The sequence below is a fragment of the Spinacia oleracea genome, chromosome 4 (assembly GCF_020520425.1).
Source record: "Spinacia oleracea cultivar Varoflay chromosome 4, BTI_SOV_V1, whole genome shotgun sequence".
Taxonomy (NCBI): domain Eukaryota; kingdom Viridiplantae; phylum Streptophyta; class Magnoliopsida; order Caryophyllales; family Amaranthaceae; genus Spinacia; species Spinacia oleracea.
Window position 1 is genome coordinate 165,456,273 of NC_079490.1, and position 71,227 is coordinate 165,527,499.

Below are 71,227 nucleotides of genomic sequence, written 5' to 3' on the forward strand. Positions count from 1 at the left end.
TTACACTTTTTGTGTCCCCAAGCAAAATGACCAACATACCCTTTTTTAGTTATTTGGAATCGGAACTACAAAAACTGCTGTTTTAAATACTTAATTATAGTATATCTCAGTACCAACTACTTACTCATAATCATTACTTACAACTTGGACATGTACCGAGTAAAGATGACATTGGGCCGGGCCGGCCTGAGGCACGGCATGCCCAACACGAAAAAGCCACGACATGGCACAAGTACGGGAACGGAAAGAGCATTGCTTGGCACATAAAAAGCACGGTCTGGCAAAGAGACGAAGTCGTGCATGTGCCATCTTTAATTCTCTACGGCTCTATTTGGTGTATTTTTTTATTTTTTTTTAGGGGGGAAGAATAATATCATTAATAATAAGCCATACGACATCTACAATGATAAAATAGATCTGCATACCACAAATTCAAAGAAAATATATAACTGTTACAATCAAAACAATTACTATTCTGCATCCTAAAACACATCTCGTACTCCACCGCTTCTAGCTTGACGCGAGCAGTGATTTTCGATGATTTCACATCTTCGTAGAGCCCTTCGCAATCTGCGATGTTCTGATCGACGAGTTGATGATAAACCCTAAACCTGTATGAATCCAAATGTCCTTCCCAATTATTGAAACCCTAAAAACATTCTCATCCATGAATGAGAATCAAGAACCTAGAAAACTCTAGGAAAAACCAAATAAATTGGGAACAACCCAAGAATAAATTGGGAACAAATCAACGAAAGAGAAACCAAAACTAGACAAAACATGAAAAGAAAACAATGAAAAGCAAAAAGAAGCGTCGGAAATAGTCTAATTTCCGCCTAAACGGCCAAGAAACTTAAAACCCTAAAAGATGAGATAGAAGAGAGAAAAAGGAGAGGGAGAGAGAGGAGCGGCGATCGGCTCTATTTGGTTTAGCGTAAAACGTTTTCAGAGAAAAATAATTTGAATGAAAAATCTTTTTCCCAAGAAAAACACAATTCGAAATTAATTTTCCTTAGTTTGATTCCTTACAAGAAAATTAATAGGAAAAAAAAAAAACGAGAGAAGATGGATGGAAAGAAGGAAAAGGTAATTAGTAAGGAAGAAAAGTGGTTTCCCTTTCTTTGAATTGGAAAAGGTTTTTCCACCATTAAGTGAGTTATGGAAAATTGTTTTTCATCCCTTGTCAAACCAAACAACGTAAAATGATTGAATAGGGAAAATTGTTTTCTATAAAAACGTTTAACACCAAACCAAACAGAACCGTTATCTTCGTCTCTTTCACGTAGATGACCGACATCACCACCACCCCCCACCCACCATTTTCATCTTCATCATATAATACGTTACCTACAATATTAAGGTATAGTACGGAGTACAAAACAACCATACATGTATATATAAGTGAGATTAATGGGTACTGGCCTACTTCTGCACCACTTCATCGATCTCACATGGGAAATTAATCAATGGCTACGTACGAAAGGTTCATTCTCAAATCATATAACACAATACACGTGTCTTTTTATTTAAATTAAAAACCATGAGCTGGCCGATCTGTAGGCCTAGCCATTAATTTTAATTTCAATGTGAGATCGATCAATCGAGAAGTACTGGTGCAGAAGTGAGCCAGTAGCCATTAAAGGTAGTAAGCTGAAGGTTGTAAGTTACTCTCATGGTGGTCATCCACGTTATTAAAGATCCAGTACGTAGTAGACAGTAGACATGGCTATATGGTAGCTAGCCAATAAACTGATAAAGATATAGGGTGACCACAAGGTTGTTATTATTATTATCTATATATTATACTAAAAGAGAGGAAATCAATGTGGAGCTGACAAATGTCGCTCTCTGATTTGCCTCTCTTGTAGATATAAAAAAAATTAAAAATAAAATAAAATACTTGATCTATAATTATTTTGTTAACATTTACCTCAAAAATATATTTGATTCTCTTTTGCGCTAAATAAAAAAAGATTTCATTCTATACATAAGAAATAGATTTTCAAATTATATACTGTATCTTTTCTATATTTGGTAACAAATATAATCAATACTCCCTCCGTCCCTTAATACTCGCATCGTTTTGACTGGACACGCTTGCCAATGCACAACTTTGACCACTAATATCTCTTACTACATATTATAAAAATTTATAAAATTACTAATATTTTGAAAATATATATTAAGATGAAGCCAACAATATATTATATACTAACATTTGTTTTCATATACTATAAATAAAATAGGGTCAAAGTGAATTATGTGAATAGTGCAAAAAGTCAAAACGGTGCGAGTATTAAGGGACAGAGGGAGTATAAGATTATCTTTTTATTAAAAAAATAATCTATTATACGTAGTATTTTATGATTTTTATGAAACAAATCAAGAGTAGTCTACTTATTTGTATTTCGTACTTACGTAATTCGAACACAAATACATTAGAAAATCAATCAAGTATGAATAAGAGTGTATAAAAAATTACAATAGTACGCACTCTATAACATTTTAACAGCTAAATGCGATCATTATAAAAAAATTCAAGAGTAGCCTACTTATTTGTATTTCGTACATATATAATTCGAACACAAATAAATTATAAAATCAATCAAGTATGAATAAGAGTGTATAAAAAATTACAATAGTACGTACTCTATAACATTTTAATAGCTAAATGTGATCATTATAAAAAGGCATTGATTGTACTATTTTATACGTAGTATATTTAACAACTAAACGAGATAATTATAACCGTAATTGATTGTACTATTTTGTACATAGTATATTTAACAACTAAATTCAATAATTATCACTGCAATTGATAATAATATTTTACTACTCTAAAAAAATTATGTAACTTCTTTAAATATGAGCAAAACTTGTGTAATCTAATCTATATACTACTTTACTACGTAATTCCAAAATTTTTTAGATGCAAAAAAAAAAGGAAGAAGTAGTAAACAAGAAAACATAACTAGCTAACACATAGTCCTCTCTACCTAAAAAAGCTCCTCCAAATATTTTAGTCTAAACAATTGACTTATATTTTAGTCGACTTTTAACAAGCATCTGTATAAGAACTGTCATATTAAAGAGAGGCAAAATGATGTGGAGCTGAAAAATATCGCTCTAATTTGTCTCTTTTAAAATATTGGTAACTAACCTATGATAAAATAATTAATATACTTTATATATATTTTACCTAAAATCTTCTAATTACTTATGGTAATAATCGATTATACTACGAATTACTTATTTACCCATGTCAATAAATTTCTTAATTTAAATCTATATACTCTGTACTATACTAAAAAAGTGACAAATGATGTAGAGATGACAAATATTGCTCTCTGATTTGCCTCTCTTATACCATAAATAATAATTAATTGTAAGTATTATCAAGTTTCGTTTAGAAATTGTGTCATATACTAAGTACATATATGTTCGAACGTTCATTTGATTGTTTATTATTGGAGAAATCGACGTAATAATCCCAACTTTGACATGTCTTCTTTTATTAATCCCAACCATGAGTTATTTTTTAATAATACAAACTTTAGGGGTAATTTGCTTTTAACGTGTCAAAATCGGAAACAACCTACTAGACATGTAAAAGTTGTCATGTGTTATTTTTTATTTGTCTCTTTTTAGTAAAAAATAAAATAAAATAAAATAAACTGATTCATCTAAAAATGCAACAATAACCTAGATGCCATTAAAGTAACTCAAGTTAGTTTGATTATTGTCAATTATTACGAAGTACGAATTAGTTTACTATCAATGTTGGGAATCAGATATCATTAGATTGCTAAAGAACTTCTTCTTTTCCATTTTATAATTGTAATTTTACTGGAAATGAATAATGAGTAGTGTAGTAGATGTTGCAGGAATTGCGAATGTGACGTTTGAAGTGGTAGTTTCCTACTTAATTAGAAGGAAGGTGCAACTTTAATCTGATAACATAGTATTTTTTTTCGCAAAAAATATGTATTCAATTTTGTTATTTGTCCTACTTTCAAACTTTTTTTTATACTTGGTGTTTGTTGGAATTACTTTTGATTATTAATATCTTTGCAATAACAAAATATTTTTTATATATTAATGTAAATGACTGCAATATCACTTTAAAATTCCGTGCAAAAAAAAAAATTATATATGTAAATGGTGAATCACACTTGATGATGGGGCGAGTTTGAATTTTATATTGGTCTGACAACAAAGTTAAACGTAGATGATTGACTAATGTTGACTAACAAAAAGAGATTTTTGGAGGATGGGTATAAGGATAACATATATGTACCCACCTTGGTGATGGGGCGAGTTTGAATTGATCGGATTTGAAAACACTCACCAAATCCTAATTATGTATGTCACTTTTCAACATTATAACTAATACAATCAGTTTGATACTTCGTAATAAACTTATGTCAATATATTTAAAATTTAGTTGAAAAGAAAATTGGATTATTTATCGAATAGAGGGATGTCAGATTGTCATTGGGACGGGTTTTTTGGGAGACCTCTCCGTGCATCCGCCCGCCTCAAGTGGGTGGCGATGAAGGAAAGTTTATTGGGCGATGGAGTTAAAAAATTTATCCACCGCAGGTGAAGGGGCCATGATGGATTTTAGATTGGACCTACCCGCGTCGCTAATCCTTAATTCATCTGATTGATAATGAATATAAAAAAAATGTACTATTAACTTACATATTATACTTTTTTGTTTATTTACTTAATAATTTTAATCATATAAACGAATTTTCAAAGGCTTTATATACTAGAGTTTTAAAATTCAAAACTCTCTTACAAAAAAAAGCCGAGTCTAGGGGTGGGTGTTGATACATGTGAAGGGGGGTGATGAACAGGGGATGGATTTTATTTTGTACCTCTCGAGATGGAGGCTGGGAGGGGTGGGTATCGTTCCTATATCGTAGATGGAGGGGATGAAAATGAGAATTGTAGGCGGGTGCGGGTGTGAAAACCATGCCCCGTCTCAAAGTCATCTCTAACTCAATAAAGTAAATGGTCTAAATAGGTGTTAAGTGATCCGATCATGAGGTTGACGGGGCGATTGTGCGAGTATTAAGTGGGTACTCCCTCCGTCCCGGAATACTCGACCCGGTTTGACCGGCACAGAGTTTAAGGAACTTGAATTGACTTATTTAATTTAATAGGTAGTAGTTGATAATGGGGTATTATTTTAATGTGTTAGTGGGAGGTGGGTTAAGAGGTGGGGTTGGGGGTGAGTAGGGGTTGAATTTTTAATTATTTTTTGTATGGAGTAGGGGGTAGGTGGGTTAATAGGGGTGGAGTGAGAAATAATATAATATGGTTAGAATATTTCCATTTTTAGAAACAGGTCAAGTATTAAGGGACGGCCCGATAAGGAAAACAGGTCAAGTATTCCGGGACGGAGGGAGTATTAATATCTAAGTGAAGGGCGGGTGAGATAACCTTATGTTTGACACAAGTGGTAAATGAGAATGAAAATAATTTTATCTATGTACTCTTATTTGCTTAATTTTTTTTAATAAATAAGACATTGAATGAGCAATAACAAATTTATCCATCATTAATTTTTTTTTATTTGGAGAATATCTATAAACTTTATTTTGATGATAATTATCTACCAGATTTCATACAAATTTATATTTAGATTATAAATCGTGCATCACACGGGTATTATACTAGTTATATACTATTGTTGAAGCCCGTGCGATACACGAGTTTCGTTTATTTTATTTATTTTTAATAACTATTTTTACTTATATTATTAGGTTGCCATTTTGGTGAATACATGAGTTCGTTTTAGTTTTGTTTTTTGTACCCCAAATCAATGTAATAATTGCACAAAATATATGGTATGAAATAAGAAACCAAAATCTATAGCGCATGCCCATCATTTTTTATAAAAAGCACATACCCATTATATTTGACTCATATTTTCAACCATTTCAACTCCAATACCAAGATAATTCCCAAAAATAAGAGATTGAATCCAAGCATTAAGGGTGTATGAGATAAGTATCGCGTAGAATCTATAGACGGATTTACAATTCTTTAATTTAATGAGTTAATTTATGGAATTTCTTTTGAATTTTAATACATACGGATTTTTGACAAATATTTAGACACATAATTGATGGAAGTAGTTGTATTATGATGGGGTCCAATTTAAAAATCATAATTGACCTTTATTTTCAAGTAAAAATTTCACAAATTGAAGCTTGCTGACAACTTTGTCTTTCAATTTATGAAACTCTGGAACATCAAGATTTATATATATTTTGGTTGATGGTGAAGTGGTTAGATTAATTTTACCTGTATAAAAATATATATATATATATATGAATGGTTCATAAAACAATTTTAAGAAATATATGAGTTATATTGTGTTATACCAATACTTACCTACAAATTGTTTTATCATAGTAGACGTAACAACTATAGCAAACGGCTTAGTAGAATCCCCAAGTTCGTATTTTTGTTGTGAATATTCAGCAAAACAGTTGCTCCAAATTTTTAAATGGGCTCATTGTCCCATGTCATGTTTTAGATAAGAAAACTAAATATATAATAACACCATAAATATTATATTTACCAATTGAGGTTGGCATGAGTGGTTAAGGGCCTCTTGCTCCTTAACCAAGGTCTCGGGTTCGAGCCTTGGGAATGGAAAAAATCTCAACTGGGAGGGATGCTGCCCATCGAGGTACCCATGCAAACTCCCACGGGAGATTACCTCGCCGAAGGCGGTGGGAACTCCTCGTAGTAGAACCAAAAAAAAAAAAAAAAATATTATATTTAATTAACTCTTTAGAAGAAGAAAAAAAATGTGTATCATTGGTATTCTATTTCGATAAAATCTCCAACTTTATTCACAACCATACCAACGACATCTAAAAAGAGAAAAAAACAACAAAGGAAGAATAAAAGACAAATTTTTTTAGCAGAATTGTTACACAATAACTCAAATAAACTTTACTACGAATAGCTTTAATTGAGGCATGCACATAATCACCATGTAGTTACATGATAACATTATAAGTTAATTTAAGAAATTTATTTTAAAATCATAAAGTAAATATTAGAAGAATTATATATCTCTTCGTCGATAAGGACCATGTCCAAACTAATTAAACTATTTTGTTTGCGGAAGTTCACCACATCAATCAAGCGCGAAACACGAACTTTTATTTTTCAATCGTTCTGAATTTAAATTATGATTGTGTATGAGTTATGAATTGAACAATACGATCAATTTATAGGACATAATCAATTATAAATTTAAATATGATTAGAATTTTACTCATATCTTTGAAGAGTTATAGACTTATAGTGCATTACAGGGGCGGATCTTTGTGGGGTGGGCCTGGCCCCCCCGGCTGAAAATTTTTGTAGTGTATTTTTAGTTACGGCCCCCCTAAAATTTGTGTATAATTGTACAATTACATAGTATATTGCTTAATTTTTTTCTACCGGCCTCCCTCGTAAAACTGTTCAAGGTCCGCCACTGGTGCATTAGTATTAGTATGTAACTTGGAATCATTATATTATTTGATTAGAATTTTCAAAATTTTGTATTTCATATTATTTAAAAATCTATATATGAAAAAAAAAGTTATTCCTTCGGATTTCCACTGTTGAAATGCCATATGAATATATGATGCATATAATGAGTGAATGTGAGACTGAGGTACGTTAATATTTGGAGTTCTTCTTTAGTTGATTATATTTTTATAATATATCTAAATATTTGTTAATATATACTCCGTATTTTATTTTTATCTTTTTGTAAATATATACGGAGTATTTTATAAATATCTATTTGTATCTAATAGGAGTATACGTAGAAAAGCAATAGTAATTTTTTTTTTTGACTCTAGTTTCCTAGCTACGTATGGCCTAATTCATTATATGATAAACTTTAGGTTAGATCGAAGTCTTTTTTTGTATCAAAACTTGTGTTGTGATTTCAACACGTGAGTCTATAACTTTTTTATTTGCATTTAAATATATCTACGTGGCACCTACTTAATTATCTACGTGGCACTTAGTTTTTTAATTCAAAAATAAATTAGATATCTTATTTTTCATTGGCCGAAACCATTAGTAATCCTACGTGGCGCTCTTATATTTCAGCAAAAATGCCTCCTTTATATATATATATATATATATATATATTTTTTTTGGTGTAAGGCCGGCCGGAGAGGGAAAAAGTAACTAGTGCATGGCGAATGGCGTATACGGGATTCGATCTTAACTTTTAGGTACCATTTTTTCAAAATTTTACCAACTAAGCTGGTTGTTTTACCAAATAACCAACCTGTAACTTTGTAAGTAACAAAATCTATCAAATAATATACTTGTAGTTATTAACCCGACATTTATAGATTTATTTTTTACCGTTATGTTTAATATATCACGTACGTTTTATATGATAACATTTATTTATATATATATACATATATATATATATATATTTGTAAAAAGAAAGTTTGTATTATGTCTAAACGGATGAAGTATGTATTATGTCAGGAGAGATAGTAGTCAAGTTACTCAGTTATCTTAAAGTGCGAGTTATTATTGAATCGGGCCATGTTCTGTTCGAGTCCAATAATACCAACTTGTTGATGAAACATGTAATTGCTTCAAGTTCGACTTCAAAAAATTTAAAATGACCATTATACTTATGTTAATTAGTATGGAGTACGACATAACCCTATCTATACTGCTATTTTAATACGGAAAAATTGCCACGATGATGACACATGTGTTTTGTAAGTTGTAACCATGCATCATGTCTTTTGTATCCTTCTTTTAAGTAGTTTTTCAGTCAAATTTCAGTTGAACAATTTGCATCAAGCTAGCTTCATACTCATCGTGTACAAGATTTGTTTTTCATTTTTTTTTTTTTGAGGGAAAGATTTGTTTTTCATTCCCATCACCTTTTACTCCGTATTACGTGACAGTTTTATAATTACCATAGAACTCGTGTATCGCATGAGCTTAAAATCTACTCCGATCCATCCGTCTCAAATTAAGACACTTATCATGGCACATTGTTTTTGGATATAAGTTATCGTCTGATTATCAAATATTATTTTATTAGAAAAATAGATGTGAAAACTGAAATATTTTTCAAAATCAAATAGTATCAGTTTTCACATCTATTTTTCCAATAAAATAATATTTTTAATGGAATATGAAAGATTGTGGCACCCTAATATTTTAGTAGTGGAAAGAAAAATGTATTAAAATAATTGTGGAATTTTTTCCGTAATAAAAATGTAAAAACCAATTTAGGACATATGAAAATAAAAAGTATAAACACTAATGTGAGACGAGGGAGTGTTAGTTTAATAAATAAACAAAGGAGTACTTTGTATTGCATAAACAGATAAGCGATAAAATGGCCATACATTTTATTTTTTTTGGTATGAATGAGCCACAAGGGCGGGGGATGAGATTCGATCCCAGGATCACCTGGAACCGGGATAGAATCTCTAACCAACTGAGCTATCCATCACTCTCATGAAATGGCCATACATGATTACATGCCCTTCACCTTTTTAATAAAAACAAATTGCAACCACTTGATATTCTTCATCCTTTCTTTTTTAATTGACCACATTCTTTTTATCACATTTGCCAATGTAATATTTCAATCATTAATATTTTTAATTTTCAATAAAAATGATAAAAAAAATTGATATTACTCCGTATGAATATATACGATGAGACATTATAACAACATCTCGATCGACTATATATTTTTTCAGGATAAATCACAATTAATAGTCAAATTAGATTGTATGAATAGTGCCAAAAGTGATCAAACAGTGTTCACTAAAAAAGAACGGATGAAATATGATGGAAGATATTTTTCCAATTTTTTAACGTTGTAATTTACATTATAAAAGGGAACCCATACTACCTATTTTCCACAGATAAATCGTTTCAAGTCTTTTAGCTAAGCTTGCAGATATGGAGTTCAACATCATGAGAATCCTGTTCATATTTCTGCTCTCAATTATCTTGGTAATTAACTATTTTCTGCTTCAATTTTGGTTGCACCAACTTTTTATGCCTCTATATTTCTCTGTACAAGAATTCGATTGCATTTTATTCTTGTATTATCTTCTCTTTTTTTGTTCTGTTCACTGAATATCATCATGCATCGAAGTAAGAAAACTTTGACAAGTATTTTGTGATAACGTAACGTATATTCCAAACAAAAATTACATAATTAAAGATATACTTCGTATTACGTAATTGGTTAAACATGTTTTTTTAAAGACCTCACAAAATGCAAATACATTTTAAACTAGCACGTACTCCGTACATAATTAAAGATATACTTCGTATTATGTAATTGGTTAAACATGTTTTTTTTAAAGACCTCGCAAAATGCAAATACATAGAACAAAAAAAAAGAATACCATTTTATTTATTTATTGGTAAGTAAACAGAGTAGGAATTATATTTCATCCAAGGAATTACTTGTAACCTTAATCCCTAAGAATCTGGATCGGACAAACCTTCTAGAAAAGACTGATCGATGGGGGAGTGTCATTCTCTAAAATTACTTTAATTTTCTTTCTCGGAAATACTCATAATGATAATTTTATATGAAATTGAATTTCCCCCAAAATTGTGTGTTTGTAGTATTATTAAAACGTTCTTATCTCTTAAGTATAAAAAAGGAAAGAAAAAAAAACGTTTGTTTCTCATTCTGTTTGTAGTAGTATGCAAGAGTAAAAGCATACAAATTCCCTAAATAAATACATAAGACTATAAGAGCATACTGTGTATCCTGACCGATGTGTGCCGGGAAGTGATAAATGCAAGGAAAATTTTACTTCTTCCAAGGAAATCCACATTTTTTTAAAATTGATTTCCTTGGAAGAAGTGAAACTCTTCCTTGGATTTATCATTTCCCGTGTGTGCCGCATCAACTGTAGCATGAATTTTACGGTACTCGAGCTTTTTTTTTAAATGATCATATCAATATTAAGAAGTTCAAATTACTGTCTTAAAAAAAATAGTTCAATTAACAACTACTCTGTACTAATGTTCAATTTAGTTACAACTAAAACTAGTTAATAAGGTCTAGCAATTCAAGTTCAAACATGATAATATTAGGTGAAGAGAGCAACAATTTAATTTCAACTCTTAACTTGGGATGACGAATGATGAACAGGTTGCAGGACCAACCAATGGGAGAAAGAGTCCAGGAGATTATTGGAGAGAGATAATGAAGGACCAACCTATTCCAGAATCAATCAAAGATTTTTTAAATCAGAATCAGAAGGGAGAATCCACTAAAGTTTTAAACAAAAAATTTGATCCATCACCCAACGCCATGCGCTACGGGCATTATGTCCTTGCAGAAGAGGTGAAACACCAAAGTGCATATTACAATGTACTTACTTAGCTTCATGATAAACTAGCATCTAAGAAGTTACGTTACATGCTAATGAATTTGAACCAATGCCCAATTTTTATGAACAGGTTGAAGGCCTAACTGATAAAAAGGAAGAAGCAATCAAAGGTTTTAATAAAGAATTTGATCCATCGTCTAATGCCATGCGTTACGGACATTATGTCCTTCCAAAAGAGGTGAAGCCCCAAATTGAATATTACAACGTACTAACCTTGATGAAAAGCTAACATTCAAGAAGTTATTAGTTGGTAATGAATATAAGCTAATGCTCAATTTTAATGAAAAGGTTCAAGGCCTAACCGATAAGATGGGAGAAGCAATTAAAGGTTTCAACAAAGAATTTGATCCATCTCCTAATGTCATGCGTTATGGGCATTATGTTCTTGCAAAAGAGGTGAAACCCTAACGTACATATTATAACGTACTTAATTACTTGGCTTAATTTATGAAAATTTTGTGTATAAGAAGTTAACTGTTAATGAATTTGAACCAATGCCCAACTTTGAAATAACAGGTTGAAGGCCTAGCTAATGAGAAGGCAGAAGCAACAATTAAAGATTTTAACAAAGAATTTGATCCATCACCCAATGTCATGCGTTACGGGCATTACGTTCTTCCAAAAGAGGTGAAACCTCAAAATAAATATTTCAACACACTTTCTTAGATTCATGATAATTAAGCTACCATCTAAGAAGTTAGTTGCTAGCTAATGAATTTAAACCAATTACCAATTTTTATGAACAGGTAGAAAGCGCAACTGATGAAAAGGGAGAAGCAACTAAAGGTTTCAACAAAGAATTTGATCCATCGCCCAATGTCATGCGTTATGGGCATTATGTCCTTGCAAAAGAGGTAAACCCCCAAAATACAAATTACAACGCACTTACTTAGATTCATGATAAATAAGCTACCATCTTAGAAGTTAGTTGCTAATGAATTTAAACCAATGACCAATTTTTATCAACAGGAAGAAGGCCTAACTGATAAGAAGGGAGAAGCTACTAAAGGTTTCAACAAAGAATTTGATCCATCATCCAATGCCATGCGTTACGGGCATTATGTCCTTGCAAAAGAGGTGAAACCACATAATAGAATATAGATTATAAAGTACTTCCTTAACTTAGTGATAAGCTACATCTAAGAAATTATAGTTGCTAATGAATTTAAACCAATGTCCAATTTTGATGAAAAGGTTGAAGGCCTGAGTGATGAGAAGGAAGAGGCGGCTAAAGTTTTCAACAAAGAATTTGATCCATCACCTAACGTCATGCGTTATGGGCATTATGTCCTTCCAAGACAGGTGAAGCCCTGAAATGCATATTGCAACTTACTTAATTTCATGATAAACTAGAATCTAAAATGTTAATATCTAATTAGTTTGAATCAATGGCCAATCTTGATGAACAGGCTGAAGGCCTAAGTGATGAGAAGCGGGAAGCAATGAAAGGTTTCAACAAAGAATTTGATCCATCGTCCAATGTCATGCGTTACGGACATTATGTCCTTTAAAAGATGTCAAACCCCAAAAATAAAGATTACAACATATTTACTTCACGAGAAGCTAGCATCTATCAAGTCAGTTGCGCTACTGATGCATAAATCGTATTTTATGGGCCGATGTTTGTATTTCTGGTTTAGTTTTTTGTGGGCTGATGTCTGTATTTCTGGTTTATAACACATCTTTATTTTAATGCTTTTCTACTTGCTAAGTCCATGTTTTTATAGGGTCTATCCCTAAATATAACTATGGTAATAAACTTCATTTCCATGTTTGTTTTATTTTATTTTATTTCTGCTTTTGAATCCGTTAATAATTAGCAATGTAAATTTCTGTAAGACCCTGTATCTTTAAGTTGGTTTGATTATTCTCTAATTATGATTATTAGCGTAATTTCATACTTAATTTTTTTTCCCCCGAAAATGTTTCAATTATGTTAACAACATTTAATTTTAAATTATTAACTTTGAGGAAGGATTTTGACTAAAAAGTCTTATTATGTTTTTATGACTTTCTTAGTGTTGTACGTAAATACAACCTTCCCAGTCATATTTGAGATTTTAAGCCCGAGTTTTACACATAAAGTTATGATTTTATCACCTAAACAAAGGGAAGCCAATTCCTTTTTCTCCCACCTTTCAGACGTGTAAATGGAAAATTGGAAAGTCATAGATTTATAGCAGATGTTCTAAATATCCTTCATTCTTTTGACTAACTAATTCCTGATAGTAATACTACTTGTATTTTGCCATAAATTTTACATCGTTACCCTTTTTTTTTTGCGAAATCTTGGTCTCTTAACTAGTAGAATAACATTGAATTGCCGCACTTTATTTGCCTCGTTTTCTGATTTTGCTGCAATTTCTATTTTGTTTGCCTCATTTTAGTAAAAAGGTGCAGCAAAAGCAATTATAGTATTCATTTATTTATTCCCAAAAGTCTTTTCTTCATCTTCCTTTCCCTGCCTGTTCATTCAGAATTAATTACAACCTAATTCTAAGAAGTTAGATGATATATATATATATATATATATATATATATATATATATATATATATATATATATATATATATATAATCGAGATCTGATGAGAACCACCCCTTAAGATGAGAACTGAGAACTAATCTCAACCGTCAATCAAACTAATCCAATGGCCGAAGATCTACCTGAAAAAACGAAAATAGTAAGGGTAGATTAGTAATTTACCCGTGTAGAATGACCTTGCCCAACTCCCCCAATTTTCAGAATTTCTTTCTCTCTCTTCCTCCCTCCTCTCATGTAAACGCTCTCTCTCTCTCTCTCTCTCTCTCTCTCTCTCCCTCCCTCCTCCTTCTTTCTCATATTCTCTTCTTCTAATTTCAACGATATTTGTTCTACCTTCTATTCTGGTTTTTTTTTTCAATTGCTTTTGTTGCCCAGGTAATTGTTCTTGTAATTTTTTTTCGAACATGTTAAATTAGGTTTTCTTGTTTGTTGATTATGTGTTTACTTTTTCTGATCTTATGTTTACTTTTTGTGGATGTTGTGTTTACTTTTGATGATATTGTGTTTACTTTTGCTGATAATGTCTTTATATTTTCGATTCCTCTAATTCCTTCACCTTCTTTGCGATTATCCTCTATCAATTCGCCAGGTACGTATTCAAGTTTTCAATTTTGTGTCATTTATCGCTATTTTGATTCCTTCGCAATTGTTGAAGTTAGGGTTTCAAGAATTCTTTGTTTCAACATTTTAAGTTGCGATTTGATTACTAAAATTAGGGATTTTCAAATTTTAGTAATCAATTTTTTGATAGAAAAATGAGTATTAGGACCTACTGATCCATTATTCTTCCAGTCACGAGCTAGTCGAGTGGTTTGCTGGTTTGTGCTACTAGGTAAGTGTGTGCATGCTGCTTTAGATTTAATCAAAGAAGTGAATTAGTAGTCTCGTTTTCTTTTGTTTTTTTACTGAACTAGTGTTGTTCTATTTGTAGTTTATTAGTTGTGTTTCTTTTGTTTACAAAGTGTGATATTGTATGCTATTTATCACAAGTCATCTTTCATGCAGTTTGGAGTTGAAGATTGCGGACTATGATCCGAGGCAAAACACCAGTTGTTGGGTTGTTGATATATGTTATAATCAGACAGTTGGTAACTGGCTAGGTGTGCACTTGTGAACATGGCCCTTGTTGCTTGTGTCTGCTTCTGTTCAGTTCATGGTCAATTTGAGCTATTAGGTTTTAAGAAAATATTTAAGAAAAAATATTACAATTGAAGTTTCATTATTATCTGTTTACTTTTAGTCTACTTTTAGAGGGAGTTAATCTACTTTTAGAGGGATTTAGTCTACTTATAGAAGGAGTTAATCTACTTTTAGAGGGATTTAGTCGTACAATATCCGAGCTTGTAGAATAACCACCATCTGATGTCTCTACTGCAAAATAACCACCACCCTTTGAGGTTAACACTTATTCCTACTAGATTTTTTCCCAATTGTCCTCAATTTTTTTACAACAGATGATTTGTGTAAATAATAGCTGGAAGAACTTGTAAGAAGATATCAAGAATTTGAATTTGTCCATCTGATTCTTTCATGTAGAATTTGTCGTCAAAATCATTCTATACTTGTGTTTTACATATCATATAACAATATTAGTTATATAAGCCTTTAATCTCGTATTGTCCTCCTTTTGCAGTGAAGAAGAAGATGGGACTAGTCTCTATTTAGCTGATGGAATGAGTTAGACCCTCCATCGCGTCCTGCTGATTCAAGACTTCCTTTTGAGTATTTCTATGATATGAGGTTAGACTTGATGTGTTAGGTTAATTTAAACTTCCACAATGTACCTCAGGTTCTGACCTTCTGTTATTTTCCTACAAAATCGGCAGACCTGATGCAAATACAAGTTTAGTACCCACTGTGAGTCTTTCTTTGAAAGGAGGTGGCCAGTTTAGGGTTTATGATCCCATCATTGTCATTTCAACCCAGGTGGGAAGCTAATTTTCTCTTTATAAGCCATACCTGTAACAAGTTAAACTCAACTATTGACTAAGTGCAATTTTTAAGCTTTTGAACGCAGATTGAACTGGTATATTGTCTTGCTCTGGTCACAGATTACCGTCACGGATTACTCCGTATTTGAGTGACTCCCTTGATTTCAGATCCAATAATCTCATACACTCCGTATTGCTTAAATTTGAGCCGGATAGAGAACCTATACTAGATCATCGAATACGGTATGCTTAAAAGTTTCCGATATAATGTTTATCTATTTTATTAATGATAAAAAATTGTCTATTTAATAAAAATTATACCTTTAAAATCTGTATTCGTATAAAGCTAACTGTGTAATCCTTAAAATTTAGCGGCAACATCCTTTGAAAACAGACTTCTGGAAATAGGTCGTTCTTAATTTTTACAACAGATGATTTGTGTAAATAATAGCTGGAAGAACTTGTAAGAAGATATCAAGAATTTGAATTTTTCCATGGCATGCTTTCATCTAGAATTTGTTGTCCAAATCATTCTATAATTGTGTTTTACCTATCATATAACAATATTAGCTACATAAGCCTTTAATCTCGTATTGTCCTCCTTTTGCAGTGAAGAAGAAGATGGGACTAGTCTCTATTTTGCCGATGGAATGAGTTAGACCCTCCATCTGAAGAGGAAAAGCTGAGAAGCAAAAGAGTATGTAAGCTTTACCAGCACAATCTAAACCCATTTGTAGATCATCCAGAGTATGCTAATCTGATATGGACACAAGTCAGAAAAGTTTTTCTAACACCTTAAAGTTGTGGTCATCCATCCAGCAACTAGGACTCTGGAAAACATAACACCGATACCGTTGCATTGCGCGCTTGTAGGGGTACAGTAATTGTCATATATGAGCTTGTAGAATAACCACCATTTGATGCCTCTACTGCAAAATAACCACCGCCCTTTGAGGTTATCACAGGAGGGTATGGCAGATTGGAAGCCATGATGTAGATAGAAAGAGGAGAAATCTAGATCAATAAAATTATTCTATGGCAAGAGTTGACTTCGTTAAACTATGTGTTTTTTGTTCCTGTTAAGCTTGCAGTTTATTTCTAGTGTGATGCTGTTATTTTTGCTTGACTTCTCAATTATATGGTCTGATTTGTTTTCGTTTGGTGTTGCAATCCTGCTTAGGTATGTTGTGGATTACAGTATTGTTCAAATTCTACTCTGCTGCTACTGTTAAAGGTTTGACAGGCTTGAGGGTTAATGTTCAGTAGATCAGTCTAGTAATAAGGTAAGTCTGCAACCCCGTTTGCTACTATTTTGTTGCTGCAGTCCTATATATTATCCTCTTGTGTTATTTAATTTTCGTTTAAAAACCTTTACTCTGAATTATTTCGGTTTACTTTTTTTGGTTTTTACTTTACTTTTATTTAACTAGCCTACTAGCTCAATTGGTAGAGCATCAAAAGATGTGGGTTCGAATCCCACGTAGGTTTGTGTTTACTTTTTGTATTATTTTATTTACTTTTAATTGAAAAACCTTTACTTTTTGTATTATTTTATTTACTTTTAATTGGAAAACCTTTACTTTGAAGTTTGACCTTATATACTATCACTGCAGACCAACACACCATCCCTAATCAACTAAGGTCAACAACTAGCAAGCAGCCTGACTGAAATGGAAACTAATAGCACAAAGTCAACCTAATTAACTTGCTTCACGTGACCTACAATACCTACCAACCAGAACTTGGCTATATTTTGTTTACTTTGGATTATTTTTATTTACTTTTTTATGTTTTTGCTTTACTTTTGAGTTAGATAACATGTGAGATCACTAAGTGCAACAACACCTCCTAATAATTTCTTTATATATCCTAATTAGCCTGTAACCACCTTCCCTAAACTCTTTTTCTTCTTAATCCCCTTCTATTCTCTTATTTCTATATCAAAAAAGGTAATTCCATTACAGACAGATTCCAATATTCTGATATACATTAGAGTCTAACTGGTTTAGTTTTATTAAATTTATATCTACTGTAAATAATGGCATAACTGCAGACAACAACTACGATTTAATATAAGAAAAATTTCTCAGCAAGCAATTTCAGATTACCTAGAAATTGCTTTGGACTAAATTCATAATGTCTACCTTTATGTATGGGAATTTTTCTTATTTACTTTTGAGATTTTTTACTTTACTTTTGAGGTAATATTATTTACTTTTGATTCTTTTTATTTCCTCCGTTCCCGTAGTAGTCTGGTTTGTTGGCATATTTCAGTATGCTCTCATTTCAGTTGTGGGTCGTGGCTGGTCGTGCCTGCTTGTTGTTTATGGTTGGGGTTTGCTGTCCTCCAGGGTCTCAAATACCACGTAGTTTCGTTATATTTTTCAATTACTACTCGTCTTGTTTTATTTACTTTTAAAAAGGAAACCTTTACTTTTAAGGGGAGGTCGTATTTGCTTTTGTTACGCAACATTTGCTTCTTGATTCCATTTAAGAGGAAGTTGTCTTTAAGGTTTCTTTTAGGTGTTTTGAAGCTCAGGGTAAGCTTCTTTTGTTGTAAATAGAACTAGGTGGATAACACTAGTTCTTGTTTTGTATTTTGGAGGCTTTGATCTGTAATGTTCTTTGTACTTTTACAAGGTTTTGATTAATTGCAATTAATATAACTTGCAATTTTTTTATTTTTTTCAGATTTTCTGATTTACTTTCTAAGATTTTTAGATACTTTTGAGTTATTATGATTTACTTTTGAGATACTTTGATTTACTTTTGAGTTTCTTTTATTTACTTTTGAGTTTTTCAAATGTACTTTTTAGAGACAACCTATCACTAGTAGAAAAAACGTCATTTGCAACTCCCTTTTTGCAAGTCATACATTGTGTGAATGCTACGAAAAGTCATTGGTCAACGCGGGTCAAGGATTTAATGATTTTATTGCACCGTTTTTGAACAGTAAACGCTGCAATTTTTTGAAAAAAAAGTAAAAAAAATAATCGCAGCGAAGTAAGTGAGTGCACGCTAAGAAAAAGGCGTCTAATTGCAGCCTCCTCCCAATGTACGCGCTGCGTGACTTTTCTACTTCCTCTCCCTAGAACTCCTTCCATTCAAACCCTAGAATTCTATCTCTTTGTTTCGTCCAAATCGTTCCATGGGATTTCGAAAAAGAAGCTTCGATCTGGTTCCTTCCAACTCCTCTCGTCCCAAAGTATATTTCTATCTCTAAATCTCACCATTTTTTTGCTCTTCTTTCTCATTTGTTGGATATGTTAGTCGATTATTTTGAAATAATGTAATGGGTTCATCTCTTTCGATTTTGTGTTAAAGTTTCAACCCCGATCTACAGAGAGATAAAGAGATGGCGGATGAGAGAGAGGACGTCGAACTCGTACTTTGCTTGAAGTTCTACCTTCACTTCGTCAATTGTGGTAGGGTTTCAATTCTTAAACTCTTTTTTTTCTTCGATTTTAAATGATTTATGATGTTTGGCTGATTTGATTTGTTAATTTTTGGGGATTTATTGTTCTTTTTAGTTGTTAATTTGATGTAAAGGGGTCTGTTAATTGAGAGACTGGATCTGGTAATTTAGGGGTTAGTTTTTTTTAAATGTTTCAGTCGAATTTATTGATTTGGAGTCAAATCGGTTCAGATTATTTGGAATTCACAATATGTTTAGTTGTTTGATTTTCCTACCGAAATTTGTCATGATGCAAGCATTTTGTATATGTTTATGATTTAACTTGCTATCAAATAATTGAGTGCAATGAGTCTCAAATTGTTCAAAAAATTTACCCAAATCTGCAAGAGAAATATTCCGTCTAATCTTGTGAAGTGTTCTAGTCGCTGTAATGATGGATTTGAAACCTAGCAGGTGACCCTTTTTTCTTTGCTTTCTTATTCATGTCTGCAACTCTGCATTACCACATTCAAAGGCTAAATTTTTGGTATAGTTCCAAATCAAAGAGAAATATGATTTTAGAGTTTTAGACGGAATCAAAGAGAATTACAGGTTAATTTTCTTGGATTGTTGATATGCTCATTTGGGAATCTTACAGGTGATTTTCGTGTGCAGATTGTTATTGAATATTCAGAAGAATGGAGTTTACGGATGCTTATAAGCAGACTGGGCCCTGCTGTTTTTCTCCCCAATGCTCGCTACATTGCTGCTGCAGTTGATTATCGTCTGGTGGTTCGAGACACTCGGTCATTTAAGGTGCTCTAGTTGTCAATTTGCTATTTTTTCGTTTTCTACTTACTATCTCTAGACTTATGTACTGGAATGTTAGTTTCTCGTTCCCGCAAACTGTTTCTTTGGCTCTATTCTGACTTTGTACCCTAAACCTTTAGTGGGCTCTGAACGCTGCGAAATTATAAAAAAAATCCTCCACTGCAGAATTGCTCCATCGATGGGGAAAGGCGATATGGAGCAGCTGACCTTTGAATTGAACCATGATTCTTCCAGTTTGTTGCTTCACCTACGGCAAGGTAATCTCTTTTCGAATTGTTCATTGCCGTCTTTTTCTAGGGTTTTGTCTGCATTGGTTTAGGGGTTTTTCTAAATCCCTAATTTCTTCAACTTTTTTATTAATGGTATTTTTTGTTATTTTTTGTTTTTTTAATGCTATTTTTGTCTATTTTGGGTTCAAACTGGTTAAGGCTATTTGGAATTCACTCGATGTTTATTTGTTAAATTTTCATATATTTGAATAAATCCCGTGCAATTGGGTTGATTAATTCTCAAAGTTTTAGTTCTTTCGGATCTGGTTTTTGTATGGTTGATTTTATTTTTTGTAATAAGCTATTCTCCTAAAATTAATTCATCAGACCACCATTTTTTACCAGTTTAATAATTTTTTATTAAAACTAATTTAATCAGGATACTTCTCTAGATTCAATTTCAGCAAACCCTTTGATATGCAAGGCAGTACAGAGGCTAGGTATTGATTATATAGTGTAATGATTCATGAAGCTACTGTTGAAAGCAAAATTAGGACTGAGTATAGTGTATAGTATTGTTCATTGGATGATCAATAACACTCTGAATGATAAAATACTAGGAAAAGCTCAGTGATTTTCCATGATTTCATGAACCTTAGTCTGCTACCTTTTAAAATCATTCTTTTTAAAATTTGGGTCTACATAAGGGTGACAGGATGATTTCATGTATGCTCTGGAACAGTCTGATGCCGATTTTGATGAATTCATTGATGGTGGTGGTTATTTTTCTGTCATTGACCTCTCCCTTTGTCCATTTCCTGTCCATTTCCTGTCCTGCATGCTTGAGGCCTAGGCGGGTTAGTGACCGTGTTTAACTACAAAGTTACTTAACCAGATATTCATGTCCTTACTTCTTCCATCTTTATAAATCAACGTTTGTTACAATTGGCACATTCATCCTCTTCGAATATGTTCATACTTTAGGTATCAGCTCACTGTTAAAGTTTGTGGCTTTCCAACAAGATGTCGTGTCATGTAGCTATGGGTAGTCCATTTACACCCTTTTGACAAATTGCTATTAATATGAATTAACATTTGAATTATTGATCTCCAGATAAACACTGAGCTACTCAAGGGAAAAACTGAAATGCTGGAGGAGTATTTCTGCATTTATGTTGATCCACAAGGGAATTTGTCCAGGATTCCTGTCATACTTGATCAGATCGTGTTCCAGAATTTGTTCTTTGTCCAGGCAATGATGTAATTATCGTGCTCATTAGTATTACCAGCAATCCTTGATTTATTTTCTGTTTTCCTACATTTTTATCCCGTGTCATGGAACGTCTTGTACTTATTTTCGAACCTTATCCAGTTGTCCCAAAGTTCAATCAACCTATGGAGTATGTTGCGTTGGAGGGAAGATCTTCTGGATCAGTTTTGACTTAGAAAATTTACTATTCTTCGTATATTGTTTGGCAGTCTAGGTTTGTTGAGCTATTGGTCTCTTAGATCTGTGATATTTAGGCTAGGTACCTTTGTTTTTGCATTTTATACCATGAATGAAGTGATATGAGATTTATGAGTTATCCCAGAGTATCATGTCTCGTGACACATGCAAATAATATTGCTATTCCATTCAATGTGTTTTCAGCTACCAATCTGTTCAAGATGCTTCTCAAGTATAGGCCAGAGGATAAAGCTGCAAAGGAGGAGCATATTCTGAAGAAGGCTCAGCTTGATCGAGGCTGAAGGAAAGAGTCTAGAGTCCAGCAATAAATCCATAGTTGGGAAAAAGGTGAAGCGGTTCACGAGAGACCTGCTGAATTGAAATTGTATGGTGATGTTAATAGTTTTGGATAGTGCTCAAGAATCCATAGTCGACTGCAAGGTACTTTTCCCAAGTTGTTTTTTCTGTTTCCTTACCGTTTTTTACCTTATTTTACCAAGGAAGGTTCTATGTTCCTTAGTATTTTGATCTGCTCATTAGTAAAATGCTCATTTCACTACCTACGGGTGCCCATTAAATCACGATTCAAACTCTAATATCCGAATTGCGTTGATTCTGGTTCTTATCTGTTCCTACTTTGTACGTTACAGTTTCTTTTTACATGATCGAATCCCAACATCCCTCTATTTATCTACCTCTGTATGTTTGTATGTTTGTAACTCTGTAAGTTTGTCTTTATGTATGAGAAAAGGGTGTGTCTTGGTGGAAAAATCCACACTTCTCAGTTTTATAAGATGGAATTAAGTCGCCAGTTGCCATAGTGCCTCTCTATACAATTTTCATTCGCTTTGAACATGAAATCAATTGTTTGTTGCTTCTCTTTGCAAAAGTTTCATTTATTTTTTTGCAAGTCTGTTCTATTTGCACAAACTTCAGAGTATGTTGAGTGCTTTGTTAGTGAAGTTTTTTTGGTCACAATACATGAAGGTTTTTATAATTAAATGCAAATATTATTTTGGAACTGATGCTGAAAATTTGTAGCCCATGAAAATATTATTAGTTTTGACTGGTGAATTGTACAATTGACAATCGCAACCCAAATAGGCAAATATGGAAGCAGACCTTAAATATAATGACAATGCCTGCTAGAATAATCCAGGAGAATCCATACATCTGGATCCATAATAGCGATGGTTAGGATAATAACATGAAATAGCTTTACCAGAGAAATCAAATTGCTTTGAAATAATAAGATTTTAACAATATCCTGACATAATATTACCGATTTTAACATGAACCCCCATTCCCCCCATCCCCCTCAAACGACAAACAAAGAGTACAGAACTATATGAGTCACCAAAGATAGTTGAACATGCAAAATCATAAAGATTTTTCCTTATGGGTTTAACTTCCAGTTTCTAAATTTGTTGTGAATATGACAATGTTTTCTCTTGCGGTTGGTTGTTCGTCCTTCTGAGATTTATTGTTTTATCATGTTAACTTAGGTTTATGGTCTAATTTGTTAAAATATTTCTAGTGTGTTCTTCAGTAAATGATTTCTTTCTGAGTTGAATCTGTGGAATTTTGTTCTGTTTACATGATAGCTTTTGAAGATGCTAAAAGATTGGTTAACCAGGAAAGATCCTTTGCTTGGGCTGAAATAGATCCTCCAGTAACTTGGCATTGGTGTATGTATGGCATGCAAATTCTAATATTTCTTATGTGATTGCTATCTTATGGTTCTTCGTTTTCAAATAGGGGGCTATTGTAGTATAATATCGTTCACTTTTTTTATGTTAGATGTTGTGACGTATATTAGCTTAAACAACTGAAGCTGAATCTATGTGTTAACTATTTTTTATTATGCTGCTGCAGGCCTTACACCAGACTTTGATGCTTTGGATGTTGCAATCAAGATCGGAATTATCTAAACTCTGTATTTTGATTTATCTTGTTAGAAACACAATTACAGTTTAATGCTCAGAATTATTAAGAAAAAGTAATGGAGGCTAGTGTACCTAGTACCAACGTATCATTCCTGCATTGATTCTTTTTTTTTTTGTAAAAATAAATGTACTATTTGCAGCGCGCATTGTGAAGTAAAGGCTGCAAATAGTGTTAGAAATTTAACTTTAAAATCTCTTTTTTGCAGCGCCCACGTACTGTCAAAAGTTGCAAAAAGCCACTTTTTGCAGCTCGGGTGAACACAAGACGCGTTGCAATTAACGTCTTTTTGCAGCGTTTGTGTTCGCTGCAATTAAATACCCATTATTTGCAGCCCTCACAATTGCAGCGCGCAATAACGCTGCAAAAAGCCCAATTTAGGCGCGCTGCAAATAAGGTTTTTTCTACTAGTGTATGTAGGAATCGAACTACATCCCCTATGCATTAGCATAGTGCTCTACCAGTTGAGCTAATAGGTTTTCAGTAAACATTTAAGAGAAAAATATAATTGATGTAAATACATCATTTTGCAGATCAAAAGTGAACAAACAAACATCAACACCAACTAAGCACCAATTAAACAACAGACAAGAACTGTACACTTCGGAGCAGTGGAAATAACCCCAACATCCAGCTCTGCACTCCAGATTTAGAACAGAAGAAAAAAAGACCAGAATAAACCAATGACAGTAGCAGAGGACAACATAAAACACCATCATCTTTATGAATTTACTTCTGAGCCTATTTGATTTACTTCTACCAAGTTTCAATCTACTTTTTAAAATAAGAGAAAATACTACTTTATGAGAGACTATTTCAGGTAACTTACCTTAACTAACCATGTTATAGGCTCTAAATTCTTGACTGCTCAAGGAAGTCTCGGCAGATGAGGAGCATCTAGATTATAACCGGGACAAATTTCTTGCCTGAACTAATCTTTTTAGACTTAACATTCATATATAGCAGCATATGATACCGATACCGGACTGAGGCACTAGTTTAGTGTTGGACATGACTACTTTATGCAAGTATTTGAAGAGCCCTTGTATTTTAGTTCTTACTGTTGTCGGACCTCGATGATTACAGGCATGAATGAATCATGTTAGCTCTAATGTCATAGTTTAATATCACTCCTTTTTCCCAGAATAGTTCTTACATAAGAGAAGCACAATACTGAATAGTGGCAGGGATACAAAGCACACCTAAACGCCTTAGTCCAGCCTTCCTTTTCCGGCCTTAAGCAATAAAAGGAAGAGAGCTAGCCTACTCTGATGGCCGGCCTTAATCAAACAAGCTCTAATTTCATAGTTTTGACAGCTTTACGGAAACATGGCTTAATAATCTACAAATTTAGGTTACTTATTATGAGTATAATTGATTCACATTAACTAAATTTCTTTCTATTTTCTAAAATATCTGAACGACATGAACCAATAATTGTTGAAGCAGCTTTACTAGCAATTTGGTAGTAATATAGAATGAGATAGTGGACTTAAAAACAAAAAAAAAATACTCATAAGACAAAACAGAAGAATGCAATGTAGAGACCTGAAAAAATAACGAGTGCTAGCAGCCTTGGCGACACCTCCAGCAAATCCACTTGCAAAAATCAGAGACCTAGACTTCAATTAAGCCCAAAATTGTTGAAGAACCCAGCATGATTGCTCTAGGAAACTTGATTCGAGGATCATAGAAAAGTTAATCAATGAATCAAGTATTTTTATAGACTTCAAAACTCATACTAATTTTTCTATGAAAACGGAAGAAATTTAAAAACCTTTAAATCGAATTGGACTTAAATCAAAACTCTTACCTAAATCGATCAAATTCGATAAAATTCAAGCTAAAAGTCGATCAAAAATTCAATCATATTATCGTAGAAGAAACAATTTACAGAAATTAAAAACCTATAAATCGAATTGAACTAAATTAGCATCATTTACCTCTATCTTTGAGAAATATTGGATTGAATTCACCAAGTTATAGTTGAATCGAAAATAAGTTTGAGATGACCTTGCACATTTAAGCTGTGTTTGAACGTACGTTTTGGAAATAGAGAAAGAAAAATGGTCTCGTTGGTTAGAAGTAGAGAGAGAAAGAGTTTTTTTTTTTCTGGAAGGTAAGGAGCGGATGAGCGGATAAAGATTCAATCGCAGTTGTACGTTCCTCCATGATCTGACGGTTCTAATAGGTTCTTATCTCAGCCGTCCGTTTTGTGTTAATCCAACGGCTACCAGAGGTTCTCAGTATAGGGGCGGTTCTCATCTTAAGGGAGGTTCTCACCAGAACCTGGAATATGGAAAAATATTTTTAATAATCCAACCTTTTGACGATTTTTCGTTAATAATCCAACCTTTCGATTAATATCTAATAATCCAACCTTTACACCCCATTAACTTTTATTGCTCCTAACTGACGGGAGACCGGCTAAAAAAGTCACGTTTTTATTTTATTTTTATTTTTATTTTTTTTTAAAAAAATCCATAAGAAGGAAGTAAATGTTGATATTTTAATTTATGTCTACAGTAAATCGGTAATGAGTTTCAACTTTCAAAACCCGTACTTGGTGAGGCACGAAACAAAGGAGGAGTAGAAAATTAAATGGCATGGGCTTGCGCGAGATGAGATGGGTTGGACCAAAAGGGGCGGGGTTTAATTGGGTGGTTGGAGGCACGCTGCTAGGGTGGTGGAGTCAAGGTGGTGTACTGGTGTTGCGGTGGACCATAGGAGAGAGAAAATAGGTAATGTGCGTGAGTTTGTGTTACGGTTATTGGCTACTGAGTGTTTTAATTAGCTTTGTGTTTATGGGTAAAGGTCGCATGGATTCAGATGGTGGAATTCGAAAGGTTTTGAGGGAAACAACAGGTTAGGCGACAGTGGAGTCGCGGTGGTAAGGATGGGTGCTCCCCTCAATCTCCTCTTTCTCTCCATCCTCTCGATCTCCTTTTTATGGATGCTTCACTGAATTTAGTTTATGGACGAAGCAGCCAATGATGTAGGGCAAATGGCGAGGAATTTCGGGGTGCATGAGTGATAGTGAGAGGAGAAAGTGAACGGTGAGTTACGGGGTGGAGGAAAGTAGAAAGGAGATGAGCGTGGCGGTAGTGGAGGGAGGTGGTGGAACTGTGGAAGAGCAGAGGAAGGCGGTGGTTTTATATGGTGGTGGTGTAGAGAGAGAGAGTGAGTGGGGAGGAGGGCTAGCTCTGACTCTCACTATAACAAAAATTACAGGCATGAGTGAAGGAGGAAGGAAGAAGAAAGAAAGAAAAGTCAGAAAAAATGAAGGAAAAAAAAATTAATTTTTTAATAAATTATAGCGAATGTATGCATGACACGTGTCCATGTTACCTGCTATAGTGGGTTGATGACCGGTTAGGAGCAATAAAAGTTAATGGGGTGCAAAGGTTGGATTATTAGATATTAATCGAAAGGTTGGATTATTAACGGAAAATCGTCAAAATGTTGAATTATTAAAAGTAATTTTTCCTATATATATAGGGTCCCCCTCCAATGAGAAGATTGTTATAATGAGAAGAATGAGAAGCGATCCTCACCGTCCAAACGAACTAAATCCAAAGGCAGTAATATGGCGCGTGAAAAACAAAAAAATGAACCCAATTAAAAGAAAGAATTATTAAACGATATTTTCTCCTTCTTCCTGCGTTTCCTACCTTTCTTGCTGAGCTCTCATCCATGGTGGAAAAGCCGGAAAAACCTCTCAAAATCAATTGATCCTCCTAAGTTCTTAGTAAAGGTAATTTCTGGTTTTCGTTCTATTAGATTTTAATTCAATTATTTTCCATTTTGATTGTAAATTAGGGCCTTTCAATTGCGATTTTGTTCTTCTTTTACGATTTCGATTGCTAAATTAGGGATTTTAATTGTTTTTCTTTTAGTTGTTGCAATTTTCGTTGCTAATTAGAATTAGGTTTTTCTTTTGATTAGTTTCTACAATTAACTAGGTTCATTTTATTCGAGTTAGTTGATTTCAATTTGTTGAATATTGATAACAAATTATTCGAATTTTCCCCCAAATTTTGTTTTTTTAGGGTTTGATTTCAACATATTTTTGGGTATTTGATCGAGGTAAAAACTAGGTCGTTACTAGTCTCTCCTAATCAAACAAATTACCTAAACTAACCACTAAACACAAGTAAAGCGGTAAGCAAGGGTCGAAATCCACAAGGACTAAGGTGCGCTAATTTATGTTAATCGAACAACAAGCTAGGTCGAAACGAGTTGGAAAGTCAACTAACCAACTAAAACTAAATGAACTAAACTAAGAAATCAAAAGTAAACAAGATTAGGGAATGGGTCAAACACCAACAAATCATGAAATGGACATAAAAGAATTAAAAACAGGGGAGATTCACAAGCACTACATGATAAGCGTTGAATTCACAAATAGTTCCAACCATCTCCCGATGCGCGAACAATTTCCCTAAGCATCAAGGACGAACTCCCGTTCTAACCTATCATACCCGGGGTAAATCAAAGTCCTAATTCAACCAAATAGTCAAGTTTAGGTCTTTAATCCCTTTCCAACCCAACTAGACTACTCCAAGCAATCATGAAACACTTAATTGATCAAGTTAAATGCAACATGTATTGGAAATGCTTAAACATATAATAATTTAATCATGAAAATCCCTAATTTCCAATCACAAACACCCAAACCAATCAATGTTGAGTCTTCACCAAACCCTAATCAATAAACTACTCCATAATCATAAAAATATGAAATTTATACAAATTAACAACTAAAAACATGATTCTAAATATTAATAACAACTAATCTAAACATGAATCATTAAACTAAGCAAAACAATTAAACTAATTAAAACAATAAATAAATAAAGCAATAAATGGAGAAATAAATAAAGAGATATAGAAGTGCTCATTGATTGATTGTTGGTTGCTCAATATAAATTGTCACACTTGAAATTGAAAAGCCCTAATTTTTCATTGATTTTCCTCACTTTATCTCTCTAAAAAAAACTAAGCATAAACCCTAAAAGGATACTCCCTCCGTCCCGGAATACTTGACCTGTTTTCCTTATCGGGCCGTCCCTTAATACTTGACCTGTTTCTAAAAATGAAAATATTCTAACAATATTATATTATTTCTCACTCCACCCCTATTAACCCACATACCCCCTACTCCATACAAAAAATAATTAAAAATTCAACCCCTACTCTCCCCCAACCCCACCTCTTAACCCACCTCCCACTAACTACATTAAAATAATACCCCACTATCAACTACTACCTATTAAATTAAATAAGTCAATTCAAGTTCCTTAAACTATGTGCCGATCAAACCGGGTCGAGTATTCCGGGACGGAGGGAGTAGAAAACTAAACTAATTATTTACATTCCTCTAATTTTAAAGAGCTAACACTATTTATACTCAAGGCTTAAAAAAAATAAAAGAGGGAAATTAATTAAAGAGAAAGAAATCTGACAATAATAAGAAGGAATTAAGGGACTTAAAAGGAGAAGTAAAACAAGGAGAAAAAGAAAAAGAGTAAAAAAAAAAAAAGGAAAAAAGAACCCCCAAAACTAGGGGTGTTCATTACCGGGTACCCGGGTAAACGGTATCCGAAAATGCGGGTACCCGGAATTGCGGGTAGTCATTTTGTCGGCCCACGTTCCGACCCGGAAAAACCGGGTACCCGTTTTAAGAAATCTCATTCTGTTGTAAATAATGATGTTTATCTTTCTATGTAGGAATCAAAAACGAATTAAACCAATATTAATATAGAGAACGGAGAATGAAAAATAAGATTGTGAAGCAAGCCCATGTTCATCATTGCTAAGACCAATCATATCAGCACACAACTTTTGTCTTCTCTGACCCATTACTAAGAGCAACACCAAGATCAACCAACTTGAACATTTCGATGTCATTTTCTCCGCCACCAATTGCCATAATCTAGAATATTTAATTGAAATGAATTAGTAGTTTAACACAGACAAGTACTTTGACAGAGACCTGATTACCTTGAATCTTGATTGGCGAGTCAGTGAACTACTGCGTCGGTGTACTGGCGGTGGACTGGCGGTAGACCTGTTGGCCTGCTCTGCTGGCCTGCCGGCCTGAGAGAGTGAGCGTGAATGCGAGAGAGGGTGAGAGTGATAGAGGAGGTGAGAGAAATCGAGAATGAGAGGCGAGCGGCGGAGTGTTTGATAACCCTAAAGTCTAATGTTCTAAACAAAGCCCAACAATCAACATAAAACAATGAAACACGCATAAAAAGAATTAATATTTTTTAGGTTTTAACTGGTATTCGGGTACCCGCTTAATCAAAACAGCAGCCCGTGACCCGACCCGTTACACGGTATATTTACCGGGTCGGGTACCCGGCCCATTTAATTTAGAAAAATCAGCAAATTACCCGCTTTATTTGTGCCGGATCAGCGGGTCAGCGGGTCGGGTATTGCGGATCGGGTAGTTTTGAACACCCCTACCCAAAACCCCAAAATGATCGCAGACCCCCCAAAAAAATGAATACTATCAGACTCCTCCCTCTTTGAATTTTAGTAGTCAGCCCTTTCCATCCCTTCGTCTTCCTTTTCCTGTGTTCTCCACCCCTTCGAGCCTCCCAGCTTCACCATCATCAATCATCACCGTCAATTTTCCATCATCATCAGCCATCAACGCATTGATAGGCTAAAGTCGTATCACCTAGTCAAAAATAAACCTAATTCCACTAACAAGGTAGCAAGAGAAGTCAGGATCGTATCCACAGGGAAACAAGCGTTCTTTCTACTATTAAAACTAAGGTCTAAACTATTGGGAAACAAGAAAGTTGGTTGATTTGTATATTAAAACTAAGACAATAATAAAAGAGGAATAAATAAGATATTAAGAGGTCTAGGGCATAGGTTCACCAATGAACAACAATCCGGGATGATAAACAATATTAATAATCAATAGAACAGTTAATTAGATTAGCATGCTCTCTCGAATCGATACTAATCATAGACTTAGAATTAACGAGCTCTCGCTACGTATTAATCCCAGTTCTACCTATTGACACAAGCCTAAACATCAAATTGCATCTCTCGAATCTTAACTTGATATTGCTAGACTAATACAATTAGACCTGCGCAAATCTAATCGCATAGTAAATGAAATCAATCAATAGGAATTAACCACAATACCAACAATCAACAACATTCAATCATCCCTTCATATTAATTCATGGATTCCCAAAACCCTAGAATATAAACTACTCACAAATATTTAATTTAAACAAAGCATACATGATTAATGAAAACATAATTAAAATTGAATAAATAAGGAAAGAAATAATAAATACCAAATTGGAGAACAAAGGATGAAATTTAAAGTTTGAAACTTGAAAGCAATAATAAAAGTAATTAACAAAAGTTTAGAGAAAGAATAAAAACTAAGCAATAAACTAAGGTACTAGAAAAATAAGATCCCAAATAATATGTCTAAGGGCTATATTTATAGTCTTGCCCAAAAGTAGAAGAAAAATAACCGGAAATAAAGCAAAAATCTGCGCAGGTTGTCGTCGACCGATCGGGCAATGGGCCGCCCGATCGGGCGATCTGCTAGTCAAACTGCACGATCCCGTATCTTAAAAACACCATATCTCCTTCGTTATAAGTCAGAATTAGGCGAGTGACCACTCGTTGGAAAGCTCTTGAAGTCTAGAATCTAATCCAATTTGAATCTCTGCATTTGGAGTTGTATAACTCGAGTTATGATCAAAAGAGTGGACGACATTCAGTTTTCTACTTCTTTCACTATTCGCTTTGCATGAAAATTCTTCCAACTCAATGTTTGCGCTCTCGAAAGTATATAATCTCTTGTATTGATTCAAATAAGTAGGAAATGCACAAAAATATGTTAATTCCTACAATGATGAACCTGAAACTACAAACACACTACAAGGAGCACATTAGTACTAAAAATCGCTCCGAAGAGCTCATTTGAGATCAAAAAGTACTAAGGGACGGGGGTAAAAACTCTATATAAAACGCATATATCACGCATCCTCATCATCATCAGCGTCGTCAATCATCCTCGTCCAATTCATCAACTGTCATCAATCATCACCCACAATCATCGTCGTTCATCAATCACCCTCTACCACAACCGTTAATCGAGATTGTACGACGGCAAATCAAGCGGCCAACAACCACGAGCCACGTGACTTCATTAATTCCGTACACCCAATTTGAGCGGTGAAATGTTCGGTCGAACGTTAATGGAGGTTCGAGCGAACCCGATTCTAGATTGGGCGAACACACGGTGGGTTCGACCGGACCCGGCCTTGTCAGGAACTTAAAAAATTGGGTTCGGTCGAACTTAATACGGGTTCGACCGAACCCAGTTACTCTGCTTTTTTGCTCTGTTTTCTCTGTATTTTCGTGCTCGATTTTGATTGAGTTTTTGTTGCTGTTGTTGGTTGATGCTAAGGAGTGATAGGTTGTTTGATGTAGTAGCACTGTTGGTTGTTGCGTGGAATGGTGTTGTGAGACGGAGTGCTGTGTTGGAAGGCGAGGGAGGAAGGAGAAATAAAAATGTTAAAAATAGAATAAAACGACTCAAATTATGCCTAAATTACTACCTATGAGCGACATAAATGTCACTCATCAGTATTGTTTTAATTTCTCTCAATCTTTCTGTAAGGAACCGCACTGGATAATTTGACGCAATCACTCGTCAATTATTGAGGCATTTACCAGGGCATTTGCACCATAACTTGTTCTGCGACTTCTGACTCACAACCAGGTTAGATAATGCTTTCATAGATCATGGTAATTTCTCTTTCTATGCTATGGATGTTTTTTTCCTGAAAGTAACAAAACATTTGCTTCTAATGAGCTTATTTTGAATAGATGAGTCTGTTGGTAAATAGATTAATAGGTTATGCATATGATGTTGCTCTCCCATTAGAAAGTAGAAACCCTTCCCAGTAGTTAGGTGGGCGATTGGGAAGGTCTGATGCAATTGATTAACTTGGTCATAGGCTGTAATTGAAGCGTTCAGCTCCTGTTTGTTTATTCTCAGTCTGTTGAATGTGTGTTTTGCAGTTTGCATAGTCGAGATATTGGTAATAATAATCCTGGTGTTGTATTTTGAAGTTGATTATGGCAGTTGTATAATGTTTGGTCTTTTAAGAATAACATCTTGAATCTTATAGTTTGTATCTAGAATGATATTCTTACTTATTTGTTGGTTGAGTCTTGGATGAAATAGTATCTCGAATCTCGGATTACTTAACATTCAAAATATTTGCTCATTTGTGTAAATTATAAAAAATGAGCAAAATATTTGCTAATTTGTGTTGACTATAAAAAAAATGAGCAAATTTTTTGAATGGTAAGTAATATGAGATTTTAATATATTTGCTCATTTATACACAATGAACAAAAGTTTTGAATATTAACAAACCAGAACTTTAAATTTTGAAAAATGAGCAAAAAATTTGCTCATTTGAATAAACAATAAAAAATGAGCAAATTTTTTGAATGTTAATTAATCTCAGATTTTAAAATATTTGCTCGTTTAGACTAAATGAGCAAAATTTTTGAATTTAACAAACTCAAAATTTAAAATTTTAAAAATGAGCAAAAATATTTGCTCATTTGTGTGAACTATAAGAAATGAGCAAAAATATTTGCTCATTTAAATAAACAATAAAAAATGAGCAAATATTTTGAATGTTAAGTAATCTGAGATTTTAAAATATTTGCTCATTTAGTCCAAATGAGAAAAAGTTTAGAATATAACAAACTCGAACTTTAAAATTTTAAAAATGAGCAAAGATATTTGCTCATTTGTGTGAACTATAAGAAATGAGCAAAAATATTTGCTCGATTGTGTAGACTATAAAAAATGAGCAAATTTTTTGAATGTTAAGTAATCTGAGATTTTAAAATATTTGTTCATTTAGACACAAAGTTTTGAATTTAACAAACATCTAACTTTAAAATTTTAAAAATGAGCAAAAATATTTGCTCATTTGTGTAAACTATAAGAAATGAGCAAAAATATTTGCTCGATTGAGTAGACTATAAAAAATGAGCAATTTTTTTGAATGTTAAATAATCCGATATTTCAAAATATTTGCTCATTTAGACACAATCAGCAAAAGTTTTGAATTTAAAAAACCCGAACTTAAAACTTTGAAAATGAGCAAATATTGTGTAAACTATAAGAAATGAGCAAAAATATTTGCTCAATTGGAGTAAACTTATAAAAAATGAGCAAAAGTTTTGAATGTTAACAAATCCGAACTATAACATTTTAAAAATGAGCAAAAATATTTGCTCATTTCTGTAAACTATAAAAAATGAGCAAAGTTTTTGGATGTCAAGTAATATGAGATTTTAAAATATTTGCTCATTTAGACACAATGAGCAAAAGTTTTTGGATGTCAAGTAATTTGGAGATTTGATCATGTTTTGCGTAAACGAGTAATTTGGTGTCCAATTTGTTCTCAATCTCATGTTGAAACTCGGAAGAACCATAAAAATGTCGACTGAAAATCCCCAAATTGTTGCATTGTTCTACTTTAGATTTGCTTATTTGATATTTTCTTCTGCTCATTTGTACTAAATGAGCGAAATTTCAGAATTTATGTATGCCCAGGACCTGTTAGAGTACTTTGCCAGAGTATATGCTGACAATATAGAAATAGATTGATATTGAGTTGCCTGATTACATGGAAAGTATGAATTTTGTTTGGCTTTTTAGCAAATAATTTGCTCATATGCGTAAACTTATTGAAAATGAGGAAAAAATATTTGCTCATTTGTGTAATTTATAAAAAAATGAGCAAATGTTTTGAATGTTAAGTAATCGGAGATTTTAAAATATTTGCTCATTTAGACACAATGAGCAAAAGTTTTGAATATTAACAAACCCGAATTTTAAAATTTTAAAAATGAGCAAACATATTTGCTTATTTGTGTGAACTATATAAAATTAGCAAAAATATTTTTTCTCATTGTGTCTAAATGAGCAAATATTAAAGTTCGTATTTTAAAGTTTTTGCTCATTGTGTCTAAATGAGCAAATATTAAAATCCGAACTTTAAACTTTTGCTCATTGTGTCTAAATGAGCAAATATTAAAAATCGAACTTTAAACTTTTGCTCATTGTGTCTAAATGAGCAAATATTAAAGTTCGGATTTTAAAAATTTTCTCATTGTGTCTAAATGAGCAAATATTAAAGTTCGAATTTTAAACATTTGATCATTGATTTTAAATGAGCAAATATTAAAGTTCGGATTTTAAAATTTTGCTCATTGTGTCTAAATGAGCAAATATTAAAGTTCGAATTTTAAACATTTGATCATTGTTTTTAAATGAGCAAATATTAAAGTTCGATTTTAAAATTTTGCTCATTGTGTCTAAATGAGCAAATATTAAGGTTCGAATTTTAAACATTTGATCATTGTTTTTAAATGAGCAAATATTAAAGTTCGATTTTAAGATTTTGCTCATTGTGTCTAAATGAGCAAATATTAAAGTTCGAATTTTAAACATTTGATCATTGTTTTTAAATGAGCAAATATTAAAGTTCGATTTTAAAATTTTGCTCATTGTGTCTAAATGAGCAAATATTAAAGTTCGAATTTTAAAAATTTGATCATTGTTTTTAAATGAGCAAATATTAAAGTTCGATTTTAAAATTTTGCTCATTGTGTCTAAATGAGCAAATATTAAAGTTCGAATTTTAAACATTTGATCATTGTCTTTAAATGAGCAAATATTAAAGTTCGATTTTAAACTTTTTCTCATTGTTTCTAAATGAGCAAATATTAAAGTTCGAATTTTAAACATTTGATCATTGTTTTTAAATGAGCAAATATTAAAGTTCGGATTTTAAAATTTTGCTCATTGTGTCTAAATGAGCAAATATTAAAGTTCGAATTTTAAACATTTGATCATTGTTTTTAAATGAGCAAATATTAAAGTTCGATTTTAAAGTTTTTCTCATTGTGTCTAAATGAGCAAATATTATAGTTTCGATTTTAAATTTGTGTCCTGTATTCTTGTCTCTGCTTAAGCCTTGTTTCCCCCTTTTCCTTGGGGGTAATATCTGTTGTCTTGTAAGCAGCATTGCAGGAAGTCTTGGTGAATCGGTTTTTAATAGCACAACTTTTCTTCAGCCGATTGTCCGTGTTCAATGGACATTCTGCCGCTCCTACTCCCGCACTTCCTGAAGCTGTAGGCACCCCTAGTGAGTGTCTGCTGAGGTATGCCCTTGTGAGTTTCTTGTATGTCAACATATCATATTGTTTCCTTCAAAACTTTAGGACATCTTCTTCCTTTTACTTGTGTATGTTAATATTATTATTATTATTATTATTGCATTGCAAACTGATCCAGAGTTTGACTTGGAGATTAAAGAAGATGTTGAAGAGGAATGTCCAAAATTTGGTCAAGTTAGACATATCCATGTTGACAAGTATGTGATCCCCCTATTTGTGATCACTTACCAGTAAATGTCATTTTTCTTATAGTGGAAATTAGGTTGAAATTTCATCATGCTTGATTGGTCAAAATCTCCTTGCTGTTATCAATTACCGAGTTGGGGCATCAGACGGGTGGGCTGTTATACATGACCATATCAGAGACATTGTTGTTAGATGGTTGTCCGAGAATCTACTGGTCTCACTTGATTTAGTTTTGGAAACCAAAATTGAAATATTGCTGGCTCAAAAATTATGCTGAACATAGACTTAGGGATCGGAAATCAGAAATCGCAATTACTTTTTTTTCTTTACCCATTGAATAAACGATAGACCTAATTATTAATTTTGTTTTAAAAATAAAACACATAGTTGTGTCATTTGCTTTAAGCCCTTTGGTTCTGCTTGCTGCCATAAGGTGGTTTTGTGACCCAAAGTAATAATTTTGTTAGCATATATGGGTTTGCAGACACAGTGCTGGTCATATCTACCTGCGTTTTAACAGCAAGGAAGCTGCAATAAATCCCCATCGTGGAATGCATACGAGGTGGTTTGGTTGTAGGTTGATATCAGCCAGCTACATGGTAACACATTCTTATTTTACATTTTGATCTCTCAGAACCTGCCATTACATTGTGGTGTCATCGATCTGTATGTCTCTTTGTTTACGAGCTTGGGAATAATAACTTTTCTTCATAACGGTGTTGGTCTTGTCCATTCCTACTTATAATATAAAAAGTCCATAGTGGTAGGATTGGTGAAGCTGGGAGTTTCTCACGAGTCATTTTGAAGATGATTGGTATGATGGAAAGGAGGATTAAGCCATAAAACAATCGAGGATGGGTGTTTTATCCTTATAAGTTCATTTTGTGGTGTGCTTTTTTTAGTATTATCTGATGGACAGTACCTTGGTTTATTTGCAGCAACCTCAAAATATGAAGCTATGTTTGTAGATGTGTATACTTGAAGAATCACCTGGATTGCATCAACCTCATGGATTCTGTCCGAGTGAAAATTAATCTCTACTCCGTATTTTATGGTGGTTGGATTTTTTAGATAATGCTTGTATTATAACAGTTACTTCTATGTAATATTATTGCCATTTAGCAGTTTAGCATCTGCTAGCTCTCATAAAAACAAGAAACAAAGCATCTGCAAGCTGCCATCTGCAAGCATCTACTCTAATAATATGTGCTCATTTGCACAAATGATAAAAAAAAAATTTACTCATTATCACAAATCAGTATTTTATTTTTTTGCTACTTTACAAATGAGTAAACTTTGTTCGCTCATATGCGGAAATGAGCAAATTTCTTTTAAAATTTTGCTCATTGTTTCTAAATGAGCAAATATTAAAGTTCGGATTTTAAAAATTTCTCAATGTTTTTAAATGATCAAATATTAATTTTAGGCAAATTTATCAAAAACCACCTTTTAAAAGAGTAAATTTGCGAAAAACCACCTTTTAAATAAAATTTTGTAAAAAGAAACCTAAATTATAAATCTTTTTGTCAAAGACCACCTTTGGTCGGAAATCGGTAGTTAACTGCATTTTCCGACGTTGACTTGATATGTTCACTGCACGTGACCCATTTTCCTCTAACTGTTTACGCCCTTCATCCCTCGATTTTCATTCTCTTCAATAACTCATCTTCTCCTCTTCAATAACTCATCCTCTAATCTACCATGGTTGACATCTCTAACTCTCCGACCTCCCCTAACTAATTTTACATATAATTGAATTACCAATTTATTTTCCTCCTATGATGCAAATACAACATAAACGATCATAACCAGAAATTGTTCTTCCATTACAAGTTTACAACTCACCAAAGGCTACCCATCATAACCCAAGAATGAATGCTACAAGCAAAGACTGCAACACCAAACTTACTCCATGATTTTCAACTTTTAAAAAAACTTAATTCACAATCTTCTGTGTTTTACAAAATTCACAAGTATCAGGAAGCAAAATGCTTGAAATTAAACATTTTAGAAGTTTAATTAAGAAAATACAAACAAATTCTAACTTAAACAACAAAATTTAAGAAAATTTCAAGTTACTCTGTACAACGGATCACACAAATAAATTGACAAAAAAACAAAAAGGACAAAAGAAATTGGCGAGGATGGTGAGATATTTTGGCATTATTTGTCACGACCATTGATGCGAAAGACATTAAGCTTGTGAATTAATTGGAGTTTATGTTGATTAAATTCGGATCGTAAAGCGCAGTAGAAATCATTGTTTAGCTTTTTTTGTAAAAAAATGGGTTTTTAATTGGAACCTTTTTTATATATCGGAATCCTATATATTTCATTTTAAGGATGAAGGTGGTTGGGAAAGAAGAAAACAAAGGACTTCTGTAATGAATTGGTGATGAATGACTAGGAGAAAAGTTGCAGAGGAATACGAATGGAGAAAGGAGGGAAGAAGAGAAAGAAAAATGAAAGAAATAGGTGTCACGTGATAGCACACATGCTAATGCTAAGTCAACGCCTGAATCATCAATTTTAAATTTTTACTCATTGATTTTAAATGAGCAAATATTAAAGTTCGAGTTTTAAAATTTTGCTCATTGTGTTTAAATGAGCAAATATTAAAGTTCGAATTTTAAACATTTGCCCATTGTTTTTAAATGAGCAAATATTAAAGTTCGGATTTTAAAATTTTGCTCATTGTGTCTAAATGAGCAAATATTAAAGTTCGAATTTTAAACATTTGCTCATTGTTTTTAAATGAGAAAATATTAAAGTTCGATTTTAAACTTTTGCTCATTGTGTCTAAATGAGCAAATATTATAGTTTCGATTTTAAAATTTTGCTCACTGTGTCTAAATGAGCAAATATTAAAGTTCGGATTTTAAACATTTGCTGACTTTGTCTAAATGAGCAAATATTAAAATCCGGACTTTAAACTTTTGCTCATCGTGTCTAAATGAGCAATGTTGAAGTTCGAATTTTAAACATCTTTTCATTGTTTTTAAATGAGCAAATATTAAAGTTCGAATTTTAAACATTTGCTCATTGTTTCTAAATGAGAAAAAATATTAAAATCTGAACTATTGCTCATTGTGTCTAAATGATCAAATATTATAGTTTCGATTTTAAATTTACTCATTTGTGAAAATGAGCAAAATAAATTTACTCATTTGTGTAAATGAGTAAAATAAATTTACTCATTTGTGAAAATGAGCAAAATAAATTTACTCTGTGAAATGAGCAAAATAAATTTACTCATTTATAATATGAATAATATGAATTTATTTTACTCATTTGTGAAAATGTGCAAAATAAATTTATTCATTTGTGTAAATGAGCTAAAGAATATTTACTCATTTGTTCTAATGAGCAAAATAAATTTACTCATTTATAATATGAATAATATGAATTTCAAAGATAAATTTACTCATTTGTGCAAATAAGCAAAATAAATTTACTCATTTGTGTAAATGAGAAAAATAAGTTTACTCATTTGTGAAAATGAGAAGAAAAAAAATTACTCATTTGCGCAAATGAGCAAAATAAATTTACTCATTTGTCAGGTAACTACCGTCAGGATTTTTTCTATGTAAGCTAGGAAAGCTCATTTTGCACGAAACACAGAAGTTCCAATACTCAAACAAATGCATATACTTTGAAATCAATTCTATCTATCATGTGAAATGGAAGCTCCCTCAACCTTCATGTCTTACAGTAATGTCTTGGAGAATGATACGACTTGGGGATAATCATATTGTTATTAGCAAAACTAAAGTCAAGCGGTCGCAAATAAAAGTCAAACAGAGTGGGAATTCTCTCTAGGCATAAATTTCTAACTACGGCTACGTTTGGCTTAACAAAATCATCAACAATACAAATGACGCGTAAGCTTCTACAATCCATGGAAGGACTACAATTGCGATACAGCGGCTGACCACTCTGAATCTAACCGGTGCAGGGGATATACCCTTGCAAGAAAGTTGCTCGAGGCGGTACGAGATCAAGTATTGTAATGAAGAGTATAAGGAGAAAAAAAAATAGAAATTATGGATAAACCTAAAGGAGATTGGTTGCTTTGTGTTCAAGAAGCTAATGGGATAAATTAAGACTGTGAACATGCTCCAACAATAAAATCTAATGCTGCCTTGAATTATAGAAAATCTATGCAGAAAGGGAAATACATAACTGGGAGAAATAATGAAACTAGTTCTGCAAAATTACATAAAACTCATTACTTTTACTACTTACCAAACAAGTTGCTATAATATCAAAGAGCAGCACCTAATGCCACATCCAAAATCACTACAACTGAACCATTTTCCTAGCAATCTCTGATTTTAACACTAGGCCTCTACCAGTAGCAGCAACACTGAATTTTGCAACAGGGGTCCTATCTCCTAAACAAAAGATATCATCTACGGAGTAATTATAAACACCCACGATGCACCTACGCACCTTGCTATGAGTTACTAAAAACAACCTTTGCCTTCTGCAAGGTTCTTGGAAAGCCTGCTAACTGTGAAATGAACTCGTTTTCCTCTGCTGAATAAATTTCATCCTTCTTGTTGCAGACAATAACTAATTTGTCCAAGACGGCTGCACTTTTTCTGCACAAATTTTATCAGTTGAAGTAGAGCTTTACAGGGTTTCTCATATTCATGAATAGTGACACTTTAAGTCGCCGCATCACACTTGGAGAAAAAAGCTCATCCAGAAGCATATTGCAGTCACAGAAAATATCCTGACGGTAGTTACATGATAGATTCTCTTATACACTACTCAGAACAACAAACCTCAAATAACAAACAAATTTACAACTTAAATCCATTAACTTTGCATTCAACCTATCATCAAAGTGCACATTGTAACATGAAACACACTAAAATGTACTACCCCCTCCATTCTCAGTTGAAAATGGTAAAATAAACATTATTTTCACGACTTTCTAAAAAAAACAGAACGATACATTTGAACCCTAGCCTTAGCTTATAGGTATGGAACCATTATTGATGTCGTTTTGGAACAGAAAAACACATGTTCATAATTTATTGTGGCATCTGGTATATAAGCTATTAATGGGGACTCATAACCACTACCAACTGGGGTAAAAAATATCTTTCAATAAACCAGTTTCATATTTATAGTCTTACAAGGAGTATCTAACAAAGAGTTTAATATATCTTCAGATAAACTAGTTTCAGAGTAGACTCTGAAAGTATTTGCTCATCCATAAATGAACAAACAATTAAGGAGAGAAAATGATGATTACTGAGCAAACATTTAAGGAGCTTCCATTTAATCAATTAACCAATTTAGTTGAACAACATTGTAATTATCCACACAAATCACAGGAAAAAACTATCAACAATCTACTCATTTGCAGCAAATTTCGACAGGCACTACAATCAGACATAAGTGAAACTCATTATCTAACCCTAAAATTTTAATGAAACAATAAAAATAACTCACCAGAGAAGAGGGCGCATATATGGTGGCGGTCGGCGGAGTGGTAGTAGTCAAAGTGGTGGAGGTCGGCGGGGTGGTGGCGGAGCGGTGGATTTTGCGAAAACCTTTTCACAATTTCTTTAATTCCTCCCTAATCACATATAACAAGTGAATAATTGGTGTTGCAGTAATTTTCGCATGTGAACATCAAAATCTAAGCTAAAAATTACTAAGAACATTAGGAGTCACTCAACTATTGCCTAACCCTAGAAATATACAATTTACAGAAATCAACAAAAAATCACTCACAAATTGAAGCAGAAGAGACGACGCATAAATGATGGAAGCGTGGAGATGGTGGCGGTGCAGTGGTTGCAGCAGGTGAGGAGTGGTAGCGGTGAGGAGAGAGAATCATGAAGGAGAGGAAAAATGGAGGAGAGTACAAAAGGAGTTCCTGAGGAGAGTGAAGCACGAGAAGAGATAAAAGAGAAAGTTTATGGAAGTCCAACGCTCGGATTATACAGGGGGGCATGGTGCTCTTGGTGCACCTGCCCCAAAACGCACCTAAATAACAATAAAATGCAACCAAAATAAAAATCGCAAAAAAAAAAGAACATTAACAAAAGAACATGAACAAAAAGAACATGAACAAAAAGAACACTAACATAAAAAGCAGACAAAAGGTACAAATAAAAAATTAAAAATTAAAAAACGAACGGTTATTTCTCTCTCCTCTAAAAAACATTGCCATAAATACCAAAATTCAAAGTACGGTGACATGCAACTTCTCTCAAAACCGATTTCCCCAAAAACTACTCAACTTCCTTCTACATTCTAACTCAATTTCTACAACAATTCCAACTCAATTTCAACTAAAGATCAGCAAAATGGTAAAGTTAACAAATCAGACAAACCAAAAACATCTGTCGAGTAAGTGGTGATTTTTGTTCTTCCAATTGTGGTTCATTTTAGCTCAATTCTTATGATTTCGGAAATTATACTAAAGAATTTGCAATTGTAAACAGAAGTGATGAGATTCCTCTGAAAGATTTTGTGAAAAAGAAGAACAAAGAAATTTCAAAACCAGAAGAAGAAAATCCGGAAGCTAAGTAAGTTTTTTGTTTCAATTTCAATTTGAAAATCCAGATCTATATTTAAATTTAAATTGTTCTTCTACATTGAATTTGTGTTCTAACCACCAAAATGACGATATTATTCTAGTTTATGCATTTTATATTTAAATTCCGTAACAATTTAGGAGTAAAATTCGTAAAATGTTAGATGTTCTTTTAAATTCTTTATTTGTTCTTTTTCAACCGTTTTATGTTCTAATTAAAAATAGAACGACGAACCTTTGATGAACTACAACCAGATCTATATTTGTGTGTTGTTCTTTTAAGTGATGAAATTGTTCTTTTTCAACCAATTTACAAAAAACTAGTAAATAAAACGACGAATTTTTGATGGACTTTAAAACCAGATCTATGTTTTTTCTTGTTCTTTTAATTGCTGGAATTGTTCTTTTCAAACTAATTTATGTTCTAATTAAAAATAAAACGACGAACCTTTGATGAACTTTAAATCACAAAAAGAACATTAACAAAACACAAAAAGAACACTTATATAAAAAGACAAAAGTACAAATATAAAACCTCATCTATATTTTTTCTTTTTCTTTTAAGTTCTGCAAATGTTCTTTTCCAGCCAACATATGTTCTAATTAAGAATATGCTTTAATTCCGTTACTTTATTCATCAAAAAATATATGAAAACAACACTTTAGATATGTAAAAAGAACAATTTCTCATTCTATAAAAGAACACACTATTTTGATGCCATAGAAATACAAAGTTATAAGAAAAGAACATTAAAATTGGAAAAGAACATAGAATTAAAACGAGAAAATTTACCTTAATCACCCGATGCTCCTTCATCAACAACATAATATAAACTTCTTTGAATTAATAAAAAAATTCAAAAAATAGCTAAATTGAAATAGTATATTGATGAATATACTAGTTTTTTGTAAATGTAATTCAATTAAAATCACATTTCAGAGAAAGAAGGAAGAGAAAATTTGTTTTGAACTTTCTCTCTCTTAGAATCTCTCCTCTGTTGGGAGAAACTAAAAACTCTCCTCTTTCTCTCTCAAGAATGTGTTTCTAAAATGAAAATTGATGAATCTCAAAGGAGAAATATTATATATATAGAAAATGAAAAATTAAAAAAATAAAGGGGGAAGGAGAAGAAATACAAGCCATGTTCATCCTAAGAACGGTGCACTTGTTTTTTTTTTTGGGGGGGGGTTTTATTATTCTGTTCTTTTATGTTTATTAGATATAAATCTTAATGTTCTTTTGTGTTTGTTCTTTTTTCAGAATATTAAGTATTCAAGAGCAAAGGAAGCTCATACTTGGACAGCAACAAATGCTGTTAAACATGCAAAAACAGCTGAAAGCACAAGAGGAGAGGCTAAATGCACAGACCAATGCCTCGAAAGAAGAAAAGGAGGATGAACATCCAAAACCCCCACCAAAAAAGAGAAAATTAACTTTTCGATCGAGGTATATTCTATATTTATTCTGTTCTACATATCATATCCTTTATAATCATTATTTTCTTCTTTAAAAAAATATTTCTTTAATTATTAATGGACAAGAAGATGGTGCACAGAAGGTTGATGAACAACCTAAAATTAAGAGCAAAGAAGAAACAGGGAAAAAAGGAACATTAAGGAAATCTGTTCCAAATAGAAACAGAACAAGGTAACTTTTGATTTTTTTATTGTTCTTTTATTTTTTGACAATGTTCTTAAATATTTTATTATGTTTTTGACAATGTTCGTCTGTTGTGTACTTACCTTTATTTGGATTTAAGTTTTGTTCTTTTGTGTTGAATTTGTTCTTTTCTTTGACTATCATTGTTCTTTTACATCACTTTTCTAATGTTCTTTTCTTTGTACTTCATGTTCTTTTACCTATCTCTGCTGTTCTTTTTGATTTTTGTTGTTCTTTTGATTTTTAATTGTGGACATATTTCTTATGTTGTGTAGTTACCTTAATTTGGATTTAAGTGGTGTTCTTTTGTGTTGAAATTAATGTTCTTTTTTTTTATCACTAATGTTCTTTTGATTTCTAAACAGATTACAGATATATAAGGAAGAATTCTCTGAGACGATGCAAGAAGTCAAGGAGGAATTTGAAGCTCTAGAAAAGAAAAAATATGCCCCGGTGGTTAAGAAGTGCAAAGGAACTTCTAAGCAGGGAAAAGAGATTGTTGTTCGTTCTGATTATGAAGAGGATGAAGAAGAAGTGGAAGAAGAGTCAATATCTTCCTCTGCCCCTTTGATAAAGAAGGTCAAATAACTCACTCTATATCGGTGTTCTTTTATTATTCTTTAATGTTCTATCTTTTCATTTAGCTCAGAAAGCTGGTATAAGCAAAAAATTGTTGCTTATTTTGTTCTTTTTCCTACATTTACTGTTCTTTTACACTCTAACTAATAATCTTTTCTCTTTTGTTTCTGTTTTTCAGAGAGGTAATGATACAATGATTGTTGAAGTGAAGGAAGAAGAAAAGCTTTTGACTGATGCCAAAGAAAAGCCTCATGAGCACAAACTGAACGTGAGGCAAACTGCGCAAATGCTGATGCGCTTTTTGAAAGGAATTTCATCTGATTCAAAAATCAATAGGGCAAAACAACAAGCTGTCACAAAGTTAGGGTTCGGATCTTTTCTAAACCTTGACATACCACCAAATGTAAATCCATTCCCGTATGAGTTGCTTTCCCATTTCAACTCTAAAAACCGGACCCTAGATCTACAAAAATCTTCTTTTGGAATTTCAATAGGGGACATATACCTTGTGTATGGTATCCCTATTGGAGGAGACCCGATAATAGAATGGACAGATGAAACAGATCCAGCGGTGAAGAAACTATTTTCAGATTTTTGGAAATATTGGGATATGAAATCTGGATGCCCAAAGTTGGTGACAATGATAGAAAAGTTGGTCAAACCAACAACTAAAGTTGATAATAACTGGAAAAGATCTTTCCTCGTGGTTGTTGTTAACACGATGATCAAATCCACTACCAACTTATCGGTAAAATTCAAATTCTTTTCTTTCTACTTAATGTTTTTTTGCCTATCTTTACTGTTCTTTTTTATTTTTGTTCTTTTAATTATTAGTTGTAGACATGATTCTTATGTTGTGTACTTACCTTTATTTGGATATAAATTGTGTTCTTTTAGAACTTAATGTTCTTTTCTTTGACTATCATTGTTCTTTTATTATCTCTTTCATGTGTTTCTTTAATGTTCTTTCCTTATAAGTTTTCTTTAAATCTTGACCTAATGTTCTTTTCTTTGTACTTCATGTTCTTTTACCTATCTCTGCTGTTCTTTTTTATTTTTGTTGTTCTTTTGATTTTTTAATTGTGGACATGATTCTTCTGTTGTGTACTTACCTTAATATGGATTTAAGTTGTGTTCTTTTGTGTTGAATCTAATGTTCTTTTTTTAACTATCATTGTTCTTTTGATCACTCTTTCATGTGTTTCCTCAATGTTCTTTACTTATAAGTTTTCTTTAAATATTCCTCTAATGTTCTTTTCTTTGTACTTAATGTTCTTTTGCCTATCTTTGCTGTTCTTTTTTATTTTGGTTGTTCCTTTGATTTTTAATTGTGGACATGATTCTTCTGTTATGTACTTACCTTAATTTGGATTTAAGTTGTGTTCTTTTGAGTGAATGTTTTTTTTAGTATTCAATGAAGAATAATGACTTTTTTTTTATGTTTTTCTATTTCCAAAGCCAAACTTCAAATTCCTTGCTAGCACGGTTGATCTGAATCGAGTAAGGAATATGAATTGGTGCCACTATGCCTATACCAGTCTTTTGACAGCAGCTAAATACTGGAATGAGGACCGAAGCAGATAGTTTGCTGGTCCGCTACCATTTTTAATGGTATATTTAAAACATTAAGCTAGCATTTCTGTTTTTGGTAAATTATTTTCATGCTCTTTTTTCATCTAACTAACCATAAAGATATGTTGTTTTTCTGAAATTAGGTGTGTTATATTGACCGAGTGCAAATTGAAAAAGAATATCCTCCTAGGAGCTTCCCCATCATTAGATGCTGGTCAAGGCAAATGATAAGCAGCAAGGTTAAGCATGATAATGAGTCCGGCTTTGGACATGGTATCATTCTTGACAGAATCCAAAGCCCACCAGAGCTACAACAGTATAGGAGAGATATTCTTGATGAACAAGAACAAGAACAACCACCACCACCACCACCACAACAAGAAGAAGAACAAGAACAACCACCACCACCACCACCACAACAAGAAGAACAAGATCAAGAACAACCACAATCACCACCACAACAAGAAGAAGTACCACCACCACCACCACTACAACAACAACAACAGCAGCAAAAACAACCACAGCAACAGCAAAAACAACAGCCAAGTCAACAACAACAAGCACATCAAATTTCACCGGTGACTGAACTCGGAGAAGATCAGGAGATACCAGAGCAACAAACACACTCCAACACTGAGGAAGTCAAACTACCCTCGACAGTTGAGGTAAAAATAAAATTAAGACAGGATTTTATTTTTAATATTCTTTTATTCCCGTAAGATGTTCTTTTTTCAAGTATTTGTTCATTTCATTTTACTCTATGTTGTTCTTATGTTCTTTTCACCCTTTTAAAAAAAAATTGTTCTATTCTGTACTGATATAATGTTCTTTTAATCCTTTAACATGTTCTTTTTCTTTATTTGTTCATTTTAATTTTATCCCATGTTTTTCTTATGTTCTTTTACTATGTTCTTTTCATCAGGAGTTTCATCAGGAGTTCCTAAAGACCACTGCTGAATTAAGTGGTGTCATGAACAAATTCAACAACCTTTTGTCGTTGTCAAAAAAGTTCTTTGACACCACTGTTGACGTTAAAGAAAGAATGTCAATTAATATGGCAGAAATGTGGTCTAAGTGTTCCGAAACACAACTTCCAACCATGTTTGATAACTGATGTGGGCTTGAATATCTCCACCACAAAGCCCAAAGAGGATACAGCGATCAATACCGGCCAGCTGGGCCCAAACCTAGAAAGAAGGCCCAAACCTTGGTACCCAAACGAAATAAGAGCAGAACCCCATTTTGGAAGGCCCATCCTCTCTGAGAAGGCAGGTCCAAATGGTAAAAGGTTCATCATCGCGGGCCGAATGCCACGTGTCCTAAATCCCCAAGGGGCGCACCCCCCACAGCTAGGGTTGAGGGCACAGTCCCCAAGAAACCCTAACACTATAAATAGCTCAGATCCCAAGGTAAAAGGGCATTCAATTCATCCCAACAACAAAAACTTATCTTTGCTCTGCCTTCTCTCTAAAAATTACTTATCTCTCTAGCTTATACTTACTTAAGCATCGGAGGGAATATTCCTACGGGAATATTCTTGTTTTGCAGGTTGCCAGAAGTTCGTGCCAGGTCATACTTGATACCTCCGAGGAACGCGTGCCACGTCAGCACCGTAAAAGATCCCACAACAATTGGCACCGTCTGTGGGGAGGTACAGTGTCATGGCCGAACTTCAAACTGATTGCGGAAAAACCAGGGGCAAAACAGAACTCCCAGCCAGAGAAGGGGTGTCTAAAGATGGGTCCAACACTCATTGTGACGCGGCAGTTAGCCGGCCTGCTGCCGTCATTTCTGTGCGGCCCTTGTTGGATGGTTCTCACAAAGTCAATCCTAAGCACGATAATGGCAAGATGGTAGAGTTTTTGTCAGAAGATCCCGACTCACCTATGAAGAGACGCACCCTGGAGGGAGAGAGTCGGCATGTCAAAGAGGAACGTCCAGGAAGATGGACGAAACGAATTTTACAGAAGAAAGATGAGGCCCAGGGCCATTACTCTCTAGAGGCTCCTAGAAGACAGCATGAGAGCGTCACCCGAAGGAAAAATGGTTGTGGCTCCGAGGGAAAAAGGGGGAAAAGGAGGTCGTCCCCTAGGGGTCCCTTTATGTTCAACACGGCTCTTGACGAGATCCTCCTTGCTGAAGGACCGAGTCTGGGAATAGAACCGTCCCCCCGACGATTGACCACCTCCTGCCCACAAGCCCCTTTCTGTGCTTTCCACAACGATGAAGGACATGACACCCAAAGTTGTCGGATGTTGAGGAAGATATTAACTGATCGCGCGGCTGAAGGACACCTCCGCCAGTACGTCCATTTAGAGGACGCACACAAAGAAGTGAGCCCCACCTCTAAGTATTCAAACGAAAGAGTTATGGTAATATCAGGGGGAAACTGCAGGAGAACCATGTAAGGAAGGACGGCAAAAAGGTCCATCTCATCTTCGCCCAGCACAGAAGAATCTACCCTCTGTAGAAATTTCCAAAGACGATTACAGAAGGGCGGCAGCGCCATATGATGATGACCCTCTGGTTATAGAGATTAAGGTGGCTAATCTCAAGGTGAAGAGAGTACTGGTGGACACGGGGAGCTCGTCCGACATAATCAGTCTGCAATGTCTGCGGAAATTAAGACACAATCCTGAAGACATAGAAAAAGTGTACGGACCCTTGGTAGGATTCGGAGGGAGCATCGTTCGTCCAATCGGCTCCATTTTGCTCCCGACCTCTGTTGGAGTTCCCCCAGTGACCAAAGAAGTTTTCACCAGGTTTATAATTGTAGCAAACCTCACCACATTCAACATCATACTTGGCCTTCCAACGCTCAACGACCTAAAAGCTGTGATCGTTCCTCATTTACTGTTGGTCAAATTTGTCGGAAATAACGGACGCGTTGGGTCTCTCTATGGAAATCAACAGTTGGCCAGGGATTGTTACTTATCGACATTGGAGCCGACGGCCTAGGGAGCCTCTCCGAAGGGAAAAGAGCAAGCTAAACCTCTGGCAAGCCGTCGTAAAACCCGGGAGACACCAACGGAGCACAATGCAGAAAGACGACCTGAGCCAGTGGGAGCACACTATGCTATAATTCTGGACTTAGCAGACCCGTCTCGAACGGTCCCCATTGGGGTCCACCCTGATGACCCCATGTCAGCAGCATTAGTGCAACTGCTCCGAGAATACAAGGAAATATTTGCCTTCACGGTAGAGGAGATGCCAGGGATAGACCCGGCGGTGGCCGTGCATAAGTTGAATGTGGACAGCGCTGTAAAGCCAGTACGACAAAAGAAGAGGAATCATGGAGAAGCAAGAAATTTGGCCGCCGCTGCTGAGGTTAAGAAACTAATGGATGCAGGCTTCATACGTCCGTGTCAGTACCCAGACTGGGTAGCTAACGTAGTCCTGGTACCCAAGCCCAATGGGACGTGGAGGATGTGTGTTGATTACACCGATCTCAATAAAGCTTGCCCTATGGACAGTTTCCCACTGCCAAAGATAGACCGACTCGTCGACTCAACAGCCGGACATGCCATGATGAGCTTCATGTACGCCTACTCCAGATTTCACCAGATCCCATTATGGCTCGAAGATCAGGAGAAGACATCATTCGTCACGGAACAAGGATTGTACTGCTACAAAGTAATGTCTTTCGGTTTAAAAAATGTCTCCGCCACCTTCCAACGGTTGGTGAACACAGTTTTTGCAAAGCAGCTGGGGAGGAATATAGAAGCCTATATCCACGACATGATTGTAAAAAGAAAGCAGAAGATGGATCACCTCGACGATTTGAGATAAACCTTTAAGACCCTCAGGACATACCAGATGAGACTCAATCCCAAGAAGTGAATATTTGGGGTATCCTCTGGCTAGTTCCTTGGCTTCTTGATTGACGAAAGGGGCATTGAAGCAAATCCGGACAAAGTGCAGGCGGTCATCAATATGACGTCGCCAAGGACGGTCAAAGATGTGCAACGCCTAACTGGGTGTCTTGCCGCCTTGGGACGATTTTTATCTAGAGCTGGAGACAAGTGTCACTACTTTTTCAGTACCATCAAAAAGGGCACCCAGTTTGAGTGGACGTCGCAAGCTGAGGCTGCCTTCCTTCGCCTAAAAGAACACCTGCATACTTTGCCACGACTGGTCAGCCCCCTCTTAGGGGAAGTTTTGTATCCGTACCTTGCCATCTCAGAATACGCACTAAGTGTCGTCTTGCTTACAGAGAGGGATGGGACGCAACTACCTGTCTACTTTGTCAGTCACATGCTGCAGAATGCTGAACTCAAATATCCAACAGTCGAAAAGTTTGGCTTTGCTCTGTTCTTGGCTAGTAAGAAGCTTCGTCCATATTTCCTGGCTCATCGACTGGTAGTATACACGGATCAACCGCTAAAGCGGCCTTTCACCAATCTTGAAGCGTCCGGAAGAATGCTCAACTGGGCAATTGAGCTTAACGCGTTTGATATCTCGTATGAACCGCGGAAGGCAATAAAGGGACAGGCATTTGCTGACTTCATCGCGGAACTGACCAAGCCACCCTATTTGAAGAATGAGAAAACCCAGTGGATAGTTCATGTGGACGGCTCTGCCAATCAGAACGGGTCAGGAGCCAGCATTATCTGCGAATCACCAGAAGGGGATATCTATGAATATGCAATGCGGTTTAACTTTCAGGCTTCAAACAACGAAGTTGAATACGAAGCCCTGATATGTGGAATTCAGATGAGCAAAGCCGCAGGGGCAACAGACGTCCTGGTTTTGTCTAACTCGCAGTTAATCGTCAGTCAGGTCAAAGGAGAATATGAGGCCAAGGACGAGGCCATGATAAAATATCTGGAAAGGGTCCGTCAAGAAGATCAACAGCTGTCTAACTTTGAAGTACAACACACACCCCGGTCTGAAAATAACAAGGCAGACGCTTTATCCAAACTGGCAAGCTCAGCGTCCTGCGACACGCCACGTCATGTATTCTGGGAGGTAAAACAGTCCAAACGCATTGACGCCTCGAGAACAGACATCTTAGACCGAACAACCACCTGGATGGATGATATTGTCAACTTCAAAATGAATGGAGTACTCCCTAATGACCCCAAGCAGGCAGAAAGATTACAAAAGAAATGCACCTGGTTCGAGATATGGAATGGAACTCTATACAAAAAAGCCTTCTCACGGCCTCTTCTTCGCTGCGTAACCCCCGAGAAAGGGCAAGAGGTACTGGAAGATCTTCATCAGGGATTATGCAGCTCTCACATAGGAGGGAGGGCCCTGGCCAAAAAAGCTTTAAGAACCGGATACTATTGGCCCACTCTCAAATAAGAAGCTCTCAATTTGGTCAAGCGGTGTGATAAATGCCAACGATTTGCTCACCTAATTCGACGACCAACACAGAAACTGACGCCAATTACCAGCCCTATACCATTCGCCAAGTGGGGGATGGACTTATTAGGCTCCTATACGACGGCACCAGGAGGACTACGTTATGTAATAGTAGCCGTCGACTACTTCACTAAATGGGTAGAAGCTGAAGCTTTAAAGAACACTAAGGCACAAGATGTGAGAGCATTCATCTGGAAAAACATAATCACAAGATTTGGCGTGCCTCAGTCTATTATCTTCGACAATGGGCCACAATTCAAGACGCCCAAATTGGAAGATTGGTTGGCTGACCATGGTATCACAGCATGTTTTGCATCAGTAGGACGCCCCCAAGCTAACGGACAAGTAGAAGCATTCAACAAAATCATATCTGAAGGGATGAAGAAGAAGCTTGATGAGGCAAAGGGTTTATGGGCCGACGAGTTACCCAATGTTTTATGGTCTATACGGACCACGGAAAAAAATTCCACAGGAGAAACACCATTCTTGTTAGCTTATGGGGCTGAAGCCGTCCTACCCATTGAAATGTGTGAACCAACCCTGCGCGTCATGTTGTTTAATGAAGATGCCAATTGGGAAATGATGAAGGCGGTCTTGGATTTCTTACCAGAAACCAGAGGGAACGCGGCTCTACGACAGCGGCTATACAAACTCCGAATGACGAGGGAGTACAACAAAAGGGTTTCTAGAAGAATACTTAAAGTTGGAGATTTTGTACTTAGGAAAATGAAAGCCGTCGGACGCGCCAATGAACAAGGGAAACTCACCCCTACTTGGGAAGGTCCGTATGAGATTTACGAGGAGATTCGAGACGGAACATACCAGATCCAGGACCTGCAGGGACGTCCGATCTTGCGTACATGGAATGCGGATAACCTCCAGAAGTACTTTTTCTAGATTGACACTTATCATGATTATATGCTTTGTAAAGACGTCTAGAACCTAGACGCACCATGTAGCATGTTTTAAACATTAAATGAAAAATTCCCTGCAAGCCGGCCTTGCTGGGAAATCCTTATGGCAAATATGTTATCAAATTCCTCGGAGAAATGCACACTAATGCTTTCCCAAAAAAAGACTAGTCGTTTAAAGGCCTAAGAAGTGGCCCAGATTAGCACCCTCACTAGGCTGATCACCTAGAACACAGGGGTTACACATTTCTAACACATAGCTATATAAAGTAGCTAAAGACCTCGGCAAAAAGACCAGGGCAGACATCTGACGTCTCAAGTTGGAGGCGTCAGACATAATCATAGCAAAAAAAAAAATGATGACAAAAGCTAAAAGAAATAAGACGTTCAAAAGACGCCATGTCATTCCCAAAAAGTTAGTCATAATTACAAAAATTATGCACAAAGCCACTAAGCAAGGCGTCACGAAAACATGTTCAAAATAAATACAAGACGCGTAGGAGCTCATTCCTCATCCTCGCTGGGTACAAACTCAGGAGGAGTGCGTCCTTCCTTTTGAGCCTTCTCCACCTCAATCTGATAGGTGAGGAACTTCTCGAACCAGCTAAAGGGACATTCACTTGCAAATTCAACATTCCATGCAAGCTCCATACCCCTTCGGGTTGATTTCTCACCTAGCATGGTCGACTGGTCGAGAACGCTCTTTGACGAAGCAACCTCCTTGCTAGCCGCCTCCAGATGGACCTCCAACTCCTTAAACTGAGTCTCAAGACGAGAAAACTTTGCTTCTTTCTCCTTTATTTTCTTGGAAAGGTCCTCCATTTCAGAAAAGTTCTGATCAATTTGCAGGAGACGAGTTGTGTTCTCAGCATTTTGGGAGGCCAGGGCGGTAGTCACATCGTCAATCTGCTCCCGCCTGTCGAAGCGAAGCTTCTCCAGCTCAGCAAAATGTTGGTCGCCACACTGACTGGCCAGAAGACGGTGTCGAGCTTCTTCATGCACTAAAGCAGTGCACCACTTTTTCAGTGAGTCCAGCAGAATGAACATATGCACAAAAATAGCAAGAGTAAGACAAACAGAAACGAGTGTGTAAAAATAAAGGCATAATGAAACTCACGTCCAGTGCCGAGGACTGCATGGCGGCAAGCATATTCTCGACCGCCTCGGGGAGAGTCTCAGCATATTGGGGAGAAATGGAATTGCGCATCAACGTCATTATCTTCCTGCGGTCATGAGAATTGAGCCCGCCTGAAGAAGGGATCTGATCCAATTCAGCATCAATGTCTTTCTGAGGATCGGGAATTTCTATGGGAAAAACAACGACCTTAGAATCCCTGGGGGAAACTAGAGAACTGCTAGACGAGGAACGGCAGGTGGTTACGATGTTGGAGTAAAACTTACCCCCAGAATTCCTAACTATTTCCGCCGTCTTCAGAGGGATGTTTCGGCGGACGACTTCAGGAATCCCCGCAAGAGGATCAGCCGTCTCACCAGCTTTCTGGAAGCTAGGAGAAGCGGATGCAGCCTTGGGGGCGGAAAACCCCTTAGGAGCCTTCGAAGCCACTGACTTGAAGACGGGTTTCCCTGTGCCGCCAGCCCTGCGCTTAGAAGAAGGAGCCGCGTCCGTGGCCGCCTTCCTCGCCTTCTGAAGAAATGAAAACATATAAGTTGCAAACAATAAAGGGAGTTACATAGGAAGGTTTGATCAATACCTTCTCCTCAGCAGGAGGGGGAGCCATTTGCTCTAGGATGGCTTGCTCGGCCGCCTGCTGACGCTGCCAAGACTTATAGGTGCTGGCGTCGAGTACCTTCGCCAACCAGGACGGCATATCCACTTGGCCTTTGGAGGCATCGTCCAGCTTATCCATGGCCTCGTCTGAAAAAATGAATAAAGACATTAGTACAGTTTTGATAAAACAGTGAAGGATTGGAAGTATATATACATTACCTCTCGGCATATACGGACACAAGCCCACAGCCGAGAGGAAAACAGGATCGCCCAGTTGACCCAGATGAGGCAACCACCCCTCGGGTATGTAGGTCGTCTTGTCCTTAATGACGAGTGGCTTGGCCTTGAACAAAAACGAGATCCGTTCCCAGAGATCGACGGAGACTGGAGGGAAAGAGCTGCCTTTTCCAACCAAGTTGGGCTTGACGTTCCAACGTCTCATCCGTTCGCACATCTCCAGATTTGTGGTTTTGATGACCACCCACTTCTTCCTCCAGTGATGCCATTTAGACGCCTTCCCCATCACCATCCGATAAGCTCCCTTGTACGTAAGAATTAGCCAGCCCGCGGCGGCCCTTGATGAAGGAAATAATGCCCTTGGTCCAAGTATGCATTCTATGTTAAGTCTAATAAATGCGGTTCAGTATTAATTAACAAGTTAATAATTCAGTGAGATCAAGTGAGCTGAATGCCTAGCTAGAGGCCGCTTCAGTTCAAGTGGAATAAATGATATTAATCCATAACTTACTCTTGACTGAACCCGTAGGGTCACACAAATAGTACGTAAACGGATCAAGTATTTAATGGCATTAAATACTCCATCTATGGATATTCGGAATCGACGGATCTTGGTTTCAGTGGGAGCTAAGATCGTCACAGGCAAGAAATGAATACTCCGGAAACGATGATATTGCCGGAAACGGAAATATGGATCGTATCGGAAATATAAATATTATCCAAGTCGTAGATGTTGCCGGAAACGGAAACATGGTACGTATCGGAAAATATTATCGGAAATGGAAATATTGCCGGAATCGGAAATATTACCGGAACCGGAAATATTGTCAGAATCGGAAATATTATCGGAATCGGAAAATAATTCCGGAAACGGAAATATTAAATATTTGTTCGAAACGGAAATTAATTCTGGAATCGGAAATATTAAATATTGTTCGTATCGGAAATGAATTCCGGAACCGGGAATTTAATCGGAAGCGTATCGTACGAATAAGCATCGGACGAGGCCTGCCGGACGAGGGCCCAACACGAAGCCAGGCCATCGCCCAGCAAGCCACACGCATCCAACAACACGCCAATGCCTCGACCAGGCCCAGCGCAAGGCAAGTCCCAGCCAAGGCTCAAGGCTGGCGCGCGCGCACAAATGGGCTCCGGGCAGTGGGCCTGTGCGCCGTGCGCACAGCGTGGGCCGCAAGGCTTGCGCATGGGCGTGCAATGCTCGTGCGGTGCGTGTATGCGTGCTATACGAATCCTAAAGCTATCGGAATTCGTGCATAGATTAAATCCTAATCCTAAAAGATTAAATTAATTATTTAGAGTTCTAATAGGATTCTAATTAATTAATTAGTATTCTAACAGGATTCGAAATCCTTTCCAAGGTTCTATAAATATATGCCTAGGGACATAAATTTATACATAAGTTTTCAAGTATTCAAAGCTAGGATTTTTAAGCAGAAAAATCAGCCATAACTCTTGCCCATTTAGCCGAAAATAAGTAGTACCTTAAGGGCGATTCTAGTTGGTCAATCTTAAGGCGGATCCGGACGTGCTGTGGACTATCTACGGAGGGACGACACTTGGAGTCCTAAAGACTTGTTCTTGTTCGGTTCGGGCGCAGCTAGGGAAGGCACGCAACAAAGAGTATGCATCTAAACTATGCTAAATGATTATGTGTAAATAATATGCTTTCCTGGCTTTATGGTTTTTCTGCATGATTTATGAATTGTCATATGTATCATAACCTAACACTTGAAACTTGGGACATGGAGGCGATCCTTAGGAACGCTGGAAGGGAAGGGGTGATACCTGCGAGCTCGCAACGAGCGGTATAGCCAAACACACCCGCCCAGGAGTTGGGGGACATTTGGTTCAGGCCGATGTTGAAGCCGTCCAGCAACTCCACCACAAAGGGGTGAGGGGGGAATCTCATACCCAGCTTCAGAAAAGAGTTGTACACGGCGAATTCCCCTTCCACCAGCCCAAAGCTGGTGCAGTCCATGCCAGCCAGCATACGAAACTTGTACTCTGAACCTAGATTCAGAGACTTCCCATAGACCTTCCCCTTGAGGGTGAGAAAGTTCAGCCACGTCTAAAGTGGTGCATTGGGATGAAGGTGACCTTTCTCCCCACCTGACGTGCTCGCCTGCGCGACATCGGTGCATTCAGGGACGTCCTCCTCTATAGGAGAAGAGGATTCTCCTTCGAATTGCTCTTCGTCCTCTATCCGCGCCATTTAATCCTGCACAGGCCGGAGACTTGGCTCAAGACATAGGCATACTTGAAAAGAGAAGGCGTCAAAGGGACAAGTTGACGCCCTCAGTTTGACGAGACCCTTGCATGATTAAGAAAAGAGAATTGGGAAGGATCAAAATCAACAAACAAATTTTTCCAAAGAAAGCATTTACCTGATAGATCAAAGAGAGTTTGTGAAAGAACTTTTATGAAGAACTGCAAGAACACGACTTTGAAGATCGTGGCGATGCTACAGTGGATTTCGGTGGATGTTAGACGCCGGAAATCGCCTTCTCCTATTGCTCTCAAATGATCACTAGAAATGAGGGGGAAAATCACTCAAATTGGCCACTTATTTATAGAGGGGTAAGAAATGATTACCCTTGCCACGCGTCATCACCTCATTGGACACTCCAAGAGCAGTGAAAACTAACGTCTGTTTTCACTCCTCATGAGGGGAAAATGATGTGGGCTTGAATATCTCCACCACAAAGCCCAAAGAGGATACAACGATCAATACTGGCCAGCTGGGCCCAAACCTAGAAAGAAGGCCCAAACCTTGGTACCCAAACGAAATAAGAGCAGAACCCCATTTTGGAAGACCCATCCTCTCTGAGAAGGCAGGTCCAAATGGTAAAAGGTTCATCATCGCGGGCCGAATGCCACGTGTCCTAAATCCCCAAGGGGCACACCCCCCACATCTAGGGTTGAGGGCACAGTCCCCAAGAAATCCTAACACTATAAATAGCTCAGATCCCAAGGTAAAAGGGCATTCAATTCATCCCCACCAACAAAAACTTATCTTTGCTCTGCCTTCTCTCTAAAAATTACTTATCTCTCTAGCTTATACTTACTTAAGCATCGGAGGGAATATTCCTACGGGAATATTCTTGTTTTGCAGGTTGCCAGAAGTTCGTGCCAGGTCATACTTGATACCTCCGAGGAACGCGTGCCACGTCAGCACCGTAAAAGATCCCACAACAATAACGTCAAGAATGCATCGAATGAGGAGAGAAAAGATTCACAGGTGATTGGTTCCATTCTGAGTCAAGACAAAGAGTTTTTCAGCTCGGACTACTTCTCAATTTTATTTGAAGATGCAGTCAAGAAGGCGACAAGAGGGAAGAAAAAAGAAACTCTTATGCAAAAAGAACAAACAGAGGAACCAATGTCAGAGGAGCCTCTATCAGAGGGAACTCTACCAGATTTACCTCCATTTCTCACACCTCCCACTATGGACTCTGAAAATGATGGGGTTAATGATTTGACTTTGAAGCTTGCACTACCATCCATTTCAGAAATTACCCCTGAACATGACTATGAAGAGGAGATGAGGATCCAAGCACTCTTGATGAACAACTCTTTAACAGAAGGTGACCTTCAAACAATTTCAGGGGAGAAGAACGATCATTCTGAAAAAGAAAAGCACTCTCCACCGAAAAACGAGTATGCGTTCTTTTAAACACAGTCACATTAGACATGTATAGTAAAAATGTGACTGTTTTCTTTCATTTTTAACTATTTCTTTCATTATTGATGCATTATTCTTTCTTCTATTTCGCATGTTCTTTTATATTGTACTTAATGTTCTTTTTCCTATCTTTGCTGTACTTTTTTTATTTTTGTTGTTCTTTTGATTTTTAATTGTGGACATGATTCTTCTGTTGTGTACTTACCTTAATATGGATTTAAGTTGTGTTCTTTTGTGTTGAATTTAATGTGCTTTTTTTTAACTATCATTGTTCTTTTGATCACTCTTTCATGTGTTTCTTTAATGTTCTTTTATATTGTACTTAATGTTCTTTTTCCTATTTCGCATGTTCTTTTATATTGTTCTTTTATGTTACTTTCATTGTGTTCTTTTCTATATTAATGCATTAATGTAAATCGTATTTTATTTTAAATGATCGTTTGTTCTTTTGTTATAAATGATTTTGATCTTTTAGAATCTTCAAAATATATTTTCTCTCTGCATATAGTACCTGAGAGTTTGAAGAACAATGATGGTGCATTGAACAAAAGCAGTGAAAAAGGGACACCAATCCCTAATCGTGAAGAAGAAGATTTTAAGACCCCAAAAGTTCCTGAAGCAGATTCCCAGGATAATGTGATAACTCCATCAGTGTATCTGAGGTAAGAACACTCTTATGTTCTATTATATATGATTTGGTGTTCCTTTTATTCTTTGAATTTTTCTTTTTAATTTTGATTCTGTTCTTTCATATATTAAGAGTGTTCTTTTATTGACTATCAATGTGTTCTTTTCCTAAGAGATGAAGAGGATGTTCCAACAAAAACAAAAAAAGATGAAGAGGATGTTCCAACTACAAGTCAAATCCCTGCCACAATGAAAAGAATCAAGAATGTCCCTATAGTGTTACGGTCACCGTTTTTAACTCAGTATTCACATTTACTTGAGGCTAGTGACAAACTAAGCCAAGAGGACAAGGATTTGAAATGCATTCTTGATTATGCAATTGGAGAGGGTGATCCTAGGTAAGTATTTTAACACAATTGCAATTAATTCAATCTACTTGTTCTTTTTAAATTTTTAGTGTTCTTATATTGATATCATTTTTATTATTTAAAACAGTGAGTTGGTGTACTATGACAAATGGAACTTAATTACAAGAGCTAATATGCAAACCCTAGGTAAAATTAATTTCAGTTGTTCTTTTTCAACACATAGGTGTTCCTTTTGTACTAAAGTTTGTTCTTTTCTTTTTTTTACAATAGGTGGGGATGTTTGGGTGGAAAATAATATCATTGACACATTTGCAAAACTGTTGAATGATGATCGAGACCAGTGCGTAAAGTCGAACATGAAATTCTACTTTTCGACAATCCCTTACGTAAGATTTAAAACATCCAAAACCTTATTATTTTATTTGTTTATTATTTTATACTAGTATATACTTAAAATTATTTTCTATATGAAGAATATGCTGTTACAAAACGACGCATATGGTGGGACACAAGATAGCCAAGGAACTGAGCAGAAGAGGTTTCAGAATTTTGTGGATTCCATTAAGCATGAAATGTCAGTTGCAAATGTTTCATCTCTAAAGGGATACCATCTGGTAAAAATGTTCTTTTTCTTTGCTAAATGTTCTTTTTTTTTGGAAATTTTGTGCAACACTACCTTTAAGTTTGGACGTTTTGTGAATTACTACCTTATAATTTTTTTTTTTAATTTTTCTACCTTATAAGTTTGTTTAGGTTGAGTAACACTACCTTGTAACAGTTTCTGTCAAATTCCTCCGTTTGTGGGCCCCACCTCCAACGGCTATATTCAACTGCTTAACTCCCTTTCCCCCTTATTTAAACTTCCTGTAAAGTTTTATCAACCACATTCAACCAATTTTTCGAAAAAAAATCAAGAAATCTGGGTAATTTTTTTCTCAAAGAAAGATTCGCAATTTGGTTGAGGAATCGAGTAACCTAAAGGTGAGTGCATTAAATTCGTTCTTGTTTTTCAATTTCTGGGTTTATTTTTTCAATTTAGGGTTTTTGTTCTTGTTCAATTTTATTAAATTCGAATCCTTTTGATAAATTTAGCGTTTGAAACCTTTGAATTGTCATGTGAAAACAACTACATTGCAAAATTGGGTTCTTGAATTGACTAAAAATGTGGGTATTCGTGGTTTAAAATATCAATTTTGATCGTTATTTGCAATTTGGGGGTTTTTGATTGAGAAATCAAATACTAATAATTAGTTGTTTTAACTGTTGCAGGATGTCGAGTGGGTCTCCTTGTGCTTCAAAAAAATGTTATTGTGGCATTCCATCCAAGATGTTGACATCGTGGACAACTGATAACCCGGGGAGAAAATTCCTGACTTGTAAGTTCTCTGATGTACACACTGGTAGGAAAGGATGTGGTTGGTTTTATTGGGTTGATCCTGATGTTGTGGAGTGGCAAAGAGTCGTGACGAATGAACTGGTGGTGGAGAAGAGATTGCTGAAAACAGAGTTGAGGGTCATGATGACAGAATTGCAGAAGTTGGAGGATGACAAAGCCCTTCTTGTTGCTGCCAATGAGAGGCTTGAAAGGATATGCAATGGTGGAGTGGCTGGAATGAAGGGGACAAAGGATAAGGGCCAAGAAATTGCCCATTCTGTATTTTGGTTTGTTGTAGGATTAGTTGTTTGTTGTGTGTTGAAGTTTGTAATGAAGTTCCTCTAGTGTAAACGCGACAATGGAACGGGAAATTGGATTTCATGTAATGTAATGTAATGTTGTTGACATTAGTTGACTCTAATCATTTAATAATGGTAATTCTAGCTTATGACAATATCTTTTTGCATTAACTTGTGTTCGATTATTAGCTCCGTTTAATTGTGTACCGATTAAAACTTGGTTAGTATACGTGCTCGTTTCACCTATCATTCACCACAGAGGATAAATCTATAAATTAGGTAAAGTCCTTGAAGTCAACGGGAGTCAACTTTGGTCCATTGACTTGGTTTAAATGGATGACAAATTTTTCTCAAATGAACCACACCTGAACATCATATATTCATAACAACAATTCAACAAGTGAACAACAAGAACAACAACTTGTTAAACCTGCACTTAACTGAAACGAGCCACGCGTGAGCCGAGCTCGAACGTCAAATATAATTAAGGGGCAAATGAATCTTTACACAGTGTTCCAATGTAAACCTTGCACCTAATTAGAATTGTCATTGCCAAAATGTAACCTTGTTGCTAATTAGAAACCTTAACTACTTGTTCAAAGGAATTACAACCAACAATACTTAAATATGCCACACTGGTTTCTTTGTTGTCTGCAATTTGGGTCTGAGTTTTGGAGGGAGTGATGTTTGAGGCTGATGAGTTGATGTTTGGCTGGATGGACCTGGATGCTGACTTGCTGTCTGACCTGGTTGCTGACTTGAGGTCTGACTGAGTGGAGGAGGTTGATAACTCCCTGTCTGACTGGATTGAGGTGGAGCATTAAATGTCTGTTGCATGGTAGCTGCACTTGAGTTTTGTTGCTGTGGTTGAGTGACTGATTTAGCATTATACCTCTGCATACACAACAGAAACACATATTGTTAATGACAATAGAAACACAGAAACAGATTCAGCTCTAAACAACAGAAACAATGTAAATACATGACAAAAACTCACCCTTAAAACTCTTGCAGCCCTCTTGTTTCTGTCAGCAACAACCCATGGGTTCTTGGAGGGATCCCTCCCTGGTTCCTTGGGTTGAATAACACCAGGTGGATTATTGCACTTTCTCTTGTTGTGGCCTGGTTGTTTACAGTTTGAGCAGTTATTCGGCTTTTTCCCTCGCTTCACAAACCTCTCATCAGCATCCTCACCTGCTTCTTTCTTTCTCTTATGTGACTTAGGCCTTCCTGGCATTTTCCTTAACAGTGGAGGCAAAGGTCGAGGCAAATCTGTTTTCTTCCACTGCTTCATCCCGGGCATTGGCTTGATATGAGGCGAGTAAGTTGCAAAGTATTTGGCCTTTGAGTAACACTCATGAACAAAATCTTCAGGCCTCCACCTCTTCTTCACAATACATGCATAAGCATGTGGACATGGTATTCCCGTTAACTCCCACCTAAAGCATGTGCATGTCAACTCCTTCAAATCTACCACATGCCTATCAAAAGCAGTTTCCACCTCCCACTCATCTAATCTAGAAGGACAGACTATACAATTCAAAGATGCTTCATAAACCCAAGCTAAAACCTTCTCAACAAATGGCATAAACCTCCCCTCATACTTTTGAATACCCTCCCACTTCTCAGCATTCCTTCTCATTACGTACCTCCTAATCCAATCTAGGCAGGTTATTATTGGTTTATCCCTAGCTTCCCTTATCACAGCATTAAATGTCTCACAAAGGTTGTTGAGCAACATGTTAGACCTAGAATTCGATCCAAATGCATGTCTACACCAATGAACAGGAGGTATGTCACTCAAGTAGTTATATGCATCCTCGTTTAGCTCTTTGATTTCAGCCATGTAAGAATCATGCCAATGCTATACATTTAACAAACAAAAACAAGGATGACATCAACAAACAATAACAAATGCTATACATTTATACATTTAGTGCGATTAAGTCCCGACTCGGGTACGTGTCCAAGTCACGATTCGGGAACGTGTCCAAGAAGCATGCTTTACTTTTCTACCCTAAACACACATGCTTTTAAAATAAAATCACAAGTGCAACCAAATTTAAGAATACGAGTCGATTTCTAAAATAAAATCACAAGTGCCGCCAAATCTAAGAATACGAGTAGATTTCTAACATGAAAGCCTAAATGCAACTAAATCTAAGAATACGAGTCGATTTCTAACATGAAAGCCTAAATGCAACTAAATCTAAGAATACGAGTCGATTTCTAACATGAAAGCCTAAATGCAACCAAGTTGAAGAATAGCAAACCTTAGTTGTTGATCTTGCTGCTGCCCAAAACAGGTCCTTATAGGCTGTGCCACTGAATTTATTCTTGAAGTTAGCCCATATGTGTCTAGCACAAAATCTGACCTCGGCTTTTGAACTCACAACAGATATAGCATCCAATAGTCCCTGAATTGAAACAATAAACAGAAACACAAGGTTAGTAAACCATCCAGAAACTGTACCTCATTGAACAAAAGAATAAAACTATATTACCTTTTGCCTATCAGACATAAGAGTCAATCCTTCTCCGTCATGGTGTCCTATGTCCTTCATCAGCAAATCAAGAAACCATGTCCAACTGTCAGCATTCTCAACTTCCACCACTGCCCAAGCTACGGGAAAAATATTGTTATTTCCATCTTTGCTCACAGCCACTAAGATCATTCCTGGATGAGCCCCTTTAAGGTGACAACCATCTACTCCAATCAGGGGCCTACATCCATTCTTAAAACCCACTTTGAGAGCCTCAAAACAGACGTACAATCTTTGAAAGAACGGAGTGGGGTTGTCTCTAATCTGGCATTGTACATAGGCTGAAGAACCAGGATTGTATTGAAGAATTGCATACCCATAGTCATACACAGCAGCATACTCATCTGCAGCATCCCCATACAGAATCAATTTGGCTCTAGCCCTAGCAAACCATGACTTGTAGTATCCAATATGTAGCCCCGTTTCCTTGTAAACCCTTTCCCTAAACTTAACAAGCCTCCAATATGGTTCTGACCTCCACTCCTCCAAATACTTCTCAGCTAACCACTCCGATGTGATTTTAGAACTTGAATGAACCACACCACAAGTATGCTTTAACCTTAAAGACTTGATCTGAAACGTTTCTTCCATCCTTAGTTTCTTCACATGAATCTTAAACCTACACTTATGTGGATCATCACACACACACTTTACAAGCTTTGCATGCTTTTTATCCCATGGAAAACTACATCTATACCTACAATACACACTCACCCTCTTCCTTCCATTATGAAGAAGGTAGTAATCGTAGTGGTTCTCGATCGAATGATACCTTATCGCTTTCCTAACAGCATGAACACTCGGGAACTTTAAACCCAAACTGAGCACAATCTTTTTCTTGAAGTCTGACTCTGGATTAAAGGTAGGGTATGGATCTACTTCATCATCTGAACCACAAAGACTTCTAAGCTCCTCTGAATCATAATCCACCTCATGTTCTAGATCCACTTGTTCTTCCACCTCAGGTGCTGCAACCTTATCTACCCTCTTATTTCCCCTCAACACAGTAGACAATGGCTCACAGAACAACTCATCCTCCTCTAGTTGTTTTCTGTCCTCTTCCCCTGGTTCAAACTCCACATCTAAATCTGAAAAGTCTGAATCACTTTCAGACCAATCACCAAACTCATCATTTTCAAATAAACAGTCCCCAGGATCCTTTTTCTTTCCTTTCCCCTTTTTCTTCCCTACTTTTCCTGCTTTTCCTTTGACCTTTTTCCCCTTCTGTGCTACACTCTTTCTCCTAGGGGTAGAGGTCTTCAAATCTGGACTAAGAAGAGGTGGGTTTGCAGGCAGAGGTGTTTTTAAAGGTTTTGTGGGAGTGGTGGTGGTATGAGGAGGGATTTCTGTTGGTTCTGTACTTGGAGTGTGAGGATCAACTGAAGATATATTTGAGGGAATAGGTTTAGGAACACTTGCTTTGACAGTGGCTGAAGCAATTGGCTTTTTTAATTGGGTTTTGTTGGGTTCTTTTACAGTGGATGGATTCTCACTTGGCCCTGTACCCTTTCCCATGTAAATCACATCAGGATCAAAACCAAGCCTTGGGCTTCTCCTAACTAGGGAAAACTTTGACTGAAGTGGTTCCATTTTCACTTGTTTTAGGGTCACTGTTGATGGGCCAGCAGGTTTGGTTGTAATGGGCTGGGTCAGTGTTCTTTGTGGCCCAGAAGGATTGCTTTGTGTAGCTTGTTTCAGTGGTCTTGGTGGTTTAAAGTTGGCAGTTTGGTAGGTAACAGATGGGCCAATAAAAGCTGGTTTGGATTCCTCAATAATGTACAAAATCACCCTGTTAGACCCATCTTTTGTCTCCAATAACCTCCCTATATCATCATGAGTGTGTATAATCTTCCTACCCTTAGTCAAATTCATCCCATGTAGCCTAAACCATACACTGAAATTCTCAATAATCCTCCCTATAGTTCCACTCATCCCTTTCATTACAAGCTCCCTCAAACTAAAAACAGTTAACTCATGCAACCACACTGTCAATCTAGTATACAACTTCCCACCAACATAATCAGTTTCCCCCTTATTGAAAACAAACTTTCCCCCCATCCATATTGCAAGATCAATGTAACCCAACTGCTCATTCCTACAATTTTAATTACCAAAAAAAATTAACTGCAAATCAACAGTGATTACAAAAAATTTAAAAAATCCCAAATCGAGTACATGTCCAAGTCCCGACTCGGGTACGTGTCCAAGTGTTCGACTTGGTTACACAACACGAACAAAAAGTAACCACATGTAATCACTGTAAACTAATAAACTAATCAGTTATACTAATCTAATTTTTCCAATAATAAACAATTATTTCACAACACTAATCCAGAAACCCAATCCAGAAACCCTAGACATTAAAAAATTATGGGTTTTTCAATTAAACAATCAATTAATCATTATTCACATTAAACAATCATTTAAACAATCATATTAAGGTTTCCAACAACATTAAACAATGAATTCGTGGATTTCAATGACAATAAAAAATTAGGGTTCTTGATTCAAAATTTCACAGTGCAATTAAAAAATTAGGGATTCCTAATTAAACAACTAATTAACCAATAATATCACATTAAACTACTAAAATCGCATTGTTTTAACTGTTTAATACCTGATTTGGGATCCACCTTGTCGGTTCGTTGGCATTATCCCCTTTCCCTTATCCTTTGGACCACTTCCTGTCGTTTTCATCTTTCCAAGATCTCCTTTTGGACCACTGCGCGTAATAAAGAGAAGAATCTCTTGACTTGAAGAAGATTCAGAAGTGTAGCATCATCAATTATGGCTTTAGGGTTTGTGGTTGAGATTGAAGGAGAGAAGAATAAATGTGAAGCAGAGGAAAAGAAAAATGACAGGGGAAAGAGAAAGGAGAAGATAGAAGTTGGTGGGAAAGTAAATGGGGGGACATAGGGGTAATTTTGATTCTGAAAATGGAGGGAAACGTTGGAGGTGGGGGCCACAAACGGAGGAATTTGACAGAAACTGTTACAAGGTAGTGTTACTCAACCTAAACAAACTTATAAGGTAGAAAAATTTTAAAAAAAAAATTATAATTAAGGTAGTAATTCACAAAACGTCCAAACTTAAAGGTAGTTGATGTTCTTTTTTCTTTGCCTAATGTTCTTTTCTGTTTTTGTAGTTGTTCTTTCCTGTCTGTTCTGGTGCACATTTCTTCCTCATTGTGATAAACAATAAATCAAAGAAAGTTGAAATTCTTGACAATCTCGATCTACCGGAGGGGATACCTTTTGAGAAAAAATATGAACAGAATCCCCAAAAGACTGTAAGTCTATTGAGTCAATTTCATCTCAAAATAATATTTAAGTATTTCTGTTCTTTTTTTTATTTTCGTGTCGTTTTATATTTTGATCTTTGTTCTTTATAATCCATGCAGTTTGAAGCATGGTTGAAGTTTTGTGAGCTGGAAGGTCATCCATTAAAAAACACACAAATCAAGCAATATGAAATCACATTACCTCCGATGCCATGGAAAAATCGAAAAAACAAAGTCGACTGTGGGGTGTATGCAATGCGGCATATGGAGACATATAAAGGCAACCCAAATTGGGATTGTGGATTTACAAACTATGAAGATGATGTAAGTAGTTCCTAAATCTTATTATTTTTTCGAAACTTGTAAATATGTTATTTAAGTAACACATTATTATTTTATTTTCAGAAAAACTATATTCGGCAGCTAAGGATACATTATGCAACACAAATCTTATCAAGCGCTCAGAACGAGAAGAATGAGTTGAGATATCTGGCATTAAAACAAGCAAATCAAGTAGAATAGATATTACTTTTTAAAAAAACTTAGTGAACACAAGCCTAACTATGACTTTTCGGAGATTTTAGTTTTTCGAATGCAAAATTTCGTAAATTTAAGATGTTAAATTAAATATTTGCGATTCTTGTTGATAAATCTTGAATTTTTGATTGACCTACTGTATATGTTTAACAAGTTTGAATGCCTAACCTTGTTAATTATGCAATCTAATTTGTAATTATGATTAATTTGTTGAAAATTGGAATAATTTAGAATTAATTTGATTTTCATAATTAGTTATAATTTAATTAGATACCTATGATTAAAAACCACCATAAAAATTATAAATTTATGTTAAATTTTCAATTTTTATGACCTAGACTTGAATCCATGTTAATCGGAAATCAATTGAATAAAAAAATTTCGATTTTTCGCCCTAAAATTATGAAATTAATATTATTTATTAATTTGTCATTAATTTTGAATATAAATTTTAAATTTTTATGCGATTCGCTCATATAACTTGCACGCACAAAGCAATGGACGCTACGTGTTACCCTTAAGGGGTGTTGTATAGTGCGGGCATGTGACGACGAGCAAGGGAGCTCGTCGCCCATGCGGTACGAAAGCAATGAGCAAGGCCATGGTGCACGAGCACAAGGCAGCAGCCCTGCCTTGTGTCGTGGGCTGTGTGCAATGGGCGAATGGGCGAGGGCGAGAGCAAGGCACGAGCAGTCGCGTGTGGGCAGCAAGCGAGCTGCGCCACAGCGCGCACTGCCTCGCGCAAGCGTGCGGAGCCTCGCGCGCAGCGAGCGCAAGCTCGCGTGCCACGAGTGCTGCGCCAAGCATCGATCGCTCGCGCGCAGCGAGCGCTGTTGTGCGTGCAACGAGCGCTGCGCCCAGCGATAGCGTGCGAGTGCTTGTTGCGACATGCGACGAGCGCTGCGCCCAGCGATGGCGTGCGAGTGCTTGTTGCGACGTGCGACGAGCGCTGCGCCCAGCGATGGCAAGCAGCTCGCTATTGCGACGTGCGACGAGCGCTGCGCCCAGCGATGGGCTGCGGCAGCATGCTCGTGCGTCGAGCGCTGGCGCGCACAGCGAGCACCATGCGTGATGCCTTGTGATGGTGAGCAGCAGCGATGCGAGGCAGTGCATGGGCTGCGCGCACATGGCCAGCGATGGCTGTGTGCGTGTGGCCCATGGGCGTGCGTTGCGTGGGGTTGTTGCGTTACGATTAGATCGTTTTGAAATTTTAATTTGAAATTTTCAGTTTACGTAATTTTAATTAATTTTAAAATTAATAATTTAAATTATTTTCTTGGATTTTAATTTTAAATATTGTAATTATAATAAATTTTATTTATTCTAATTATTTTACTAAAATTAAAATCATGAATTAATTTAAATACGACTGAAATTAAATTAAACTTTTTGGATTCAATTATAAATTTATATGAGCTTTAAATTTTAATTAAATTTGTATGTTTCCGGTTAGACTAGAAATACATTTTTATGTTTAAAATTAGTAAAGCATATGAATTTATTGGTTTAAGTAGGAGCCCTTTTTAGTCATAAACTCTTGATTAGGTCTACAAATCCTTAAGGTTAAAACAACTTGATTAGAATTGATAAGGACTGAATAATTTGTAGATTATTGGTGCCCTAGATTAATTGCTGCAAATGTTTATGTGATGTATAATGTGTTTTACTAACCAGCTATGTGGGCCATTCATGATAATGAATGGGTGAATGGTATATATTGTATATGTACTGTTTTGCAGGTTATGAAGTGACTAGTATGGCCCAAATAGGATAGAAAATATGGTCTGCGTACCATTAATTTGAATGTAATTGGTCTAAAGTACCAAAATTGTTTTTCAATTCAAATATGGTCTGCGTACCATCAAATAGTTGTAATTAGTTTTAATTATAGCTTATCCTATTTGAAGAAAATGGTGCCTCCCACGGAGATTTTCAAGACGGACTTTGAAGTTAAAGCTTCAAGATGAAGTCGGGCCATACTAGATCACATTTATCTTATGCATGATTTAAGTTATTTATTGCTTTAAATATGTCTTAATTATGCATGAGATTGTGGCTTGATTATGTTGCATGATTAAGGATTTTAGTTCACTTAAAATCTAACCAACATAGTAAGAGCCTTAAGTTCCAAACTTAAAAATTGAGTTAAAAGGTGCCATGCCAAAATATACACTTGCTTGGATATCCTTTACATCAATCTAGTAATAGTTTTCGCTCAGCGAGGTGTTACTTATTGGTCCTAAAGGGGCAAGGTACACAAATAATTGTGAGTACATGTTAGTTTTGGTGAAACTCAACGATATAAGTAAGGAGTCCTTTTATGTCGTGGCAAAATCGATAGGTTTACCTAATAAGTTCTTAGACGTACCTATCAACCAAGAATAGTTTCTAGACTATTAGCAAAAGGCTTTTGCTTACCTAAAATGTTTTAGAATTGAGTCGACAAACTGTGCTTAATTCTTCAATGGTTTTAGGGTCTTGGAATCATTTTATTCACACCTGCCGGAACACATAATTCGAATAAAATGCTAATGACTTGTTTAAATTGCATGATTGCTTTCATTTTCAAGTTATTATTCATGATAAATGTTTAGACTTTGCATGCTTCAATGTATGTTTTAATTATTGTTTATAATTAAATATCTTGCACTGCAATAAATCCTTTTAGAAAGGTAACAGTAAATTTCCTCGATTGGTAGTGAATTCAAGAACGATTCACGGAAATGAGAGAAAATGAGCAATTTAAAATGTACGTTTCTTTTAGCGACTTTTATGGTTGTTTTCGAGTATCAAAATCGAATGGCAAACCAATTGGTGCTTGTGAATTCAAAATACAATGTAGTTTTGAGATCATAAAGAATTGAGTTTAAACGCTCAGCTTTACCAATGGTTAACAACCTAAAATATTTTTTCCATTTAATTCTCGAATGAGTCTAGTCCCTAGACATTCGAAAAGATCGATGCTTAGAGAACTTTAGAAGCTTCTGGTAAGATCATCTAGTTGAAACAAAATATTCAACATAAATTAAAATGGTAAAGAACCTTGTTGGTGACATTGGACATGTCTAACAAAGTATAAAAGTCAACACTAAAGAATTCAATTCTTAAGACTATAAGAAAGGGTACAAGAAATAGGAAAACAAAGGAACAGATGACAGGAATTTACAATTCCGTTTCTACCTATAAGTTTATGTTTAAAGAGAAGTGACCTAGCAATCAAACTTCCTTGTTATCATATACCGCTTGAGGTTCTTACTTCGGTAATAACTCAAACAATGGAAGCTAGGCTACACTAATGACCTACAAGTGGGAAATGAAGCATGGCAATGCTACATTAGTTGTAGGGTCATCTAGTTTGTTTTAAGTCCTTTCAAGGCTGGAACTAAATGGCTATTTTGTTCCATAATCAGCATACCTAAATTTCTGCTTCAAACACAGAAAGACTCACATTCAGAAGAACAAAAACAATGTTTGTTTGTTTGTTTATTTGAATGAAATGGTCATTTACGGGATGAGTCAATATGCTTGATTAAAACAAACAACTCTTTAACAATAAAAACTTTACTAGGTTCAAATCAACCCCTTGATTTGAGTTCCACTAATATTTGGCATTGTTGCTTAGACCATATCAATAAGTTAACATTCAAAAGTTCTATTTTGATGGAATTTTGAAAGTTGATTGATTTCTAGATC

At 35.6% G+C, this 71,227-nt stretch overlaps 4 protein-coding genes and 4 long non-coding RNA genes across 22 annotated transcripts; 5 read left to right on the plus strand and 3 right to left on the minus strand.

Annotated features, from left to right (window-relative positions):
• The first annotated feature begins 9,880 nt into the window (after positions 1–9,880).
• LOC110799264 (organ-specific protein S2) lies at positions 9,881–47,800 on the plus strand. Of its 6 annotated transcripts, none has more exons than XM_056842150.1 (9): positions 9,881–10,038; positions 11,201–11,422; positions 11,512–11,619; positions 11,730–11,837; positions 11,958–12,068; positions 12,188–12,295; positions 12,411–12,518; positions 12,636–12,743; positions 12,821–13,222. In XM_056842150.1, exons 1-9 carry the CDS (start codon positions 9,985–9,987, stop codon positions 12,950–12,952), a joined length of 1,059 nt encoding a protein of 352 aa, XP_056698128.1. In that variant the 5' UTR covers positions 9,881–9,984; the 3' UTR covers positions 12,953–13,222. The 6 variants fall into 6 exon arrangements, with proteins under 6 accessions (XP_056698128.1, XP_056698130.1, XP_056698129.1 ...); XM_056842152.1 differs by having other exon boundaries at positions 12,851–13,222; XM_056842151.1 differs by having other exon boundaries at positions 11,201–11,395.
• LOC110799276 (uncharacterized) lies at positions 14,056–17,017 on the plus strand. 5 transcript variants are annotated; one of them, XR_008932140.1, is made up of 6 exons: positions 14,056–14,360; positions 14,991–15,085; positions 15,619–15,725; positions 15,812–15,911; positions 15,990–16,159; positions 16,527–17,017. It is a non-coding gene; the product is annotated as an uncharacterized lncRNA (long non-coding RNA). The 5 variants fall into 5 exon arrangements; XR_008932141.1 differs by lacking the exon at positions 14,056–14,360 and adding an exon at positions 14,367–14,817; XR_002536356.2 differs by lacking the exon at positions 14,056–14,360 and having other exon boundaries at positions 14,367–15,085.
• On the plus strand, positions 18,943–24,317 carry LOC110799278 (uncharacterized). 4 transcript variants are annotated; one of them, XR_008932139.1, is made up of 7 exons: positions 18,944–19,121; positions 19,241–19,341; positions 19,969–20,126; positions 20,261–20,398; positions 21,465–21,610; positions 22,002–22,238; positions 23,673–24,317. XR_008932139.1 is itself a non-coding variant. In XM_056842156.1 (5 exons), exons 1-4 carry the CDS (start codon positions 19,065–19,067, stop codon positions 20,352–20,354), a joined length of 345 nt encoding a protein of 114 aa, XP_056698134.1. In that variant the 5' UTR covers positions 18,943–19,064; the 3' UTR covers positions 20,355–20,398; positions 21,465–21,990. The 4 variants fall into 4 exon arrangements, 1 of the variants encoding a protein (XP_056698134.1); XR_008932138.1 differs by having other exon boundaries at positions 18,949–19,121; positions 19,260–19,341; positions 19,986–20,126; XR_002536360.2 differs by having other exon boundaries at positions 18,950–19,121; positions 19,986–20,126.
• LOC110799267 (uncharacterized) lies at positions 29,159–30,401 on the minus strand. Its single transcript, XR_002536351.2, has 2 exons — positions 29,745–30,401; positions 29,159–29,676 (listed from the first exon to the last, which is right to left on the minus strand). It is a non-coding gene; the product is annotated as an uncharacterized lncRNA (long non-coding RNA).
• Positions 31,771–37,418, plus strand: LOC110799275 (uncharacterized). 2 transcript variants are annotated; one of them, XR_008932142.1, is made up of 5 exons: positions 31,771–32,511; positions 35,849–35,987; positions 36,121–36,199; positions 36,673–36,787; positions 37,127–37,418. It is a non-coding gene; the product is annotated as an uncharacterized lncRNA (long non-coding RNA). The 2 variants fall into 2 exon arrangements; XR_002536355.2 differs by lacking the exon at positions 36,121–36,199 and having other exon boundaries at positions 37,127–37,416.
• On the minus strand, positions 40,314–42,143 carry LOC110799268 (uncharacterized). 2 transcript variants are annotated; one of them, XR_002536352.2, is made up of 3 exons: positions 41,940–42,143; positions 41,655–41,781; positions 40,314–40,926 (listed from the first exon to the last, which is right to left on the minus strand). It is a non-coding gene; the product is annotated as an uncharacterized lncRNA (long non-coding RNA). The 2 variants fall into 2 exon arrangements; XR_002536353.2 differs by having other exon boundaries at positions 40,314–40,792; positions 41,940–42,135.
• A 10,886-nt stretch (positions 47,801–58,686) lies between the features above and the next one.
• Positions 58,687–61,329, plus strand: LOC130459414 (uncharacterized). Its single transcript, XM_056826784.1, has 6 exons — positions 58,687–59,167; positions 59,306–59,530; positions 59,628–59,686; positions 59,771–59,886; positions 59,974–60,481; positions 60,770–61,329. Exons 1-5 carry the CDS (start codon positions 58,938–58,940, stop codon positions 60,241–60,243), a joined length of 900 nt encoding a protein of 299 aa, XP_056682762.1. The 5' UTR covers positions 58,687–58,937; the 3' UTR covers positions 60,244–60,481; positions 60,770–61,329.
• A 466-nt stretch (positions 61,330–61,795) lies between these two features.
• On the minus strand, positions 61,796–66,570 carry LOC130472129 (uncharacterized). The gene is made up of 5 exons (XM_056842577.1): positions 66,335–66,570; positions 63,679–65,812; positions 63,448–63,591; positions 62,172–63,038; positions 61,796–62,068 (listed from the first exon to the last, which is right to left on the minus strand). Exons 1-5 carry the CDS (start codon positions 66,412–66,414, stop codon positions 61,796–61,798), a joined length of 3,498 nt encoding a protein of 1,165 aa, XP_056698555.1. The 5' UTR covers positions 66,415–66,570.
• Positions 66,571–71,227: the final 4,657 nt, after the last annotated feature.

Coding starts and splice junctions, on each gene's coding strand:
- LOC110799264 (XM_056842150.1), top strand. CDS start 9,985: ATGGAGTTCAACATCATGAGAATCCTGTTCATATTTCTGCTCTCAATT. Junction 10,039..11,200: donor TTCTGCTCTCAATTATCTTG/GTAATTAACTAT, acceptor AATGATGAACAG/GTTGCAGGACCAACCAATGG. Junction 12,296..12,410: donor ATTATGTCCTTGCAAAAGAG/GTAAACCCCCAA, acceptor TTTTATCAACAG/GAAGAAGGCCTAACTGATAA.
- LOC130459414 (XM_056826784.1), top strand. CDS start 58,938: ATGATCGTTTGTTCTTTTGTTATAAATGATTTTGATCTTTTAGAATCT. Junction 59,687..59,770: donor AGCTAATATGCAAACCCTAG/GTAAAATTAATT, acceptor TTTTTACAATAG/GTGGGGATGTTTGGGTGGAA. Junction 59,887..59,973: donor ACTTTTCGACAATCCCTTAC/GTAAGATTTAAA, acceptor TTCTATATGAAG/AATATGCTGTTACAAAACGA.
- LOC110799278 (XM_056842156.1), top strand. CDS start 19,065: ATGGGATTTCGAAAAAGAAGCTTCGATCTGGTTCCTTCCAACTCCTCT. Junction 19,122..19,259: donor CCAACTCCTCTCGTCCCAAA/GTATATTTCTAT, acceptor CCCGATCTACAG/AGAGATAAAGAGATGGCGGA. Junction 20,127..20,306: donor GAGACACTCGGTCATTTAAG/GTGCTCTAGTTG, acceptor CCTCCACTGCAG/AATTGCTCCATCGATGGGGA.
- LOC130472129 (XM_056842577.1), bottom strand. CDS start 66,414: ATGAAAACGACAGGAAGTGGTCCAAAGGATAAGGGAAAGGGGATAATG. Junction 63,592..63,678: donor TTATGTCTGATAGGCAAAAG/GTAATATAGTTT, acceptor GTTTCAATTCAG/GGACTATTGGATGCTATATC. Junction 63,039..63,447: donor CAGCAAGATCAACAACTAAG/GTTTGCTATTCT, acceptor TTAAATGTATAG/CATTGGCATGATTCTTACAT.